Raw genomic sequence first — 72,089 nt, 5'->3', positions numbered from 1 at the left:
ATCCCTCAGACGTTACCAACCTTCCCATCTGTGTGCCTTATCCACGCTGCACAGCACATGATATCACTGTAACTTTCTCCAGTCATCAGAGGACTCCTCCATCCTGTCCTATCCACCTCATTGCCTCTAACCTTTTAACATCCCTCTCAACCTCCTCATCTGTATAAAGTCCTCCAGTCCCGACAGCCTTTCCTATCAATCCTCCCTTTATGTAACATTATCAAACCACCTGACCCTTCTCCGCATCTGTAACCTCACTTAATCTTTACAATCTTTTTGGAGTTGGAGACAAAATTACCTTGGACAAAGAAGTCAACAGGGTTTGGAAGATCTTAATCTCTTCTCCCAGTGAAATAATATTCCAATGTTCACTCTACCACGGGATTTTACTGCTGCTACACTAACTGCTGTGTACGTACCACCACAAGCAGAGGGTGAGGAAGCTCGGGATGGTCTGTTTCAAATGGGGTATTGCAAGGGTAGGTGCTGCACCCCTCATTGTAATTCAGTTGAAAATGTCAATGGTGTGATTAGTAATTTTGCAGATGATAAAAATTTTGGTGGAGTTGTTAAGAACGAGTAAGGATATCAAATGATACACCAATCAATACATCAGCTGGAAAAAGAATGGGCAGAGAAATGATAAATTGAACTAATTGTATAAACTCTTGAATGGGTACATGGATGATAGTAAAATGAGTTAAGTGTAGGTTTGTTTGATCTTAGAGGAGGATAAAAGGTCAGCATGACAAAAAGGGCCGAAGAGTCTTGTACTGATCTGCATTCTACGTTCCTTGTTGTAGACTGGGTAATAACATCAGGTCAATGTGAAAGGATGCGATATCCATTAGGTGCAGAATTGTCTTGATAGTAGGAGAGTGAGTGTGGTAGGAGATGTTTTGATTTTCCAACTGGAGGCATGTGATCATCGGTGTAGTGGGTCCATTGTTGTTTGTCATGTGGATAAATGGTTTGGATGGGAGTATTGGTTTCCTGGTATTTAAGTTTGTGGGTGATGCTAACATTGTTGATATAGTAGGCAGTGAAGAAGGTTATCTGTGATACAACAGGATTAGCAGTACTGCTGAAGAATAGCAGATGGAGTTTAATTAGATAAATGCGAAGTGTTCCACTTTGGTAAAATAAACCAGGGTGGGACTTATACAGTTAATGTTCAAGCCCTGGGTAGTGTTGTCAGTCAGTAACGCAGGGATGCAGGTACACAGTTCTTTGAAAGAGGTGTCATAGGTAGACAGGCCGGTGAAGCAGGCATTTGAGATGGTTACCTTCATTGGGCAGAGCATTGAGAGTAGGAGTTGGGATGTCATGTTGAATCTGTACAAGACATTGGTGAGGTCACCATAAAAGCATTGTCAATCAGTAGGAAGAGCTCATCAGGTTCACTTACCTCCTTAAGGGAAGGACATCTAACACTCTTACCTGGTCTAGCCTACACGTGACTCCAGACCCACAGCAATATGACTGACTCTGAGCTAACCTCTGTGTAATTAGCTATGAGGTAAAGAATGCTGGTACAATCAGTGACACCCACATCCACTGAATAAATAAAAATACATATGTCCCTCCCATCTCTGCAAACCCCTCCAGCAGGAGTAATCCATACTGACTTTGTAACACCATTCAGGCCATGATCTCTCTCTGTAACACTCTCACCACCTCCAGTACCTTGACATCTCCCTGTTCCTATCGTATCATTAAACACTGACAACAATTCCCCTTGCCAGTGCCCTCCTCCTGCTAGCAGACCCATCGCAATCTCCCTTTAATACTTACTGCTTAAACCCTCGCTATCACCACAGAATTTTAAGTACTTTTTTGTGATCTTCTCAGCCTGATAATCTAATATGATCCATTTTGTTTTGAGTGAGTGACGGGTATGAGTTTCTTGCTGAGGTTCTGTCTGTTGAATGTTTTACACTATCCCTTCAAATGTTTTCCACTGTTTGTTTACAGACACACATTTCAGTCTGTTTAGCCTGTTTCCCTTGATCAGTTCTTCTCTCAAACTCATGTAATTGGCTACTTTTGTTTCTAGCTGAAAATGTGTTGCTGGAAAAGCGCAGCAGGTCAGGCAGCATCCAAGGAGCAGGAGAGTCGATGTTTCGGGCATGAGCCCTTCTTAATTCCTGAAGAAGGGATCATGCACGAAACGTCGACTCTCCTGCTCCTTGGATGCTGCCTGATCTGCTGCGCTTTTCCAGCAACACATTTCCAGCTCTGATCTCAAGCATCTGCAGTCCTCACTTTTCCTATTTCTGTTTCTAGCTGTGGCATGCCCTTTCCGTGAGTCACTAAAAAAAATTATATCCCTTTAAACTGTACTTTATCACAATTTCCCGGAGGACCTCTCAGTGTGACATTACTCATTCCCTCAACTTCATGGCACAGTGGTCAACTTAAGATTGTTACGTCCCGAGCCAGTTGCCCAATGTATTAATCAAAGAAACAGTCACAGAAACATTCTCTGAACTCTTTTTCTAATATCACTTTTGTTGGTGTGATTGGCACAGATTATACCAATATTGAAGTTTCCAAAAATTATCACTATGCCTCTAATAAAAATTACAATGGAATTTGTGTTTAATGCAGTGATGAGCAATGAAATGCTGTTCGGTGGCTAAAACTGTTCTGCTACTTGTGTCCTTGGCAAGTCGTAGCCAGAATTTACATTCAGACTGAATCTACTTCATGATCTGAGGCCAAAAGCATTCTCTGTAATGCCTTTGTTGCCCATTACTGTCAGCGTTACCCAACCCTCCTTTCCCATTCTGCTTAAGACCCCGCACGACTAAACCATTGACTATATACATTCGACCTCTTATTCGTCCGGTAACCACGTCTCCCTGGTGTCTAAATCTCATTTATCTGTCTGTCAAAAATCCATCCAACTGATTGTGGAGACTTTTTCCATTCTAAAGACAAACATAATTTCCTCTTTCCCACAATCTCCTGTCACATACATATTTGCTGATGTACAGTTTTAGTTAAACTTTGTCCAATCCAGTTCCTGTCTGAATGTCTTCAGCCACATTCCCATGCTGTTCCAATGCTTCTCTTTGGATTTGGAAAGCTCCTTCCACCTGAATCCTGTCCCTGCATCCTCTCTGTCAGTTTAAAGCCCTGTCCATAAACCTACCGACATGATTGGCCAGGACACTGGTCCCAGTGCAATTCCAGTAGGAGCCTCCTAATGGATTGTTTTTTAAGTCAGGTATGGGATGTCAGTGTCTCTGCCAGACCAGCCTTCCTTATCCAGCCCTAGCTGTCCTTGAGCTTGCTTGGCCGTTTCAGAGGGTCATTTAGAGGCAAACACTTTGCTGTGGGTATGTCGTGCAGATCACATGAGGATACGCAGATGTCCTTCTCTAAAGGACAAGGGTTTGGGTCTTGGTACATCAGCATTGGTCTCATATTCCTTTATGGATTGTTAATTATTATTTTTTTAAATTATTGAATTGAAATTCCTTCATTTCTGATGGTGGGATTCAAACCTGTCTCTCCTGAACATTAGTTGAGGTTTTGGATACTTGCTCAAGCAATAATAACATGAGGCCATCACTTCGTCTGCTCACAGGTTGCTCATCCTTGAGCGCTGATACCAGTGCACCACAAAGCAGAACCCGTTCTTCCTACACAATTGTTTGCTTCTGACACCTTCCAGCACTCTGGTGATATATACTCAGTATCTCTCCATGTGTTATCCTTCACTGTGTGGGTCTAATTGCTGCCTCTGTCAGCGAGTCTCGCTCTTGCAGCTACTCCAGATCCTGAGGCAACAGAATCGTCCACTCCACAGAGACGCAGCAGCACAGGCCAGGGATGGAGACTGGGATTTTCCAGATATCTATGGGACTCTGTGCCATTCTCCATATGTAACTCTCATTGTATCAGCCTAATTTCCCATTCTGTCACTCTCTCTGTCTCCTGTAGGTTCTCAGAAAGTTCCTGACTCAATTGGCTTCCCAAATGCTGGGTGTCTCGTACATCATCACATTGAAGATGGTTGGTCAGCCAGAGAGACAAAGGGAAGGGAGATCTGGAGCCTTCAATAAATCCTGCAGAGAGGTGAGATCACTCACAGTGCACAGAGCAGGGAGCAATGAGAGGGCTGCAAACATCGGCTAACAAGACATGACACAGATACAGTGCTAGAGGGGGAGCACAGTACAGACACACCCCAGGCTCAATCACTGCCCCTACTGTAAGTTTTGTTGTTTTGAGACAGCATATAGAGTTCACAGTTATCAATCCAGGCCTGTGCTGTCTTAGTGAGTATCAGTACAACAGAGGGGAAAGCAGGCCTCCCACAAGAGGGAGGGAACGCTGCCTGGGATCTTTCTGTTCTGTATTCCCTCTCCAACACTTTATCTACAGCATGTCAGTGTCTTCAATAATTTTTAACGCCTATAGCAGCTCCTGTCCCTGTAACCTCCTCCCTTCCCCTACATTCCCTCCACATATTTGAAATATGCTGCACTCCAGACTACCATCCTTATTGCTGCAACTTGGTTCAGTCTCTGCAACATGCTTTATCTCGGTAGTCTCCCCCTCCAATGATAAAGTCATGCAGCATGAAAACAGAACCTTCAATGCAACTAGTCCACGTTGACCATGGTTCCTGAACGAATGACATTTCCCTGCATTTGATCCATATCCCTTCAAACCTTCTCCTCTCCATGTTCCTACCCAAATATATTTTCCATGGTGTAATTGCACTTTTCTCTCCCATTTCTCTGACAGCTCATTCAATATGTGCACCATCCTCTGTGTGGGAAATGTTCTCCTCCGGTCCATTTTAAGTATTTCCTCTCTCACCTCATATTTATGCCCTCTAGTATGGAATCCCCTACCCGGGGATAGAAACCTTCACTATTCACCCTACGTATACACCCTGTGGTTTTATAATCCTTTATAAGGTCACCCCTCAGCCACCTATGCCCAAGGGAAATATGAAGGACGACACAAATATCTCTGCCACTGTCTCTACTGCAACTTTGCCACAATGTTCTGGGATACACTTGTTCAGGACCTGGTGCTTTCTCTACCTTTGTGTTCGAAGATCTCCAGCACCACCTCTTCTGTAATGGGGACTCTTTATAAGGCATCACTGTTTCCTTCCCTTTGTTTCCAAGTCTTTGTCCATAGTACGTTCTGACATGAAATGTTCATTTAGGCTCTCGCCCATCTCCTGTGGTTCCACACAAGGATGGCCTCGTTGATCTGTTGTCTCTCCAGTTGCTCTTTTGTACGTGTATGCTGGAGGATCTCTTTGCATACTCTTAACATTATCTGTCAAATATATCTCATCCCAACGTTTTGTTTTCCAACTTATCCAGCCTCTCCTTTCAAGTCGAACCCTCCAGGATCAGTAACATCTTTGTCAATCTTTCCTCCATTTTCAGTTTCAGAATATGCTTCCCAAAGCAGGAGGATCAGAATTCTACACAGTACTCCATCTGGAGACCCAGCAATGTCTGAAACTGCCATATCATGATATATCAACTCATGTACTCAATGCTCTGTCCCATGAGGGAAAATGTGCCTACTGAAGCTCTTGGTCTTTCTCTCTCTCTCTCTCTCTCTCTGTTCGACAACACGGCCCAGAGCTATTCCATTAATTGTTTTAGTTGTCTCTGGTTTGTTATAACAAAATCCAGCTCCTGAATTCAACTCCACCTTTCATTTCTTGACCAACTGGCTCAGTGGGTTAAGATCACCTTTGATAACGGTATTCACTGTCCACTATAACACTTATTTTACTATCCACAAACTTACTAAAATTAATTCCTACATTCTCGCTTAAGTCAATAATGCACATGCGTGGGCCCAGCACCAATGCTTATGGCACACCGCTGGTCAGAGGCCCCCAGTCTGCACAACAACCCTTTCCCACCATCCTCTCTCTCCGACTGTCAAGTTCATTTTGTGGCCTTTTGTCTCGCTCTCCCTGATCCCATGTGATCTAACTTTACTAACCAGTTCACCACGATAAACCCTGTCAAAGGCCTTGCTGAAGTTAGGATAGACAACGTCTACTGCTCTACCTTCATCCACCTCCTTGGTCATCTCTTAAACAACCTCTATCAAGTTTGAGAGACACTGCTTTATATGCACAAAGTTATGATGACTATCTCTAATCAATCATTGCCTTTCCAAATGCATGTAACGCCTGTCCCGCAGAATCACTTCCAACAACACTCGCACCACTGACATCAAGCTAATTTGTGTTTATGTCCCGGGCTTTGCCTCACAGCCTTTCCAAAATACTGGGACAACATTAGCCACCCTCCCGACTCCCAACTCACTCCCCGTGTCTGTCAGTGATAGAAATATCTTTGTAAGTTTGTTGCCTAACTTACCCCAATGTCCTGGAATGTACTTGATTAGTTCCCAAGGATTTGTATAATTTCAATGCATGTTAAACCCTATAGCAGCTCCTGTGTACATCACTGTTTATTTCCCTGCTTCTCCAGTGTTTTTTCCACAGTCAGTTCTGACATGAAACTTTTGTTTCTGATCTCGCCATTTTCTGTTGTTCCAGACATGGATGGCTTCACTGTACTGTAAGGAGTCACATTATGTCTCGAGTTAATCTTCTGTTGTTAATATACTTGTTCAATCTCTCTGGATTTTCCTGAACCTTCTCTGCCAAAGCTCTGTCATTTCCCCTTTCGACCCTCATGGTTTCCCTCTTAAGAGTATTACTACACCCACAATGTTCTTCAAGGGATTGAGTTAATCCAGCTGGCTGTATATGACATGTATCCCCTTTTGTCTTGACCAGAGCCTCAATATCCCCAGTCATCCAGTATTTCCCACTTATGACTGCATTGTCCTTTACACTAACAGGAATATGCTGACCCTGAAATCTTAATTTATCTCTCTTTTGACAGAATCCCACTTTACTTGCAAATATCCTCCACGAATCAACTTTTGGACGGTCTTGTCTAATACCTTCTGGATTGGGGCAGGGTTAGTTTTGACCTTTAACTTGTGGACCAGGCTGTCCTTTTCCATCGCTATTTTCAAACTAATGGAATTATGGTGACTTTGCAAATGTGCTCCCCCACAATCACTTCAGCCGCTTTCACTACCTTGTCTCCCAAAGGGAGGTCAGATTTTATCCCTATCTCCAGTCAGACCAGTTCCATAGATGGAGACAGTTTTCTTGAACACACTGAACAAATTCCTTCAATCCAAGCTCTGAACACTCTTGCAGCTCGAGTCTAGCTTTGGAAAGTTAAAATCCCCGACCATTACAACCCTATCATTCCTACAGATATCTGAGATCTCCGACATATTTTCTGCTCAATATCCCGCTGACTACTGCGGGCCTGTCGTACAGTCATATCAAACTGATTATTCATTCTTATTTCTCAGTTCCACTAACATAGCTTCACTGGGCGATCCCCAGGAATATCCTCTCTCAGTGCTGCAGTGATGTTTTCACTGATCAAAAACTCCACTTCCCAACTCTCTTGCCTTCCCTTCTGTCCTTCCTGTTGAATCTGTCCTCTGGAACAGTGATCTGTGAGTCTTGTCCCTCCCTCAGCTGTGGTTCTGTAACTCCTGTGATTTCCCATTCCCATGTTCCCATCCATGCCGTGCGTTCATCAGCCTTACCTGTCAGGCATTTTACACCAAAGTAAAAGCTGTGTAATTGATCAGTTGTCCCTCATTGCCTGCTGTGCTCTTGCCTGCTTATCAATTGAAATTTCTCTGTTGAAATTCTGTCCCAGCGTCAACCTTCAGACTGTAGCCTGAGACCATCCCCCTCACTGTGGACAACACCCTGACCTTTCATATCTTAGCAAACCTACTAATGATTCCTTCTGCTTTCATATCCAAGTGATTAATGCCCATAAGTAGCAGCAATGGCTCCTGCACAGGTCACAGTGGTACACCCGCCGGGCAAAGGCTTTCAGACAAAAAGATAACCCTCCACCAATTGTGGATCCAATTTACCAACTTGCTTGGGATCCCATGGGTTCTTCCCTTTTGGACCAGCCTCCCATGTGGGACATGTAAAATACTTTAATGAACTCCATGGAACCCACATCATCTGCACTGCACTCATCAATATTTTCAGACACCATTTCAAAAAAACTGAACTGCTTTATTCAGACAAGATTTTTCAGTTCTTAGGTCACTGGGATCTCTTCTGGGGTAGAGGAGACCTGTACCAGGGGGATGGTTTGCACTCGAAGCAGGGGTACCAGTATCCCTGAGTGGAAATTTGCTTGTGTTACCCGGCAGGAATTAAACGAGTATGGCAGGGAGTTGAGACTCTGAATAAGAGTAGGGCCATCAACTAGTCAGGAGAAAATACATCAGCCATCGAGAGCAAGTTTCCTATTCAGGCTATCCAGGGCACAGTAAAGGGAGGGAAGAGACTTCTGATTTAAAGGGTATTTATTACAACACACGAGGCCTGACTGGTAAGGCAGACGAGATCAGAGCATAGATTGGCTCTGGGAACTGGGATATTATCGCCATAACAAAAACATAGCTGAGAGAAGGGCAGGACTTGCAGCTCAGTGTTCCAGGATACAGAAGCTACAGGCTGGACAGAAGGACAAGTAAGTGAGTAGGGGAAGTTGTCCCTTTCATTAGGGAGGACAAAGCAACAGTGCTTCGAGACAATATTGTTAAGCAGTATTCGAATGAGGCCATATTTTTAAAAGTTAGGAACAAAAAGGGAATGATCAGTCTGCTGGGATGGTGTTCTAGATTCCCAAATAGCCAGCGGGTACGAGAGGGGCAAATGCATAGTGAGATTGCAGGTACCTATAAAAATAATAGAATAGTTTTGGTTGGAGATTTTAAATTCCCCTGGGTTGACTGGGTCTCCCAAAGTGTAAAAGGCCAGTATTGGCTGGAATTTGTCAAATATGTGTAAGATAGTTTCCTAAACCAAGATGTAGAGTGCTCTATGCTACACAGGCGGATGCAACACGAGACCTCCCCTCAGAAACCGAGGTCGGCCAAGTGACTGAAGTGTCATTCGGAGAGCACATTGCGTCCAGTGACCACAACTGTCTTCGTTGTAACATCGCTGTGGGAAAATGATCAGACAGGTTCACAGATTAAGGTCTTAAACTGGAAGAGGGCCAATGCTGGGGCCATTCAGATGGATAGAGCAGGGGTTGATTGGGTACAGATAAAAATCACACAACACCAGGCTATCATCCAGATGATTTACACAGGAACCTCAATTATCTGAATGAATTGGGTGGTCAAATGTTCGTTCAGATAATTGATTATTCAATTAATCAATTCAATGCCTTTCCTCTGGAGATCGGAATTTTCGGTAATGACTAGACCCCGTTGAGGTGACTCGGCAGCAGCAAACCATGTATGAGCCGTCACGCCCCGTCAGCCCCCAAAAACCCATCCAACACCGACCCATACCCGCCCCGCCAGGAAAACCGTCCAACGCCACCCTTCACTTACCACCCAACCCTGCCCCCAAACCCATCCAACACCACCCTCCGCCCGACTCCAAACGAGCACCCGTCTGCTCCTAAACCCATCCAATATCACCCTCAGCCAGCCCCCAAACCCGTCAAACACTGCCCCCGCCTGGTCCCAAACCCATCTAACACTGACCACACACATTCGCGCCCATACCCCTGGCTGTCCTGCCATCTGTGCGCTCCTGCCCCCATCATCTCCTCCCCCTCCTGGGTAACCGGAGTGGACACCAACAGTAAAATACCTACTGCCTTTGGTGGTCAAGCCTCCAAATAGCGCACACGCACATGCATGCACACGCACACGCACATGTACACATTCACGCATACACAGCCACACACACACACACACACACATAGCCACACACACCACTTTTTACTGCAAAATTTCGAAAAGTTCCACCTCTGCACTGGATAGGAAAATATTCGAGAGAATATCTGGGGAAGTGGGGTTTAGGCTTTAGCCTTGTGTGGAACTTCAGTCTAAGTGTGGGGAGAGGATGGGAGGTCAGTCAATTGGAAATGGTATCTGGACTCGATGTCCAAGACTATTCATGGCAGCATTTCATTGAGCCAAGATCTGTTTTAATCAGTGTGACCAAAAAAACACACATTTAGGGTTGAAACAGCTCGTTGATGTAATGTTTCTCTCGGGACCTCGAGATCTCCTTTGGATAATCAAACATTAGGATAATTGGTATTAGGATAATCGAGGACCCTCTGTGCTTGAGAGTGCTACATTTAGAAGCGCTGGGGATCACTCTAAAAGATGAAAGACTGAATCAAAATTTGTTGAATATTTCATTCCATGACACTGCCATCCTGTCGGTATAAATTCTGTGTCTTCTGACTGTGCTCCACAACCACCTGCTGAAGAAGCAGCACTTAGAAAGCTCGTGCCTCTAAGTAGACCTATTGCATCTACAAATTGGTGTTGTGTGATTTTTAACTTTCCCCATCCCAGTCCAACACTGGCACATTCAATGCATGGGTCAGTCTGTTTGAGGGAAAAGGTATAACTAGCAAATGGGAGGCTTTTAAAAGTGTGACCTCAAGAATCCAGTATGTCCCTGTTAGTGTGAAGGGAAAATCCCTTACAACCCTTCCCACTTTGACCATTCTGGATGAGGTTACTAATGCTCCCTTATCTGAAAAACTGTCTCCAACCAAAATTACTGCCGATCTGGAAAATCTGTCAGACTCCACCCTCCATATCTAAATAATCTGCAGAATCTAAACCTTCCTGTATCTATAAACATCTTCAGCCATGACTATCCTCCATATCTCTGTTTCTTACTCCAGTCAATACAACCCACTTCATTGCTGTAATCTCTCGATTCGCCTAAAACATTCCTGCCTGTGTAAACCGCTCCATCCAAACAACATCCTTATCCCTGTCAACTGGCCCATCCCTCCCAAACTCCCCATCTCCATGAACTCCTGCAGGCCATTCAGCTCTCCGCATCTCTGTTCACTCCTATGGCTATTTAGTCCTACTCCCTGTGAAAACACCTCCAATCCCCACACCCATCCTTGTCTGTGTCATCTGCTTCAGATCAGGTGTTTCTGTTATCTCTGGCACTCCGAGCAAACCTTCCTAATTGTGTCTATTCATTCAGATCTCATCCTCTTCAGCCTCCTGAAACCTCCTCCTGCCAAGGTAACCCTCCTTGTTTCGAACTCAGAACAGTACCGCACAGTTTCTCCTGTAACCACATCTTACTAGTGACCAAATCTTTCCGATACTTTGACAATTCAAAAAAAAACTTAATTGACGTTTTTCCAGAATTTCCTGTCAGAGCCTAATTCACTGTCCTTACCTGTTTCTTCCTGCTTGTCTTCAGTCACATTCCTATGCTGTTCTGATGTGTCACCTTTTCTCTTTGGATTTGGAAAGCTCCTTTCACCTGAACCCTGTCCCTGCATCCTCTCTGTCAGTTTAAAGTCCTGTCCATAAACCTATCGACATGATTGGCCAGGACACTGCTCCCAGCAGTGTTGTTTTTAATTCACTCGTTGCATATTGCTGTCTCTAGCTGGCCAGCATTTCATGCCCACCCCTGAGCTGCCCATGAGCTGAGTGGCTTGCCAGATCATTTCAGGGGACAGTTGAGAGTCAACCTCCTTGCTCTGGGTCTGGATTCATGTGTACGCCAGACCGGCAGCCTATAACAGATTGCCTTAGTCAAAGGGCATTAAGCAGTCAGATGGGTATCCCTGACTCTGGCATTAAATTCTGGATGAACAGTCGAGTGAGAGTAACACGAGTCCATTGCCTGGCCCACTGATAGCTCCCTCATTGCTGAGTACTGCTCCCAGTGCACCTTCTTCCTGACCAGGTTTAATCCTGATACCTTCCTGCACTCTTTTGATATCACTTAGTATCTCTCCATGTGTTATCTGTCACTGTGAGGATCTAATTGCTGCCGGTGACTGCACCTTTTGCAGTTACTCCAGATCCTGAGCCAACAGAATTCTCCACTCCAGGAAGACGCAGCAGCACAGGCCAGGGATGGAAACTGGGATTTTCCAGATCTCTGTGGGACTCAGTGCCATTCTCTATGTGTAACCCTAACTGCATCAGTCTAGTTTCCCATTCTGTCTGTTTCTCTGTCTCCTGTAGGTACTCGGGATGCTCCTGACTCAGCAGAATTCCCAACTCCTGTTTTGTACATCACCACATTGAAGACAGTTGGTCGGCCAGAGAGAAGTGGAGAGTGAGACGTGGAGCATTCAGTAAATCCTGCAGTGAGGTAAGATCACTCTCAGTGAACAGGGCAGAGTGTATTTAATACATCGAACTTTGGTCCAGAAGACATGACATAGCTACAGTGTTGGAGAACGAACACAGAGCATGATGGTCCCAGGCTCAAACCCCACCCTCTTGTTAATTTTCATCTCTGCTGTACTGAACCTTCCTGTGTCAATATAGGAAGTTGACAGTTATCAATCCAAGCTTGTGCTGTCTTAGTGAGGATCAGTACAACACAGGGGAATTTAGGTCTCCCCCAAGGAGATGGCAATGAAACCTGGAATGTTTGTGTTCTATACTCCCCCCTCACGCTGTCTCTTGTCATGGGATAGAGTCATTCAGCCAGGAAACATTCCTTTCGTCCAGCTTGTTTGTGCCAGTGTCTTGAATGCTGGTAATTTCCAGAAAATTTCCTGTTACTATAACCTCCACCCTTCTCATGTTCCCTCTGTGTATTTGAAACCTACTCCAATGCTGACGACTCTCCCTGTGTGTACATTGCTCCAGTGTCGATAACATGCCCAATCTCAATAATCCCATCCTGCACTCAGTCCAATACTCCCTACTTCTGTAGGCTTGGACAATACTTACAGTGCCCCCATCTCTGTAAAATCCTCCAGCCCGGAGCAAAACACCCACCTGTGTACCTTCCTCAAACCCCAGGAGAACATGATATCACTGGAACCTTCTGCAGGCCCTATAACACTTCTGCCTCCTAGCCTATAGCACCACACGACCTCGGTAAACTTCTCCCATCCCTACCGAGCTCCTTATCTGTATTAACACCGCCAGACCCTTTTCAAGCCACAACAGCACTCCACATCTCTGTTTGTTCCTCCACTCCCTTCAGTCCTCCCAGCACCTCAAACATTCTCTCTTCGTGTAATTCTGCAATTTGGGGCAGCACGGTGGCTCAGTGGTGAGCAATGGTGCCTCACAGCGCCAGGTACCCATATTCGATTCCAGCGTTTGGTGACTGGCTGTGTGGAGTTTGCACATTCTCCCCGTGTCTGCGTGGGTCTCCATCGGGTGTTCCGGTTTCTTCCCACAGTCCAAAGATGTACAGGTGAGGTGAATTGGCCATGCTAAATTGCTCAAGGTGTTAGTTGCATTGTCGGAGAGAAGTGGGTCTGGGTGGGTTACTCTTTGGAGAGTTGGTGTGGACTTGTTGGGCCGAAGTACCTTTTCCCATGCTGTAGAGAATCTAATCTAAACTCTCCCTCTGCGTTCCATATTACTGTTCCTAAATATATCCCTTTATCCATAAACTGCCCCAAACTCTTCAAACCTCCGAGTCTCTGTGAACTCCCACAGCTCCAACATCCCTCCTTAACTGTGTAACCTTTTCTACTCCTGGAACACTCTGAAAATGTGGACATCCTACAATCTTCCCTATCTGCATAATCCTCTCAGGTCCCTGCAACACCCCCGATCTGTGGAACCAACTCCAATGCTTCTGGCTCTCCCGATCAGTTTCTACAACTCTTACTTTGTATGTAACATCCTCCCGTCGCTAACACCAGCCCTGTCAATGTAAGCTCCTCCAGTCTCCCCACTAATCTAATCATCTCCATAACCTTCTCCAGCTCTTACACCCTATCTATGTAAACGTTATACTCCCCTACAACCATCCCTAAAGCAGATACCTCCTCCAGTGTCTGCAATGCTCCCTCTTTGTGTTAATGTCTCCAGGCTCTACTGCTGTTCCTGTCTCTGTAAGCTCGGACAGATTGTCTAGCTTTCCTGTCCATATCATTTCCAGAACCTCATCATCTAACATCAACAAATGTCTTCATTAGGTGCAGCCTTCCACATCTCTGTTCGTTCCTCAATTCTATACAACTTCATAATCTCTGTAAAGAGCACCATTCCGTAAAATATTCCCTGTCTGTGTAAACTGCCCCAATCCTACACTGAGAAGCCTCACTGTCCTTTTGATCACCTGTGGTCCCTTCAGATCTCCCTGTATCTTTCCTGACTCCTGAACACTGCTCATCTCATTTTATAACTCTTCTAAATCGTCTGTTACTCCGCATTTCTGTGATATTCTTCAGTTCCTGCAATTCGCATTCTTTATCTCCAGAGCTTCCAATCCCCCTTATCGATGTAAGGTTATTGATCCCTTTCAGCATGTTTAACAACTGTAGCAGCCTCCAACTCCACAATGCATCCTGTCGCTGTAACCTCCTCAAATACTACAGCTCACTGTCTTTGTAATATCTTCCAGTATCAGCAATCCTATTGATATCTGTAACCTCCACCTGAACAGCACTCCACATCTCTGTGCGACTGATGGGAATGCTTCAAACCTACCTTCACAGTCCTCACTAACTCTCTGAACTCCTGCAGCCCTCAGTATCTCTGGCTCGTCCAATCCCTACACTTCTCCCTAGCTGTGTGAACTGATCCAGCTCCTTCAACCCTCCCTATCTCACTCACTCCTGCAGCTCCACTATTGTCTGTGTTAATGTAATTCACAGCACCAACAATCCTCCATTAACTCCCTGCAGCTCCAACTTCCACCCCAATCCGTGTAATCCCCAGTCCCTCCAATCCTCCCTTTCTCCATAAACTCCTGCAGCTCCAATTTCACCTCTATCTGTGTAATCGCCAGTCCCGACAACCTTCCCTTCCTGAGCCCCTGCACCAACCGTTGGAACTGTTGTTATCTGTGTCCCCTCCAGCAGGCACTACAACACTCCTCATGTCTGTAACTGCATACAAATAATGCAGCTCTCTCTTTTATATTTGACATCCTCCCCAACTTATAACCCTGATAGTTCCTCATAATATCCCATCTCCTCCATTCCCATCTATGTTCGAGATCTCTAAAATTTATTTATTCTTGTTTAAACTTCTGATCACCTAAAATCTCTCCCCTTTTAAATTTGTAACCCCTTCAGTATCTGTAACTCTCCATATAACTGTAATCAATGACAGCTCAGGTTCCCTTCCTTAAATCTTTATAATTACAATGTTGTATGTGATAAATTGGCTCTTTTCATCCTCTATATCATCTCTGGACTTCCATCCCTGACAATCCCAATATTTGGAATGCTCCCATTCTCTGCACCTCCTCATGTCCTGGGGGTCCTTGAACATCACCAGTGCTCCAAAGGTTTATAGTCCCCCCAGTTACTGCAAGTCTTCTAACTCTGTGACATCCAACCATCTCCAGTACCAGACAACACTTGCTGGCTGTCAATTTGCATTTGTTGAAGTCTACACATCTCTGTGAGCAGCTCAGAAAAAAACCTTTTAGATTCTACATAGCTCCGTCATGAACAAGCCACAATCTCTCTATTTCTTTTGCTTTCTTCAGTGTCTGCAACTCTCGCTGTATATTGCAGTAATGCTCTTGAGTTGCTGCAGGTCTGCCTAGCTCCCCAGATAACCTGTTCCATCCCATATATCTTGCCTCAATCACTATAACTACCTCTGCTCTGTCTAATCCTCCTCTTTTCCACTGTCTTCCAGGTACAACAGCGATTCTGTAAGAGAGCAGTGTGGAATGGGATGTTGTAAACCTCAGCTGAGGTTTGAGGCCTACCATTACCTGGGATAAACAAAGAGAGAGAACCTGAGAGAGAGCAGCACAGCGGGAGAATATAAAGCAACGCGGATCGAGGCCGACTGACACTTGGAGTTGGAGAAACAGCAGAGCAGGAGGCTGGAAATCATCACCAAGTCGCAGAGGGAGTGACCATGTGAGGGAGCAACTTCGAACAGGAGCTTGAGGCTAACTCACACCTGGAAGGTAGAAGCACCAAAATGAGAAGATATAAATCAGCACTGAGGATCGAGGCCTAGTTGTGCCTGGGAGTCGCAGAGACGGTGACCCTGTGAGGGAGCAGAGTGGAATGGGAGCTGGAGGATTACACGTCCCTGGAAGTCACAAAGACGGTGACCCTGTGAGGGAGCAGAGTGGTGTGGGAGCTGGAGAATTACACGTCCCTGGGAGTCACAGAGACGGTGACGCTGTGAGGGAGCAGACTGGAGTGGGAGCTGGAGAATTACATGTACCTGGGAGTCACAGAGATAACTTTCCTGGGAGTCACAGAGACAGTGACCCTGTGTGGGAGCAGAGTGGAGTGGGAGCTGGAGGATTACACGTCCCTGGGAGTCACAGAGACGGTGACGCTGTGAAGGAGCAGAGTGGAGTGGGAGCTGGAGGATGACATGTCCCTGGGAGTCACAGAGCTGGTGACCCTGTGAGGGAGCAGAGTGGTGTGGGAGCTGGAGGATTACACGTACCTGGGACTCACAGAGACGGTGACTCTGTGAGGGAGCAGAGTGAAGTGGCAGCTGGAGGAATACACATCTCTGGGAGTCACAGAGACGGTGGCTCTGTGAAGGAGCAGAGTGGAGTGGGAGCTGGAGAATTACATGTATCTGGGAGTCACAGAGATAACTTTCCTGGGAGTCACAGAGACAGTGACCCTGTGTGGGAGCAGAGTGGAGTGGGAGCTGGAGGATTACACGTACCTGGTAGTCACAGAGACGGTGACCCTGTGAGGGAGCAGAATGAAGTGGGAGCTGGAGGATTACACGTACCTGGGAGTCACAGAGACGGTGACTCTGTGAGGGAGCATACTGGAGTGGGAGCTGGAGGAATACACATCCCTGGGAGTCACAGAGACGGTGGCTCTGTGAGGGAGCAGAGTGGAGTGGGAGCTGGAGAATTACATGTACCTGGGAGTCACAGAGATAACGTTCTGCTGCTGGGACCTGCCTGCACTGAGGTTGAAAGAAGTGCAAGAGCTATCACAGACAAAAGCTGTAAGTTCATTGGTTGATAAATGCACCGTTATTAGCGACTGTCAGTCAATTATTATAAGTTAGCATTTTTTTTTCAACTTCTGAAATAAGGGTTGAACAGAGAACTAAGACGGAGAAGTGAAATTGTGATCCAATATAATAAATTACCCTCAGTAAGCCACAGTTGAATAAGGGACTTAACCATATTGTTATTTCCTGGATGTTAACTTCATTCTAAGTAATTAATTAAGTTACTCCAGACATGTTGCATTTTCAGACATGGCAGCACATATTTGTCAGATGGAAAATGTGTTGTGTTACATTGGGAAGCCATAGCCCCTGCTCGCGTCCTAGATGAACACGGGGTCATGGAGCTGGACTAGAGACTCCATGGGACATCTGCGATGCTGACAGTTAGCTGGATAGCGCACACACACACACACACACACACACACACACACACACACACACACACACACACACACACACACACGCGCGCGCGCACACACACACACACACACACCAGATCACCCTGCAGACATGACTGCCTGGAAGAAGGAAGGGTCTGGGGGACGAAGCAATTGGAGAGAAACAGTCATGGAATACAACAATGTCCTGGTGTCTCCCTCCCGAATCAGATTCCCAGTTTGGAAGCTGATGAATATGTAGACTGCTCAAGGGAGGGCAGTCAGAGCCATGTCTGTGGCACCACAAGCAGCCTTACTGTAAGGAGGGGAGGGAGAAGGAAAGAGGGGCAGCAGTCACAGGGGAGTCAGGAAAGTAAAAAAGGTGTCAGTGTGTCTGTAATTCCAGGATAGTGGGGTCAAGAATGTCACTGTGACTGCAGGACATTTCTCTGGGGGACAGTGAGCAGTCAAAGGTCATGTCTATGTTAGCAGGAATGACCTGGGTAGGAAGGGTGAAGCGGTCTGGAAATCAGAATTTAGGGAGCTTGATGGATGGTTAGCAAGCAGGAACTCCAATGTAGCAATCCCTGGATTACTCCCAGCGCCGTGTCCAGTGAAAACAGGACTCTGAGTTTTAGGTGGATAGGAGTGTGACTGGAACGATGGTGCAGCAGGAAAGGCTTCAGATTCCTGGGACATTGGGACAGGTTCTGGAGAAGGCAGCAACTGTACAAGCTTGTTGGGCTAAGGTGACAGAGCTGGGACTGAATTCCTTACGGGGTGTTTGAGAGGGGTTGAAAATAATTTGGTGTGTGCTTAGGATACAACAAATAATAGTAGAGGTGACTACTAGGATTCTCAAAATAAGGGGAGATTCAGTTACAATTAATATACAATAACAAGTTTATCAGTGTAAGATGGAGTAAGAAAGAAAGCCTTAATCTGAGGTACTCTGCATGGACATGAATACTCGGAGTGTGGGGAGTTCCAGATGCAGATTGGTGTGTGGTAATCTGATTTACTGATCACCGAGAGCTGGTGCAAGGATGTCAGGACTGGGTGTTTAATATTGCTGAGTATAAAGGATTCTAAAATGATAAAAGGGAAGGAAAAGGATGAAGGTAGAAGCATTGGTTTAGATTAGCATTAGTTAAGGAGTCCTAGGGAAAGAGGATCCGTCCAAGGACAGAATGAATTTGGCTGGAGCTACAGAACGGAAAGTATACAATTACACTGTGAGGTACAGTCTGTCTGCCAGCAAACAAACAAATGATGGAGAGAATAAATATGCAGGGTCATTTGAGATCAATGACAATACTACAGATTAGTTATACTGAGAAACTTAATGTTTCCAGATATAGACAGGGATACTGGCGATGAAGGGTCATGAGGGCCAAGTGTTCCTGGATTACATGGAGGAGAGCTGACTTCAGGAGTATGTATCCAGCCGAAGAGAGCATGTGCTGTTGGACCTGGTCCTTGGGAAAGAGATGGGGCAAGTGGATCCAGTGTCAGGAGGGGAACGTTTTGGGGTGTAGTGATCATTTCATTGTAAAGTTCATGATGATGGTAGAGAATGAAATACAATAATTGAGAGTGAGAGCAGCTTTCAATGGGGCAAGAATGAAGCTGGGAGATTTTCAACAGGCCAGTGAAATGGTAGCTTTAAATAGTGTGAACCAGGTCAGATGGAGCTATCATTATGGAGATGGGGCTGCAGTGTGACCACGACAGACCTGGATAATCATAGGTTTTCCCCATTTCTAAAGGAAGGATAAACAGGCCAACACAGTGAAGTAGCATTGTGTATAAAGTATGGGATCAGTATTATTGTGATGCCAATCAATTCACGCACTGCTCCTCCCTGCCCTCACCCCTCATCCCTGCGTATTGATCCTATCAGATGTTGGTAACCTTTGAAAACTTCAAAAACAGCACAGTATAGAGGAGATGACTCTGTCCACTGCCTTCATTGGTCAAGATGTGACATTGTTTTTTAAAGCCCTCGTTCTGTCTCCCCGGACAGTGTAGGACTTCAGGGGCAGAACCTGGCACCTTTTTAAAATGGTTTGAGAGTTTCTGCCTCTACTCTGCTTCTATATGTGACTCCCAGATCCCGACCATAAACTGCGTTAAATAACAACTTTCCTCAACACTTCTCTGATATTTCAATTTATGACGTTAAATATTCGCCATGTAACTGAGCTCTCCAACAGGAACAAGGTGTTCTCTCCCTTTCTACCCAGGCTCCTGACAATATGTGCACCCCAATCAAATCTCCTCTCAGCATCCTCCCTTCCAATCTTTCCTCACAACTGCACTTTCACTGTCACAGGGTGACGAATCTTCTCTGTACCCTCTCCAGACCATTCCATCCTCCCATGTGATGGGGTGACCAGAACTGAACACATCCCCCAAGCTGTGACTGAGCTCATTATTTATACAGTTCCAGCATGAGCTTCCTGCTCTGAAATTCTGCACTTTGGCTGACAGAGGAAATGGTGCCAATTGCTGCATTAACGAGATTATTGGTGATTCCACCTACCTTCATTTACCTGCCCACACTGACCATATTCTCATTTATTGTGTATTCCTCTCTATTACTGATGTCCCCAAATGCCTTGCCTTGCACTTCTCAGGGTTGTTTGCTTCATTCACCTGGACCCCATAGCTTCTGTTTATTAAGCAGCCTGCCATGGGATCTCTCGTCAAATCCAAGTAAGTCACATGCAGTTACAAGTTACTGCCTCAAACGACGCAGTCAGATTGATTACACACGATCTTCCTGAACAAATCCAGACCAACTGCCCTGGAGTCCCTGGGACTTCCTCAGTGACCGTTTATCCACTGTCTCAGAATTCCAGCTTCGACCTATTCAGTCAGTCCCTTGCTCCACATTAAACAAAGCTGCAGTGTTAGGCATTCTTCTGTCCTCCGGCATCATCCATGCATCCAGTGAAGATCGGATAATGTAGCTAACTATAAGGCAGGGGATTTTCACCGGCTCCTTTTAACGTTCTGGTACATTGTGTTACCTCTTTTTGAGGATTTGAATATCCTATATAATTTTCCACTCCAAGTCTGTTGCTCCCAATATTTCATCCCTATTTTGATTCAGACAGACAGAGGCCGAAACCATCTTATGATTTGGTCAAGTCCCATTTTAGTCCAGTTTCATGGTGAATTGCATTTTCTCATGATACCATCCCCAATCTGCCTCATTAACTACCCTCCCTGCCCACGTGGTCTTCCTCTCATCTGACACTAACGCGATGATTTTCCCCTTTGTCACAACAACTGCCTTCTGCCTGGATATCTCAGATATCGGCATCGGCCTCCCTGTTTCCAGGAGCCATCTTTAAAATGTCATTTTACACTTGGATTGTGAATTCGAAGCTGGCCTGGACATGGCAGAGGGGATAAAACTGGGGCCCCACTTTGTGGCCAAGCCCCTGGTCCTGGTGCATGAGAAGAACATTATCTTCCTCCAAGGTTGGCAGGGGAAGCTATTACACCACACCCTTCCAGCTTGGTCCGAGGCTGACCCCCAGATCAGTGAGTGGCCAGCCTTCTGGGTGAATACCCAGCAGTGTAGGAAGGAGTTCAGTGACCTTCTCCCCTCTACCAGGGTACGTGGCACCATCTGCAATTTGTGACTTCACCCTCACTCTCTCTGTTCCTGCACCCACCTCCCGCCAAGGCTCATGTTCTCCCACCTTCAGTGAATGCAGCACTTTCTCTCAGTCTCTCTGTAATCTTTTCTGTGTCCCTCTGCCCAACTCTGTCTGGTGTCTCTGCTGTCGACTCACTCACTCAGAACACCTCAACACCTTTCCCCCAGCTGTCCCAGCAGGAAAAGCTGTACAAACCACTTTCATTTCCCTAATCCTTCTTGATAATTCTCACATTCTGGAAGGAACCATCCCATACTAGGGCACAAAGAGCAAAGAGGGATATGAGGCAGCCTATCATTCAGGCTAACATGGTTTGTGTGTGTACCTGGGCATCATTGGCTATGGGGCTACCTGATAGATATTTACAAAATTATCAGAGCCATACATAGAAGGTCAGTTTGATGCTTTTTCCCCCAGAGTAGAAATATCAATTACTCAGGACCATAGGTTTTAGGTAAAAGGGAGAAAGTTCAGGAAATGTGATAGGTAATTTTTTGTTGCTGTTCCAGACAAATTATTTTCTTCCTCAAAATGATCAATTAGTTTTGTGAACATGAACTTCCCCATGCAACTATGTTGCCTGTCCCTTGTAAGTCCATACTAGAATACTGTTGGAGCTGCCCTCATTCAGACAATTGATTATTCCATCATATCCATGACTTGAACCTTGGAGGTTAGATTAGATTCCCTACAGTGTGGAAACAGGCCGTTTGGCCCAACTAGTCCACACCAACCCTCCGAAGAGTAACCTACCCAGACCCGTTTCCCTCTGACAAAAGCACCTAACACGATGGGCGATTGAGTGTGGCCAATCCACCTTTGGACTGTGGGAGGAAATCGGAGCAACCGGAGGGAACTCACACAGACACGGGGAGAATGTGCAAACTCCCCACAGACTGTCACATGAGGCCGGAAAAAAACCTCAGATCTTGGCGCTGTGAGGCAGTAGTGCTAACCACTGAGCCACAGTGCCGCTGTTGACAGTTAATGTACAGTGGGAGGTATGTTGGACCGTGATGGTTACTGTACAGTGGGAGGTATGTCGGGAGGTGATGGTAACTGTACAGTGGCATATATGTCGGGCCATGACGGTTACTGTACAGTGGGAGGTATGTCGAGCCGTGATGGCTACTGTTCAGAGGGAGGTATGTCGGGCTATGACAGTTACTGTATAGTGAGAGGTATGTCAGGCCGTGATGGTTACTGTACAGAGGGAGGTATGCCGGACCGTGATGGTTACTCTACAGAGGGAGGTATGTCGGGCCATGATGGTTACTGTACAGTGGGAGGTATGTCGGGCCGTGATGGTTACCGTACAGTGGGATGTATGTCGGGCCATGGTGGTTACTGTACAGTGGGAGGTATGTCGGGCTGTGAGGTTGCAGACTGAGTTGTACAGAGTATGATTCGGCTGCTGCTGTTGGCCCATTGCACCTCATAGATGCATCATCATTTGTTGCTCAATCTGTTTAATGTCTGTCCTATCAGGAACTCCTATCATGATGAGGAGGGTCTGCAAAATGTGAAGGTAGCCCTTGCTCCCCATAAGGACTGTGCAGTGACCATTCTTACCGGTTTATGAAATGGAGAGGTGTATCTGCAGCAGGCAGATCGGTGACAATGTGATCAATTATAGGTTTCCTTTTACTGATTCTTTCATAATCCGCCACAGTGCAGTCCAGCAGCCACAGGATCCAGCATCAATGCTGAGCACTGTATTGACTATATACCAAGGAGCTGCCCCCTCAGCCTGGCTATGTCCTGTCAGTGGGACAGAACCTACCAAAGAGGGTGGTGGGGTTGCCAGGGACATAGTCCTGTTCACAGAATCCTGCTTTACTGGCAATATCTGACTGTTTTTTTGATTAGTCCGTGGGAAATATACAACAGGTCACTTTTACATTTTGTATAATGAAGGATTAATATCACTTTGTTTCTTACATATTTAGAATAAAATAAACATCGATATTTTTCAGTTGGAAACAATTGAAGTGAACAATAATTGAATTACCAGAACGCACACCTAACTATTGCACAATTCAGTGACTGTAGTAAACAGCTGATTCATGTTTAGATTAGTGAACACACAATCTTGCAGGCAGCAAAACTGTTGGAAATAACTTTGAGGAAAATGCTGAACTCAGACACACCCTTACTGGTCCTCACCATGACCACCAAAACACTGGCCATCTCCAAAATCTGTCCAGAGAGCTTCCAAACTGGAGCTGGGCAGTTACGCACGCAATAGACTGATTAGAGATATACCTGAACAACGGGGAGATGTGTGTGCGCCAGACTGGTCAATGGCACAGTAAACAGCCATGTCTCGCAAGTATATCCCTTCTGGTATGACACCTAAACTCTGTAATTCTGAGCCTTGGACCCGATCCTGAGTGAAGGTGTTATAAAGGTAATGGGCTCCTGCAGCACATGTTATCTTACATTGAATCCCTCATAAACCATATCCAGTGTATGTTAGCCCCACAACGTCAGTATCCAAACAGATTTGTGCAGGTCCATTGATGGCCAGCGTGATCCCATCCCAACGACCCTGTGTGTGACTTGAACTGGAAATTTCTGTGTACATGTTTGCAGCATTGTTCTAACCATTAACATGCAAAATCTCTTTACTGAAATTCTGACATCCTTTCATAATACCAACTTTTAGACTGTCCAATAAGCACAAAATCCACCCATTTATTCAGTTCACTTTCATAACAACAACATGATGAAAAACTGACAGTGAGGAGCATTGAAATGATGAATCTCATTCCCACACCCAAGACCACACTACTTTTAAGTACAAGGACTTTGAAAATATACCTTTATTGTCCCTTATATTATTGTTGTGAACTCATAGTCGACTCTCCTGCTCCTCAGATGCTGCCTGAACGGCTGTGCTTTTTGTTTCAGAACTACACTTTTTGAGTCTGATCCCGAGCAACTGCAGTCCTCACTTTCTCCCTGCTAATATTCACTCATAACCATTTTCACAGCAACAAGATCACTGCGTGTTTAAACATGTTACAGTCAGATATGAGTACATTTTGAATTGCTTCTGTCTATCTCAGAGCTCAGTAATGTGAGATGTGAACGGCAGTGTCTGTGTGATGCTCGGTATGTAGGCCAGCCTCTGAGAGATTGACAGATTATTTAAAACAGCACATCCCTTCAGGTGTTTACAACAAACAGGTTACTGCCTGGATCCTAACAGCCTGAGCTCACAAAACACAAAGCACAGTGTCCAGCATTGGGCAGGTCTGGACAGTATTTTCATTTTCATTTATTCATGGAATATGAATGGGCCAGTATTTATTACCCATCCCTTGTTGCCCTTGAGAAGGTGGGGGTGAGCTGTCACATTGAACCAGTGCAGTCAATGTGCTGTAGTTTGACTTACAATACCATTACGGAGGGAACTTGAAACAGTGACACTGAAGGAATGGCAATGTATTTCCCAATCAGGATGGTGGGTGGCTTGGAATGGAAAGCGAACATGGTGATGATCCCATGTATCTGCTTCCCTTGTCCTTCTTGATGGTCATGGTTTCAGAGGTACATTGTAAAAAGCCTTGGTAAATTTCTGCAGAGCACCGTGTAGATGGCAGGTATTGCTGCTCCTGAGTGTCAGTGGATGAGGGGTGAAGCTGCATTCACTGGGAAAATGGGGAGTGGGCGCGTATTTCATTGCACACACATTCAATATGTGTCTTATCGATGGTGTGCAGGCTTTTGGAAATCATGAAATATGTTATTTCTGCAGGATTCCTAGCCCTTGAGATATTCTAGTAGCCAATTTATTAATATGTGTCAAAATGGTCAGTCCAATGCTGGTTAATGGTAATCCCCGGGATATTGGTCATTGGGAGTTCAGTGCTGGTGGTGACATTGAACGTTAGAAGATATGGTTCCCTTTTCAAATGTTAGAGGTAATTGTTGTCTGGCATGTGTGCAACGGAAATGGTACTTGTCACTCTTAAGCACACACCTTCATATTTCCAGGTCCTTGTTGCATTTGGATAAGGATTGCTTCAGTATCTGAGTAAATCACAAATTATGTTGAACATTGTCTAACTATTGGTAAACAGTCCCAGTTGTGACTTTATGAAGCAGCTGAAAATTATTCGGCCTAGGGCAGAGAGCACTCTTACAGCTCACTGATGCTGTCCCTCTCTTCTAGTTCCACCTGCTCCAGAGGTGTCTAACAACATATCTGAATGGAATAATTTTGCAGTATCTAACCCAAGGAGCTGAGCGAGGACTTGGTTAGCTCAATCAGTTGGACGGCTGGTTTGTAATACAGATTAATACCAACAGTGTGGGTTCAGTTTCTGCACTGAATGAGGTGTCTGAAAAGGGCTGTCCTGCTCAAGCTCTCCCTCACGTGAGGCATGAGGACTGTCCAGTTAATTTACCACCAGTCTTCTCTGTCTAACTAGAGAGAAGCCCTATCATCCTGTCGTGGTATGGGGCCCTGCCTTTCCATTTCTGATCTACACGCTTACTCAGTAACTCCTCCCCTGGGGAACTGCGGCAGAGCTGAGATGGCTGCTCTCCACCAATACCAGCTGCCTTCCTTTGTACCAGGTGTAGCTTCTACCAGTGCAGACGATTCCTATTTGCTCCAGTTTTGCTGTTAATCCTGGATACGGCACTTGGTCAAACGTAGTTATGATCATGTTAAAAGTGCAGTCAATGTCACTTTATCTCTAGAATTCAGCTGTGTGTTTTCTTGTTGTACATCATTAAACCAAGGCTTCAATGAGCCCAAGGGATGAGAGTCCAAACTGAGCTCAGTGAGCAGGTTGGTGCTGAGGAAGTGCTGCTTGATCTCACTGTAGGTGACATCTTCCACATTAATGAAACGGATTAGAGCAATGGGGTGGTCATTGATTATCTGATGTTTTGTCTGTGTGTCCAGAGGACACACTTGGATAGTTTCCCACATTGTCAGCTAGGTCCCAGTACTGTATCCCAGCAGGAACAGCTTGAATGGAATGTTATCGGGGCCCACAACCTTTGTATTCTCCAATCCCTCCAGCTGTTTGTAAATACCACACATAGTGAACCGGATTAGCTGAAGAATGCCATCTGGAGGAGACTAAAATAGATTATCCCATCGATATTTTGTCTGAAGGTTGTTGTGAAAGTTTCAGCCTTAGCTTTTCTATTATTGTGCTGGGCTCTTCAATCTTTGAGGAAGGTGGTATTTGAGGATCCACCTCCTCCAGTGAGTTGTGTCATTGTCCACCACCACTCACCCAGACTGCATGTGAGAGGATTGCAGAGATTAGGTCTGATTCATTGTTTAGATCTATGTATAATTTGCTATTTATACCATGTGGTGAGCAAATGGTCCAATTTAGTAACTTCATCTCATCCTGAGGTGTATTTTGTGCTACTACAGGCAGGCCCTCCTGTGTTCTCCATTTAACAAGGCTGTATCCCTGGTTTGATGGTCAGGATAAAGTGGAGCATACGCCAGGCAGTGATAGTGAAAATCATACTCGAGTACAATTCTGCTGCTGTTGGTAATGACCTGAACCACCTCATACAGGCCAGTGCAAAATTCCAAAATCTTTTTGAAATCTGCCCTGTTTAGCACAGTGATGGTGTCACATATACACAGGGGGTCTTCATGATATAAAAGTGGAACTTTATCTCCAGAAATACTGTGTGCAGTCGTCACCGTTCCCAATACTAGTATCGAACAATGTGTCTGCAGCCAGTAGGTTGGTGAGGGTGAGGTCAAGGATGTTTCTCCCTGCCAGTCATTTCCCTCGACCCGATGCAGACGCAGTGAAGCAGTTATGTCCTTTTGGAAACGGCCAGCTCGATCAGCAATGCTGCTGCTGAAACTTTCTTGGTGTTGGTTTTGAAATGGCCCAACCAGTATAGACATTCTCCACCTTTGTTACATTTTCAGGGCTTCCTCCAAGTATTGTTTAATGTGGAGGGACACTGATCCATCAGCTGAAGCAGGGCAGTCAGCAGGAGGTTTCCGTGTCAGTGTTTGATCTGACACAGTGAGGCTGAGGGAGGGGAGTCAGCAGGAGGTTTCTGTGTCAGTGTTTGATGTGACACCGTGAGGCTGAGGGAGGGGAGTGAGCCGGAAGTTTCTGTGTCAGTGTTGGATCTGACACCGTGAAGCTGAGTGAGGGGATCAGCAGGAGGTTTCTGTGCCAGTGTTGGATCTGACACCGTGAGGCTGAGTGAGGGGATCAGCACGAGGTTTCTGTGTCAGTGTTTGATCTGACCCCGTGAGGCTGGGGGAGGGGAGTCAGCAGGAGGTTTCCATTTCAGTGTTTGATCTGACACAGTGAGGCTGAGGGAGGGGAGTCAGCAGGAAGTTTCTGCGTCAGTGTTTGATCTGACCCCGTGAGGCTGAGGGAGGGGAGTCAGCAGGAGGTTTCCATTTCAGTGTTTGATCTGACCCCGTGAGGCTGAGGGAGTGGAGTCAGCAGGAGGTTTCTGTGTCAGTGTTTGATCTGACACCGTGAGGCTGAGGGAGGGGAGTCAGCAGGAGGTTTCTGTGTCAGTGTTTTATCTGACACCGTGAGGCTGAGGGAGGGGAGTCAGCAGGAGGTTTCTGTGTCAGTGTTTGATCTGACCCCGTGAGGATGAGAGAGGGGAGTCAGCAGGAGGTTTCCGTGTCAGTGTTTGATCTGACCCCGTGAGGCTGAGGGAGGGGAGTCAGCAGGAGGTTTCTGTGTCAGTGTTTGATCTGGCACAATGAGCTTCTAACCTCCTCCAAACGTACCCCCTTCGCTATCTCTCTCTCCTTCCCCAAACCCTACTCTCCTCTCTATCTCTTTATCCTCCTCCAAACCTTCCACCCATCCCATCTATGTAACTTTCTCCAGCCCCTACTGCCTTCACTATCTCTATAACACTCTCCATACACTGTACCTCTTTTATATCTCTCTAACTTCCTCCAAACCCGACACCCCTCCCTATCTCCTTAACCCTCTCCAAATACTGCACCCCTCCCTAGCTCTCTAAATTCCTCCAAACACTACTCCCTTCCCTATCTCTTCAACCTACTCTAGACCCTGCACCACATTCTATTTCCTTAATCCATTCTAAACCCTGCATCCCTCCCTATATTTCTGACCCCTACAAACCCTATACCTCTCCCTACTTATCTCAACCCCACCAAACCCTTTCCTTATCTGTCTAATCCCCTCCAATCCCTATACCCTTCCCTATCTCTCTAACCTGCTCCGAACCCTGGACTACTCCGTATCTCTCTCAAACCCTGCACGCCTACCTATCTCTCTAACCCCCTCCAAACCTACAAATTTCCCTATCCATCTAACCCCCTCCAATCCGTAACCCTTCTCTATCTCTCTAACCTCGCCCAAACCCTTTACTACTCCATAACTCTCTCAAACCCTGCACTCCTCCCTATCTCTCTAATCCACTTCAAACCCTACACCCCTCCCTATATCTCTAAGCCCCTCACAAATCATATACTACTCCTTATCTCTCTCAACCCACTCATACTACCCGCTAATATTTTATCATGCCTCATATTTACGCTTCTACTGACGTTTTAAGTTTAGTCCTACACATACGGGATTTGCCTCCATTGACCTGCTCAATTTGTACATGCTTTAGTTTCTCTTTCCGATTTTAATTCCCTTCTTACTGCAGCAACTGACTCCATAACTAATAATGCATCACCACCTCCTCCTTTACCCCTCTCCTGTGCTGCCTCTTCTTGTACCGCAGAATATTGAGTTGTCAGCCCTGATCTCCCTCAAACATATCTCTGTAATGGCAAAAATATCACAATTCCACGTGTCAGCTCGTTCCCTTATCGCATTTGTCTGTCCGATAATATACCCAACCTTAAGGGAAAGCACATCCAGCCTGGAATACATCACCTCGAATACTCTGTACCTCGGAGTTCTTCAGTCATTCACTGCTCGTTATCAAGCTGCCTAATTCATGAACTGTAACTCTGGGACTGAATGAATATTTGTTGAATTGTAATTTCGTTTTCAATAAATGTATTCATCAAATGCAACTTTCCAGAACTGAACAGTCAGCTCTAAATACAACGGGTTTCTGCTGATTAATTGCCTGCACAGTGTGCAGAGGGGATAGCCCTTTGTAATGGAGAAAGTGAGACCTGCAGATGCTGCTGATCAGAGTCGAAAAGTGTTGCGCTGGAAAAGCACGGCATGTCAGGCGACTTTTGAGGAGCAGGAGAGTCAAAGCTTTGGGCATCAGCCTTTCATCAGGAAGGCATTGGTGCCTTCCCATGTTTTCCATTTCATGATTAACAGGTTATAGGGAACCATGTGTGTTCAGGAAAGCAGCACTGTACAGAGCCCTGAAATGGAAAGCAGTCCGTCAGGTAGTTGGACAGTGAGTAGACATGGTGAGGTGAAGTACAGACTGATTGAAATACAAACATAGGGATAGATAAATCTCCTAGGCGAGAATAGATCCACCGTGGCTTACTACAGGAAGAGCAGGAAGAGATTACTGCACCTTTGGAAATGATCTTTGCGTCCTCACTCTCCATTGGAGTAGTGCCAGATGATTGGAGGGTGGCAAATGTTACTCCCTTGTTCAGGAAATGCAATAGGGATAATCCTGAGAATTACAGACCAGTCAGTTTACATCAGCATTGAGCAAAGTTTTGGAGAGGATTCTGAGAGACAGAATTTATGATTACTTGCAAATCATAGTTTGGTTAGAAACAGTCAGCATGGCTTTGTGAGGGGCAGGTCATGCCTCACAAACCTTACTGAATTCTTTGAGGATGGGATCAAATACATTGAAGAAGCGAGAGTAGTGGATGTGGAGCACATGGTTTTTAACCAGGCGTTCGGTAAATTTCCCCATGGTAGGTTCCTTCAGAAAATAAGGACGCGTCGGATACAGAGAAACCGGCCTGTCTGGATGCAGAATTGACTGGCCCATAGAAGACAGAGGGGGGTGATAAATGGCAAGCATTCTGTCTGGTGCTAGGTGACTATTGGTGTTCCATTGGGATCGGTTCTGGGACCTCTGCTGTTTGTGATATTTATAAATGACTACGATGAGGAAGAGGGTAGGTGGATTAGTAAGTTTTTCATTTTAACAAAGCTTAGTGGAATTGTGGATAGTGTGGAGGGCTAATGTAGTTTGCACAGGACATTGACAGGATGCTGAACTGGGCTGGTAAGGGACAGTTGGAGTTCAATCGGGAAAATTGTGAAGCGATTCAGTTTGGAAGGTCAAATGTGAATGCATAATACACGGTTAAATGTTGGATTCATACATTGTGGAGGAACAGTGGGATCTGATGATCCATGTCATAGCTCCCACAAAGTTGCCATCCAGGTTGATAAGGTTCTTAAGAAGCTGGATGATGTTTTCATTACCGGGGGCGGGGGGGGGGGCGGTTGAGTTTAAGTAGTGAGGTTATGCTGCAGCTCTATGGAACCCTGGTGAGGTCACACTTAGAAGGTTGTGTTCCGTACTGGTCGCCTCATTATACGAAAGATGGGGAAGCATTGGTGAGCGTACTGAAGAAATTTATCAGGGTGCTGCTTGGATTGGAGGGCAGGTCTTGCAAAAAAACATCAGTGAACTAGGTTTTTTTCTCATTGGAACGAAAAAGAATGGAACATGACTTGATAGAGGTGGACAAGATGATTAGAGGCTTAGATAGAGTGGACAACCAGAGACTTTCACCCAGGACAGAAATGGCTATCATGAGGGGGCATGGTTTTAAGGTAATTGGAGGAATATTTATGGGAGGTGTCCGAGGTACGTTCTTTACACAGAGAGTGTGGGTGTATGGATAGGCACATGAATGATCGTATAATGAAAGGTATGTAGGTTAGTCTGATCTTAGAACAGGATAAAAGTTCGGCAGGACATCAAGGGCTGAAGGGCCTGTGCTATGATTCCTGTTTCACCAAGCTTGTAGATTCTCATCAATTCTTGAGTGTGTGAGGGAGTGATGTGTGTGAGATCAGGAAGCTTTGACGAGGTGTTAGGTCAAAACTTACATTTACAGTGTGCATTGTTACAGTCACCTGAGTGCCAGTACAATATGTGTGTGGTGACATACACCAGGCATAATCCGCCAAGTTCAGTCACTAACATGCTTCTTGGCCTGCCGTTTGTTGCTGTTTTCTTCAGATACATTCTGTTGGGTGAACCATGCATTAATCTCTGGCCATCCACAGAGATGTAAAGTTTCATTTTGATACTGGTGATAATGAAGGTGACATTTATTGGATATGGTTTCAGAAAATTTCTTTGTGAGACTCAAAATAGTGCATCAGACTGTCAACTTTTGAACGTCTTTTCCCAGCATCCAGTCCAAGGTGCAGATGTATGGAGTCTGGGAGGCAGGCCAGGTGTCAGCACCATCAGTAAGTTGTGCGGTGTGATTCTGACACTGGACGTCGACGCATCTGCCTGCAGGGCCAGGCTTTGCCAGAAGATAATTTTTTAAAACCTGGTTGCTGGTCAGCCATTGATATCTAATTTGGACATTATTTGTAGCTACATTGAGACCAGTGATAGTCTGTTTGCGAGATCCCACCTTTCCCAGGGTGGATTCCAAATTATTTTTTGTGAAGAAATGTTTGACTGACTGCCCTGACACAGGTTAGAAACTCTTTGCACAGATTTAGGAGCAGGTCAGTGTGTCACTCAGCAATACTGGCAACTGCGAATTCCAGTAACACTGTAAATGGTTCCAAATCTTTGGGAAGCCGTTTTTAGCGTAGATCATTGCAAGGTGTTGAGTTTACTGACCCGAACAATAATCAGCTGTTAGCTATGTTTCGTGAATTGGGCAAAAATGAGATGTGAAGTATGATTATTCAACTGAACTATAATCTCTGAAAACAATTAGGTCGATTCTATATTTATGGAAGTAAAGTATAAACTCCTGTCAAATTTTTGTAACACAAAAATAAAGAATGCACATTTTATTTAATATCGAATAAAGAGCATGGTGTTCAAAGTTTGTGAGAAGATTTGTAGCTCGGGTGTTAATTGTTGTGGTTCTGTTCGCCGAGCTGGGAATTTGTGTTGCAGACGTTTCGTCCCCTGTCTAGGTGACATCCTCAGTGCTTGGGAGCCTCTGTGATCTTTCCTCCGGCATTTGTAGTGGTTTGAATCTGCTGCTTTTGGCTGTCAGTTCCAGCTGTCCGTTGCAGTGTTCGGTATATTGGGTCCAGGTCGATGTGCTTATTGATTGAATCTGTGGATGAGTGCCATGCCTCTAGGAATTTCCTGGCTGTTCTCTGTTTGGCTTGTCCTATAATAGTAGTGTTCTCCCAGTCAAACTCATGTTGCTTGTCATCTGCGTGTGTTGCTACTGAGGATAGCTGGTCATGTCGTTTCGTGGCTAGTTGGTGTTCATGGATGCAGATCGTTAGCTGCCTTCCTGTTTGTCCTGTGTAGTGTTTTGTGCAGTCCTTGCATAGGATTTTGTACACTACATTGGTTTTGTTCATGCTGGGTATCGGGTCCTTCGTTCTGGTGAGTTGTTGTCTGAGAGTGGCTGTTGGTTTGTGTGCTGTTATGAGTCCTAGTGGTCGCAGTAGTCTGGCTGCCAGTTCACAAATGCTCTTGATGTATGGTAGTGTGGCCAATCCTTTGGGTTGTGGCATGTCCCCATTCTGTCGTCTTTCCCTTAGGCATCTGTTGATGAAATTGCGCGGGTATCCGTTTTTGGCGAATACATTGAATAGGTGTTCTTCTTCCTCTTTTTGCAGTTCTGGTGCACTGCAGTGTATTGTGGCCCGTTTGAATAGTGTCTTGATTCAACTTCTTTTGTGTGCGTTGGTTTAGTTGCTTTCGTAGTTTAGGACTTGGTCTGTGTGTGTGGCTTTCCTGTATACCTTTGTGGTGAATTCTCTGTTAGGTATTCGCTGTACCATCACGTCTAGGAATGGGAGTTGGTTGTCCTTTCCTTCCTCTCTAGTGAATCGGATTCCTGTGAGTATGGACTTGCAAGTACTGTAACAAACACTTCATCGGAAAAACAGGTAGAAAACTAGCCACCTGGATGTATGAACAATAACTAGCCAGATAAAAGACATGACCTACTCTCACTAGATCCTTACATACGGATGAGGAAGTATATCATTTTGACTGGGTCTGCACATCCATCGAGGACAAGCCAACAGAGACACGCACGAGAATTCCTAGAAGCATGGCATTCCAACCAGAAATCCATCAACAAACACGTAGATTTTGATTCCATCTTACACTCTCTGAGGAAAAGGACCAGGCATGAAATCATCAATACTGGAAATTACATCACTGACTCAAGGGAACCTAAATACTTAAATAGGAAGTGGGACATAACACTAGCATTTCACCGGAGGCTAACCGATAATATTCCCTGGTATAGTGATAGACTATCTGAAAATGAACTCTTCAATTCAGCGAGCAAACTGACGTCCAGAAGAAACGCATTCTTTCTCATCCTTTCTTTAACTAAATATCCTTCATTCCCGTTATCATTCTGATTACTTTGCAGAAGAATACCAATAACTTTATAAGTAATGTGGTGTCAGCCTGATTGTGTATGTGAATGTGTATGTGAGAGAGAGACAGAACAATCCTCTGTAATCTCTGAATTACTCCCCATGCCATATTAAAAAGCGGTAAGGATAAGGACGCAGTATAGCTTAACATGTTGTTCAAAAGCTAGTTCAGGGTTGATGGTTTCAGATTTTTGGATCATTGGGATTTCTTCCAGGACAGGTGCGACCTGTACAAAAAAAAAGCAGGTTGCATCTTTGCTGGAGGAGCAACAACGTCATTTGGGGAGGTTTGCTAGTGCAAACCGAATAGATTTAAACAAACAAACCAGGAGGTTGTTAACCAAAGCAGCGTGTCAGAACCTGAGTGGAAGGTCGAGATGAATAGCACATCAGGCATGGCCAGTCTAATGACCATGCTGAGGGAAGGAATCATATCAGTTCACATTGTGAGATGGAAATTGGAATAAATGAAAGAGATGAGGCTCAGGTTTATCAGGGATTCACAAATGAGGATGGAGAGTGTGGGGGACGTGAGGGATTGAGGTGTGTGAGATCAGGAAGACAGTGCACAACAAAATATTAAAGGGGAAAGAGGTTGGGGTTGAGTGGAGTGAGGAATTCTGTGATAAACAACTGGCAGCAAAACACAGGAAAACTTGATTTTTATCAAAGTGAATACCTGGGAAGGAATCTATTATGCTTCAGAGATATAGCACCCTCATAGCTAGAAGTCTGAATTATATTGAAGGAAAATCTGTGTCGATGACATTGCTAAAGCTATAATAATAGTGCAAACAGCTGAAAAATGCTCGTGCTGGTGTTGGACAGTGCATTCACTGTGCATGTGAATTTCCCTGGATGCTCCCAGAGATGGCTTGATTGCTGTAGGTTGAGTACGTGCTGAAGCTGCATGAGATGATGCTTGTTTGTAATCTCGCCACTCACTGAGTCCAGTCAGAGGAACAAACCAGCAACTGCCATTGCTTATTTCGTCAGAATATATCAGACTGTTCACGGCTGCCACCGCATAGAATCATGCAACGAAGAAAAGGCCTATCACGTCTGTGCCAGCAAGAGCACATGTTTGTGAGGTTACCTGCCTCAACCTTCCTCCTCGACAATGCCTTCCAGATTCACACCACCCTCCCAACTGAACGCATTCCACAAATCCTCTCTCATTGCCCTGCCTTTCACTTTAAAAATGCGTCCCATCGTTTTTGACACTTTGACTCAGGGAAATGGCTTTTGGTGTTTCATCCTCTCTATACTCCTTATGCTCTTGTGCACCTGTACCAGGTTCCCTCCTCGACTTTCCCTGCTGCAAAGAAAAAAACGAGCAAATTTCGCCCACCCCATTCATAATTTGAGTACTCGCTTGTCATATTACTTCGGACGTGCTTCAACCCACATTTATCAGTGTTAAATTTCATCGGCCATTGATCTGGCTATCTGAATAATCTAGTTATATCCTCCTGTAGCCTAACCCTTTCCTCCCGACTCTGAGCCACATAGCTCAGCTTTGTGTCATCCGCATCATTCCACTGCTCCCACCCCCATCTTCGATATGCTCACCATCGTCATTTATGAATCTCACAAACAAATCATGTGTTCCTTCCTGATCTCCAGATGTTATTTAGAGGAAGATTTGAGAATTCCAGTCGATACCTTTTCTTATTTTGGTCAATTTACAGAGTGATGTGGTTTACATCTTTTGTGAGGAATCCAGAGATAACATTTTTGACACAGAGTTGAATTCACCTTTTACATTTTACCACTCTACCTGTTTTATTCATAAAGCTTGTAAATAATTTAGGATGAACTAGGGTTTGGTATCTTGCGCTGGAACATTAGCATTCTGGAGACACTGTTCTTTGTTACATTCACTGCAATAGCCAAAGCTGAAGAAATGTTTCACCTGCAGGATGAACACTGACTAATTCATTGTTAGTTTAAGTCAGCGAGTGTGTTGAGGATAAATATTCAATTAAATTCTATGTTATGGACAAACTGCAGGAGATCAACTCATGTTCTCATGCCTACCTTGAATTGGAAGCTAATATATACTGTAATAAAATCAAAAATATTGAAACGCCCCACTAGATGAGAAAAATAACATGTTGTCTCCACTTGATGGGGATACAGAAATATAGAGTACATGTGCAATCTGAACTAGAATGAAGTAATAGAAGAAAAAGTACACGAAATCATTTCTTAATTTTGAATGGAAACCAGATCTCGACTTTCCTGAACAGTGACGTTTGTGCACCCAATCCCGCTTCCCCAAAAACAAGTTTGTCCCTGTCACTCAAACTTCATGTGCCATTCTTCCTCCTCCATCATACTCTTTCCTGCCACTCCTACTTCCCTTGCACTATCCCTTCTACTGCTACATGCTCTTCCACTGATGATCTCCCTTTACACCCTCCTTCTGCCACTTCCATTGTAAGTTACATCAAATTCCCAGTTACTCCCTCTTCATCTGACCATCGCATTCACTTTTAGCTTTCCAACTGGGATGATGGGAGCTGTTGGCTTCTGTGCTGCTATTGATCATCTGTGTGTGATGAGATTGGTGTGATCAATGTCCAATTGTAACAGACAATAGTGTGTTTTTGTCACTACCTGATGCACCTTGACCAGGATGGTTTTGTTCCCCATGGTACAGAGTGGAGTGTCTTTCTATCTCTCTGTCACAGCGCTTAACCAAACAGCCTCATCACAAATAGGATGAACCTCTCCTCAGAATCAGAAATCCATGCATCAGTTTTCCTTTAAATGTTGTGAGTACAGTGAGCACATTGTTTGAACAAGCCGTGTTCTATCATTTTGCTTTTTAAGGATTTTCCAATGACATTTGAGTTGTGATTAGAGTAACTTCCCTTGCATCAAAGTACTATTTGACTCGTGTGGCATCACGGCCCCTGAGTAAACTGTGGTCAATGGGAATCCGTGTATATTCTGTCTTGGTAATTTCCTCACTGAACAATGACACTTTCCCCAGAGCTTTTGAGAATGCCAAATAAACTCTGCCCTTCTAGTGCCTTCCAAAGCCATGGATAAATGTGTCCTGTTAATAACATCAACATATGTTCCGTTTTCACAGTCTGGTCTAAAATCTCAGAAAAGTAAGACCTTGCTGGTTGAGTGTCACCCCAATGGAATCAGGGTGTTACAATGAGATTACGATTCAGATTATTTTCAATCAGTTACTTTCTGAGGACTGATGGTGTGGTGTCAGTACCACTGGTATCAACATTTTATCTGTCCAAACGCATCACATCTCATTGGCTCAATGCTGCACCGCTCCCGAATTCTATTTCTTTCTCTGGCTCATTCGCCATGCTCATCAGATATGTGAGGCCCACAAGATGCAATAATACAGAGATGCCCATGACCCCTTGGAACCTGCCTCCCCACCTGTGCCCAGCACGCTAAATGCATCCACTCCTCCAAAAGCACCTCCTGTCGTAACTTCACCATCTCATCGTTCAGATCAGACAATTTGTCACAATTCAGAAAAAAAATGAATGAGCTGGAGAAAAACTCAGCAAATCTGGCAGAATCTGAGTACAGAGGCACAGAACTAACATTTGACTTTTCAGAAGCGTCACATCATAACCAATATGTTAACTCTGCTCCTTTCTGCAGATAATTCCTCATCTCTTTTTTTCATTTCTACACCATTTTCAGTTTGTATCTCATTTTCATATCATTATATTTCATATTTTTTGACAGGTCCATATGTTGACCTTGGTTGTATTTGGACACTATGGTCCTTTCCTGTTCCTATTACAATTGGTTTGTCTGTGACACATGTTGTACGGCCGAAATCTGTTTCTTCTGTAAGATTCAAAAAGAAAATCAAATTCTGAATGTCCTGTAAATCTCAGTAAATCCACTTTGTTTGAAAATACTGTTTCGAAGCAACTGAACTTCATGAAATAATAAGAATCGATTTTTGATGATGGAAAACTGTCCTTAATTGAACAAGCTTGTCTCCCCCTCCATAAGCTTTCAAGGTATATCACAGAATTATTACAGCAAAGGTGGAGGGCACTCAACCTATTGTCTTTTCCAGCTTAGAATGAGCTGTATCTCAACAGTTATTCTGTGTTGTCCACACAGACCTTCTTATTTTCTTATTAGTGCCTGCTTTTAATTGTAAGTATCCTACCAGATATGAACAATACGATCCGTCTCAAACAAAAACAGGAATTCGAATGAAAGCTCGGCAGTCTGGCAGTATCTGTGAAGAGCAACATTAACCCAAAGCTAATATTTCAGGTCTGTTGACCCTACTCAAATTGTATACTCAATGATTAAGTAATGTGCATATAAAATATAGTTCACTTTAACACATATAAAGTTATCCTGTTCAGTTCACATTTGACTTTGCATCTCTTCTTGTGCGTTATATTTAATTCTGTCTATCAGAAAGAGCAATGATAACTGGGAAATATCATTGTACTCTATGCCGTCTCCACAGCCGATGCCCCCATTCTGTCCTATCTCTCAGCCAATGTCATATTCATACAAATCTGACTCATTAATTAATAAGTCTTAATGAATAGGTTCATTGTGCTTAATACAGTTGGTGTTGGACTGAGGCCAAAATGTATAAAAATGCTGCTTTACCTCAAATAAAACTGCATTAGGGTGTTTGTCAATTTTTGTTAAAAAGATTACTGAAGCATATTATGTATGGAAGTTCCAAAGTTGCCTTATTGGAGCAGTGAGAGGAATATTCAGAGAAGTCCAACTTTCTGTCTATGTTCAGGGCAACTGTGTTCAGTGATAGACTGATGGCTGGTGTTTGTTCCCGTGAGGGAGAGATCCACACAGTAACAACATCCTGATTGTGTTTCTTTTGGTGCAAGGATGGATTTGGGGAGAGATGGTACAGCTTTGCAAACGTACAACAGAGCAGAGCCATCTAGCCTACGGAAAAAAAAAATCATTCTTCCTCACAACTGACTTCACAAGAGCAATTGGTGATGGGAGATGTGACCAATAGCTGGCAATGTCAACATTCAGTCCAGTTCAGTTATATTGTGAACTGAATGTGCTGTATTGAAAGCTGGAGCTGTTTGCTCAGTGACTGTGATTGATGTCAGTCTCCATACATTGTAACTTGTCACTGGAGGGTTTCCCTCTCCTTTTAGTCAGGGGTTCACTCAGTGCTTTATCCCACTGTAGTAGCAGGTGCATCTGCTCTGACAGTAACAGAGATCAGCAGCTGCGTAGACATTGGATCGGATTCTTAGAATAATGGACTTGAACATTACAACAATGGAGAGGAGGTTTTCCTTGGGTATTGTCATGATTTCCACCATTGGGAACTTCTGCCATATCGATATCAGCAGTGCTGATGATTATTCTGGGCGGGGTGGAAGGTGTGTTACTGACCTGAAATTATATTTAAAAAAGAAAAGAACAGAAAGTGCTCTTCAGAACTTAAATCAGTTGGGAAATAGTGTGAATACTGTTAGTGGCAGGGAAGTGAGCTGTGCAGGGGAAGAGGACTGCGTTGAATTGATGGAGAAAGAGAGAGATAGAAGAAAAAGAACAAACAAATGGAATGATAATCAGCTGGCATGGAACTAAAATGTGAGATTCACCTCATTTATTTTTCGCCCTTCCCACCTTCCTAAATATCATGCCCATGTAAATACAGGTATCCCCTGCTTTTCAAAAGTTTACATTTCGCCCCCTCCCTTTTCAAGTGACCTACATTAGGACCTGTTTTCACTAATCAAAAGAAATCCAAAGAAACACTGTACTTTCAGATAGCGAGAGAAACCTGCATTTGTCTAACACCATGTTTTAAACGATTTTATCTCCCTGTCTCCTTTCCCTGAGTGTGGTCATTTTCTTATATTCTTGAATGGGATATGAGTATCACTGGCTGGGACAGCATTATTTCACTTTTCTAGCTGCTCTTGAGAAGACCGTGAGCCACTGTAGTCCACGCGTTTGCTCTGATTTGATTTGATTTATTTTAGTCAAATGTACAATGGAAAACTTCGTTTTGTGATTAGTGCAGGAACATGATACCAAACAAGAAAATACAACTCATGGGGTACTTCAACAGAGTGAGGCATATAAGGCTAAAGCTGCACAGGAGATGTGCAAAGCAAAATCTCTATTAACAAGACTAGTATTATTTGAAAAGTTAGAGATGTCAATTCGTCAGTCTAATTACGGTAGGGAAGAAGGTGTTCCTGAGTATGCTAGTCCATGTTTTCAAGCCTCTGTATCTTCTCCCTATTGAAAAATGATGTAATAGATCATTACCAGTTTGGAAGAGATTTTTTTTTGTTATCAGCCTTTCGGCGATAATGAGAAGTATAAATGGATGGAAGGTTATCTTCAGTGATTGCCTGGGCTGTGCACACAACTGTCCATAGTTTGTTATGGTCCTGGGCACAGCAGTTATCATGTCACGTGAATAGAATGCTTTCAGTTGCCAATATACAGAACACTGGGAGGCGGGCAGTTCCAAAATAGTTAGTTGTAACAATTGGCTGTTAAATGGATACCCAAGTTCTGGTTGCTGTTTTGACAACAATTGAAAGTTCATCAATAAATATAAACAATGTCCATGATAGCAAAACCCAGTTGAGTTAATTGTGTTGGCAACATCGAACCAATCAGGCATCACCTGCTTCAATTTTATAGAGAGGCCATCACCATCACGAGTGAAATAGAGACAGACACAAAGGAAGGAGAGAGAGAACACAGTGCAAGAAACAGTTGGAGAATCAGTCAAAGACAGAAAGGAAACAAAACAAGGAAACAAACAGTCACATGAACAGGGAGAAGGGGAGAGAGTAAATTCAGGGAAAGAAACAGAAGACAGAAAAAAGGATAACACAGGGAAACAGACAGAGTGAGAGAAACAGTGAGAGACAAAGGACACAGGGAGCTGGGCGTGGGTTCACAGGGAGCTGGGGGTGAGCAATGAGAGGTGCTGGGATTGAGGACCGGAGAGAGCTGGGAATGAGCACTGGAGGGAGCTAGGGGAATGGAGGTGAGGATTTATTGTTAACTGTGCCAAGGTGTACAGGCAGATCACAGTAAGCAAGAATGTACAGAACAATGGCTGTAAAACATGTCTGAGAGGCATGTAGGTTACGCTGCACAGGGTGTGCGCTAGGCGAGATCAACTTGAACAAGATCAGCATTATTTGAGATTAGAGAGCCCATTCATCAGTCTCATAACAGCCGGGAAGAAACTGTTCCTGAGCCAGCTGCTCCTTGCTTTCAATCATCTGTATCTTCTAGGCTGATGGAAGAGGTTGTAAGAGATCGTTACTGGGTTGTGATGGGTCTTTGAAAATATTAGAACAAAGAACGTTCCAGCACAGCAGCAGCCTTTCGGCGTTTCAACCCTGCGCCCATCCAGTTCCTCTATTTAAACCTGTCGCCTATTGTCTAAGGGTCTGTATCCCTTTGTTCTCTGTCCATTAATGTATCTTTCCAGAAACAGCTTAAATGGAACATCACTGGTCACAGTTCTCCATTTTGAGAATCTCACTTGTCCTACTACTCTCTGCCTCCTGTTGCCCAGCCAGTTCTTTATCGATGAAGCGAGCACACCCTGGACCCCATGCGACTTCAATTTCTCCCCAACCCGGCCATGTAAAAAGTTATCGAATGCATTCCTGAAGTCCATTTACATGAAACCAACAGCCCTTCCCTCATCGATCAACTTTGTCATTACCTCAAAGCATTCTATTAAGTTGGTAAGACATAACCTTCCCTGCACAAAGCCATGTTGCCTATCACTAATAAGACCATTTTGATCAAAATGAGAATGGATCCTATTCCTCAGTATCTTCTCCAGCAGATTCCCTACCACTGACGTCAGGCTCACTGGTCTATATTTAACTGGATTATTCCTGTTACCCTTCTTGAACCGGGGGATTAACAATTCCCCCGTCCTCGTGACCTCAGCCATGTTCAAGGATGCTACAAAGATATCTGTCAAGACATCAGCTACTTCCTCACTCCCTTCCATCAGTAATCTGGGATAGATGCTAACAATCTTTCTGCAGCAACGAGCCGTGTAAATTGAGTCAATGGTTGAGAGGTTGGAGTCCATCATAGTCTGGGCTGTGCACTCAACCTACTGTAGTTTCTTATGGTCCTGGGCAGAGCAGTTGCCACACCAGGACGTGATGCACCCGAACACTACTTTCTTAATGGTGCATTTATACAAGTAGTACATGCTGAATTTCGTGAGCCACCTGAGGAAGGAGAGGCATTGTTGAAACCTCTTGACTGTCACACCTATCTGGGAACTCCAGGGTTGGTTGTCAGTTATCATCAAGCCGAGCAACCTGACGCTCTGCACTCCCTCAACCGTTGGTGTAGATGGGGGCGCGTTCCTCTCCTTACTTTCTGAAGTCTTTGATCAGTCCTTTACTTTTACGGAAATTGAGAGGGGTCATTATCATTACACCATGCCACCAAGCCCGCTATCTCCTGCCCCCATCTCCTTACTGTGTCAGACTCATCGTTGGTTGGTATCCCCCCTGCTTTGATGATGTCTTCAGCGAACTTGCAGCTGGCTTTGTTTGGAATTTGGCAACACAGCCGTGTGTACAGTCGGGGGCTGAGGACGCATCCTTGGGGTATCCAGTGTTGAGTGTTATTGTGGCGGAGGAGCAGATACCTATCTACACAGATTGTTGTCTGTGGGTCTGAAACCGGGACATCGATTGCAGAGGGTGGAGTGGTGACTAAGGTCACGGAGGTTTAAGATCATTCTGGAGGGGATAATGATGTTTAAGGTGGAGCTGTCGTCAATGAGCAGGAGTGTGGTGTACTTGTTATCCAGATGTCCCAGGGATGAATGCAGAGATTGGGATATGGCATCCGTTCTGGGCCTGTTACATTAGTCAGCAAAGTATAAGGGTTCAGGTCAGCCTGGGAGATTGGAGGGGATGTGAGCCATAACAAGCCTTTCAAATCACTCCATGTTTATTGAGGTTACAGCCACTGGGCAGTAGTCATTAATGCACGTTACATGTGGTTTCTCACTTACGAGGATGATGGTGGTCTTCTCGAAGCAGGTTGGGACATCGGCTTGTAAGAGGGAGAAGCTGAAGTTTTATGTGAATACCTCTGCCAGTTGGCCCTCATAGGATCTGAGTACACATCCGGGAACATCGTCCAGGTCAGTCGCTTTCCTTGACTTGACTCTCAGGAAGACTGATCATGTCTACAGCAGTGACAGCGGGCATAGGTACATCCGAGGCTGTCAGGGCAGGTTTCAGCCTGGCAGTCACACAGTCATTCACGATAGATATTACCTCCCCCACCTCCCTCCGTTATCATCAACACACAGTTACATTGGTTGGTGAGAGCACCACACCGTTAGTTTCCAGACAGAGTGACATCAATAGACTATGATTGTGCGCCATAATGAAGTAAACACACAACAAAAAGGGGAAGGGTGTGCTTCTACTGAGAGACTGTGGTGCAGAGACCGAAGACTTTTTAGGTTTAATTCCTGCCAAGCCATTGCTTCAACCTCAATGGAGTCAACCAACTTGAGTGTTGTGCCTTGTAGATGGTGCACAGTCCTTAGGGAGCCAGGAAATGTGTTATACATGGACAAACTGGACAATGGACCTGAGGGCATTTTTTCTAAGTTTGCAGATGATGCAGTGATGGTTTGCTGGGCAGATAATATTGAGGAAGTGGGGAGGTTGCAGAAAGACTTGGGCAGTTTTGGACTGTGGGAAAACACGTGGCTGATGGAACACAATATGGAATCATTTGAGATTATGCACTTTACTGGCGGAATAGAGACAGACACTATGTTCAACATGATCCATTAAATCTGAAGCTCAAAGGATTTTGAAGCACTCGTCCTCTCTTATGGGTAATGTGCCGGTTCAGTTGGCAGTTCCGAAAGCAAATGCAATGTGAGCATTCAGTTCAAGGGAGCAAGAATGCAAGAGAGGAGACATACTGCTGAGAATGTAATGGGCTATAGTCAGACGGCATTTGGCATATTGTGAGCTGCTTTGGACACTATCTCTGGGCAAATATCTGCTGGTGTTGGAGGTGATCCATCCTGGGCATAACGACTTGTCATACGAGCGGCAGTGTGTGTACTCGATGGAATTTAGAAGAATGGTGATATGGCGGGGGCAAGGGGCGTCTGATTGAAACTGAACGATTATTGCAAAGATTGATACAGTCAGTGTGGAGAAGATATTTTCACTAGTCAGAGAGACAATGACAAACAGCACAGTTTCAGATTGAAGGGATAGGCTGAATGGCCTAAACATATTGCTATAACCAATGCCCTTTAGGTGATAGGGTCTATTATTCAGTGCAGAATTGTAAGTCTCTGACCTGCTCTTGTAACCCTTGCGTTTGTATGTTGATTTGACTTCACGTTCTGGTCAATGGTAAACCCTGTGATATGGACAGTGTGGGGATTCAGTGTCGGCCAGTAGTCATTAATCTGTTGAATATAAGCGCCTATCTGTGCGTCTCACCTGGCGGGAGTACATTGTCTCTACGACGATTGTCATTTTCAGTCTAATATTTTCGAAGGATTGATCCTGTTACTCCAGTATTATTGATTTTAACAAAACAGATGCAATTTATCAAAGCACTCAGCAACAATAAGTCATCAAATACTGAACACCCTTCTAATAACAGAAAAGTCTAAACTGTTCAATATTAGAAATATTGTTTTCCTGTTCATTTTCAAATCAGAGAAACTGTCACATCGAGATTATCAATTTGGAACTAATTTTAAAAACTCTGTTTTGGATATGGGAATCGCTAGATGGGCGCAGCATTTCTTGCCCGTCCCTAATTGCCCCCTTGAGAAGATGTTGCTGAGCTACCTTCTCAAACTGCTGCAATCCACCTGTTGTGCATTGACCCACGAGTGATTAAGGACGGAATTCCCGGGTTTTGACCGAGCAACAGTGAAGGAATGGCAATATATTTCCAACCAGTATGATGACTGGTTTGGAAGGGAATTTAAAAGTGCGGTTTCCCAAAAGTCTACTGCCCTTGTCATTCTAGATGGAAGGTTTTGTGAGATTGGAAAGAGCTGTCTGAGGGTCTTTGGGGAATTTTTGCATTGTGTCTAGTAGATAGTGCATACTGCTGCTCCTGAGCGACAGTGGAGAAGGGAGTGAATGCTTCTGGATGTGATGCAAATCAATTGAGCTTCTTTGTCCTGGATGGTGTCAAGCTTCTTTAGTGTTGTTGGGGCTGTACCCATTCAGGCAAGTGAGGATTGTTCCATCTCATTCCTTACTTGTGCCTTGTAGATGGTGGACAGGCTTTGGGTGGTCAGGAGGTGAGTAACTTGCACAGTGGCACGGTGGCACAGTGGGGGCGGCACGGTGGCACAGTGGGGGCGGCACGGTGGCACAGTGGAGGGCGGCACGGTGGCACAGTGGTTAGCACTGCTGCCTCACAGCACCAGAGACCCGGGTTCAGTTCCCGACTCAGGCAACTGACTGTGTGGAGTTTGCACATTCTCCCCGTGTCTGCGTGGGTTTCCTCCGGGTGCTCCGGTTTCCTCCCACAGTCCAAAGATGTGCAGGTCAGGTGAATTGGCCATACTAAATTGCCCGTAGTGTTAGGTGAAGGGGTAAATGTAGGGGAATGGGTGGGTTGCACTTCAGTGGGTCGGTGTGGACTTGTTGGGCCGAAGGCCTGTTTCCACACTGTAAGTAATCTAATCTAATCTAAGTATTCCTAGCCTCTGATCTACTCTTATATTTAGGTGGCGAGCCCAGTTGAGATTCTGGTCAATGATAACCCCAGTATATTTAGTTATAATAATGCTGCTGAATAACAAGTAGTTATATTGTTGCTTATCGGTGATGGTCATTGTCTGGATTTTCGAATGCCAATTGCCACTTGCCAGTCCAATCCTGGATATCGTCCAGATCTTGTTGCATTTGGGCATGTACTATTTCTGTGTCTGAGCATTTGTGAATGGTGCTGACAATGTGCAGTCATTGTCGAATATCCCCACTTCCGACCTTATGATGGAAGGAAGGTCATTGTTGGAGCAGCTGACGCTGTTTGGACCTAGGTTATTATCCGAGGGGACTACTGCAGAGATGTTCTGGAGATGAGATGACTGACCTCCAACAACAATGGCCATCTTCGTAGCTGTCAGGTATGACTCCAACAATGAAGTGTTGGCTCGCGATCCAATTTTAACTTGGGCTCCTTGATGTCAATTTGGCAGAATGCAACCTTGATGTCAAGGACTGGAATTCAGTTCATTTTTCTTTTTTTGAACCAAGGCTGTGATGAAGTCGGGAGTTGTGTGACCCTGGCAAACCCCAAACTGGGCGTCCCTGAGCAGGTTATTGCCGAACAGGTGCTGCTTGATAACACTGTTGATGACATCTTCCATACTTTACTGATGATGGAGAGTAGACTGATGAGGCGGTATTTGGATGAGCTGGCTTTGTCCTGCGTTTTATGTACAGAACATACTTGAACAGTTTTTTCCCATTGTCCATTTGTAACCGTACTGGAACAGCTTGGCTAGGGGAGTGGGAATTGCTGGAGTACAAGTCTTCAGCACTATTGTTATCATGTAATCAGGGCCCATAGCCTTTGCAGTATCCAGTACCTTCAATTGTATCTGGATATCAGTTAATCGAATTTGCTGAAGACTGCTATCTGTAATGATGGGGACCACTGGAGGAGGCCGAAATGGATCAGCCACTCGAATCTTCAGCTTTATCTTTTACCCTGACCCAAGTACGTCTGCAGCCTAAATGACATATCCCAAACCCAAGCACAACCTTCAGAATTCTCAATCCTGATCACAGAGAACAGTATCTATGCCTCTAAATATACTATCCCCAATTATCCTTCACTGGGCAGCATGGTGACACAGCAATGCTGCCTCACAGTGCTTGGGACTCGGGTTCAATTCCAATTTCTGGACCCTGTCTGTGTGGAGTTTGAACATTCTTCCCATTGGGAGCATTAACCCATTTCTCTACCCACAGTAGGTCTCTGTGTTTGCTTTGGATTTCAACCATCTACAGTATTCTTGCTTTTGTTTGATGGAGACATGCAGCAAATGTGACAGGCAGTTGTAAAAGCAGCCATGGTTCTCGGGTTCCCTGGGTGTTTAGGAATCTTGCCCGGCCACTTGTCTGGGTTCAGTGATCCTTGATACCCATTCCATCTCTTTCAGTCCCTCAGTTCATCATCAGTACATGCAGCCTTTCCTTGTGCTACCCCGGGACTTCCTTCCCCCATCGCCCGGCACTGGATGCTCCCTTCACAGGGTCGTGCACACAACGACACTGGGCACTTTCTGACCGGCTGGGGATGCTGGATAAAGACCCATTGCAAGGAAAATCCGATCGAATAGCAAAACAGAGTAAACAGGCTGAATGACATCCATCTGCTCTGACACTTTCTAGTCTTCTGTTTATCCTTGTCCATCTGCAAATAGATGGTCCATATGTATAACTTGTCAAACAGGTTTGATGGAAGTGATAGATATGAGATCCTCTGGTCATTAGACTGAATCAGTGGACTCCACTTTCCGGGTTGATGAGGTCACACTGAAGTTTTTTATTATCAAGGCTATCCACTTTAAAGTTAAGGCCTTGCTGGAGTTGTGCTGAAAGGATATTTGGAATTTGGAGACACTAGAATATTTCACGTGCGAATTAGGTTAGGAAAAGGAAGATGGCACAGTTAAATACACGACCAAAGAACTGGTTGAGTGGCAGTACTTCTGATAAGTGGATCTTTGGGATTCCCGACTTGGTAGGATATACACAAGAAGGAAACATAAACATACACATAAACTGGCAACAATCTCCGATATATGGATCATTGGGATTCCCAGGTCGGTAGGACGTATATAAGAAGGACAGGATGGACCTAAAGTGGCAGCAATCTCTGATATGTGGATCATTGGGATTCCTGGGTCGGGAAGATATGTACAAGAAGGTCAGGATGGACGTGAACTGGCAGCAGTCTCTTTCATGCGGATCATTGAGATTCCTGGGTCGGGAGGATAAACATAAGAAAGATGGGATGGACGTGAACTGGGAGCAATCTCTGACATGCGGATCATTGAGATTCCCGGGTCAGGAGGACGAATATAAGAAGGATGGGATGGACGTGAACTGGGAGCAATCTCCAATATGTGTATCATTGGGATTCCCAGGTCGGTAGGACATACATAAGAAGGGCGGGATGGACCTGAACCGGCAGCAATCTCCGATATGTGGATCATTGGGTTTTAGACAGGACGGACGGGACAGACCTGAAGTAGCAGCAACCTCCTGGCAGGCAGTTTTGCTATTATCCCTCAGGGGGGTTTAAACTAATGTGTAGCATTGGTGGGGGAGAGAGGGCGAGGGGAATGGTGTGGGGAACCACAGCAGTATGTCAACAGGTACAGTGAGTGAGGAAGAGTTGGAGATTAATATCAGTACAGATAAGACCACCAACATACAGGAAGAGGGTACTGAACACAATGGACCTGGCAGCCTGAAGTGTGCTGATTTTAATCTGAGGAGTCTGTTTGTTTGAACAGATATTTCGAGGCCACTGCATGTCAGAGAACAGGAAGAGGTAATAGATGATTGTACACTGTGTCCTCCACTGGACCAGTTTGTCTCTCCAGGCACCTAAAGGCTGTGATATGGGTCACAGAACTTCAGAATTAGTCCAGCACAGGAGGAGGCCATTCAGCCCACCGTGCGTCCACGAGCTCTCCATCTTTGCAGCTTAAAAATAGAAAAAAATGATCGGAGATAGACTGAGAGGGAGAGAGAGAGATAAACAGAGAGAAAGAAAGTGAAGTGAGATAAACAGAATGGAGAGAAAATGGCGCGACAGGATGAGTGAGAGCAAGGGGTGTCAGATGAATGTAAAGTTATCAGGAGACAGCATGAGGAGAAATGCACGTAAGTTTTACTTGGAAACTCCTAGAAACTGTAAGCCCTTTGTCTGTTGCCATACCCTGTGAGCACCATGCTGATACTGACTGTCATCCCAGATCATTTATCGCCAATGACATCACAGAGCCGGGTTGCTGACAGTTAAAAACAATCTAAAAGAAGAATAGACTGGTTCCAGGGAGAAGGTGGATTAATTTAAATATTCTGGGCAAACATAAACTTGTAGCCCCTTTAGATATTGTGTGAGAGAGAGGGCTAAAGAACCTCAGTGAAGGGATTACAGACAGAGGGGAAATCAGGGTCTCAGCTGTGGGTCAGATAATGATTGACAAAGATAGCCCACCACTTCCATGGTTTTGTAATTCACATTTCAATTCATATAGCTCAATATCGTGAGTGTGTTTTAACAAACTCGTGTCTTTGTAGTTTTCATGTTTTGCTATGTACAGAAAAGCTTTTTTGTCCCTGTATTTTGTGTTGAATAAACACATTATGTTACTGAGGAAGAAAGGACCTGTTCCGATGGGACAGTTTTCATCTGAACCGTGCTGGTGCCAAAGTCCGAATGAATCCTAGTGTAGACAGAGCTTTAAGCTGATTAGGAGTGTGTGTGTATGAGATGGTACTTCAATTATAGGGTTTAATTAGAAAAGCAGAATTAAAAGAGTAGGTAAAAGTACAGAACTCAGGAGAGTTTATTAAAATCTCCAGCACAGACACAAATAGGATAGAGCATCTGGAAATTTTTAACATACCAAAATTCAAGCACACTGGACAAACGAATGGCACTGAGAGGAGGGACGGTTAATACAGGACTGAAGGTGTTATATCTGAATGCAAACGTATGAGGAATAAGATAAATGAGCTTGTGGTGCAGATTGAAACTGGCAGTTATGATGGGCATCAAAGAGATGTGATTGCAAGGGGATCAGGATATTCCAAGACATGTATCCTATCGAAAATATAGGCAGGTGGGCAGAGGGAGTGGATTTGTATTATTAGTAAGAAATCAAACTAAATTAATAATAAGAAAGGAAACATGGTTAGATGGTGTAGAATCTGCGTGGGTAGAATTGAGGAACCACAAACATAAGACAACCACAGTTGGAGTTTTGTACAATCCATCAAAGAAGAGTCAGGAGCTGGGGCATAAGATATACCAGGAGATAGAAAAGATGTATAGGAAAGGCAAAGTACAGTGATCATGGGAGATTTTAATATGCGGGGGACTGGGAAAATCAGGTAGTGTTTCACAAGTAAAGCAATTTCAGGAATGTCTACGAGATGGCTTTTTTGGAGCGGCTTGTGGTGGAGCCCACTCGGTAACAGATGATATTGGATTTAATGAGGCAGGCGAGATAAACGAGCATAAGGTGAAGGAAACCTTCGGAGGCAGTGATCAGGACATGTTTGAATTTATTCTGCAATTCGAGAGAGAGAAGGCAGAATCAGGGGTAACAGTATTTCAGCTGAATAAAGGCAACTACAGAGGCATAAGGTAGAAGCTGGGTACAATTGGCCGGGAGAGGGGTCGACCAGGAAGGTCAGGGGAACAGCAATGGCAGGACATACCAAGATTAAATCAGGAGACACTGCAGAGATACATGCTGAGGAATAGAGGATTGGTACAGGGATGATGAGGCAACTGGGGCTGACAAGGGAAGTCAGGGATTACATACAAGCAAAAGAGCAAGCGCATAATGTGGTGAAGGGCAAGGAGAAACTAGAGAATTGGGAAATTTACGAAGAACAACAGAGAGCAAGAAAAAATAAATAAGGAGGGAGAAGATTAAATGTAGGGGTAAGCTAACCAATAATAAAGAGGAAACTGTAAAAGATTCTTTAGGTATATAAAGTGCAAAGGAGAGGTAAAAGTGAATATGATCCACTGGAAAATGAGGCTGGAGAGACAGTAGTGGGAAACAAAGAAATGGTTGAGGAACTTTGCATCAGTCTTCACGGTGGAAGACACGAGTAATTTCCCAAAAATTGAAGTGAGGGAGAGGGCAGAGCTGAGTATGGTGGCCATTATCCAGAAGAACAGGTTAGAAACCAGAATGGCCTGAATGTGGGTAAATTACTTGCACCAGATAGACTACTCCCCAGCCTTGTATGGGAGATAGCTGAAGAGATAGTGCAAGCATAACTGGTAATCTTTCACGAGTGACTAAAATCAGGAAAGGGCCAAGAGGTTGGAAAATTGCTAACATACCATCATGTTTAATAAGGGATTTCGGCAGAAGATGGAAAATTACAGACTGAGTAGCCTAAACATCCTACAATCCATCGTGACCGATGGGATTTCTGAATTTAGTTTAGTTCTGAATTTAGATGGGATTTAGTTGGAGGTCTTTGGTAAAATAGGACAGAATCAGCATGGTTTCATCAAGGGGAGTTCAGGCCGGACCAATCTGCGAGCATATTTTGAGTGAGTAACAAGCAGATTAGACCAAGGAGAGCCAACAAATGTTATCCACCTGCACCTCAAGAATCCTTTCACAAGGAGCCACGCAGGAGGCTATTGAGAATGAGGCAAGGTGCTAGCATGGATAGAGGCTTAGCTGTCGGACAGAAAGCAGAGAGTGGGGATAAAAGGGTTCTTCGAAGATGGCAGCCAGGGACAAGTTGTGCTCCACAAGACTCAGTGTTGGGAGCACATCTTTTCACTTTGTGCATGAATGATCTACACGAAGGAACTTAAGGCATTCTGGCTAAGTTTTCAAACAGTGCAAAGATCGATAGAGGGATAGGTCGCATTGAAGAGGTGATTCGGCTGCAGGAGGGTGCTCCAGTGCATCTCAACAATTTCCCACAACTCCGCCATTGACCGTCCCCCTTTCAAATACAAATAGGATAGTACCCCTCTGATCCTCGCCTCCCATCCCACCAACCTTAGGATACGATGCATCATCCTCCGCCATTTCCGCCACTAACAGTCAGACTCAACCACCATTGCTATACTCCCTCCCCATCCATATCTGAATTCAGCAGAGACCATTCCCTTCACAACACCCTCATTATGTCCACATCTCCTCCCTCCCCCACCAAGCTACCTTCCACTCCTGGACCTTCTCTTGCCACTGCAAGAGGTATGAAACCTATGTGAACACCTTCCTCCTCACCTCCATCCAAGTCCCCACATCCGTCAGAGAACGTCGTGTGCATCTAAGCAACTTATCTACTCTCTACACTGCTTCTGCTCTCCCCCACTTTGGGGAGACAGGACGTCAACTTACAGAACGGTTCAGGGAACACTCTTGGACAGACCCATCCAACAACCCTACTGCCCTGTGTTTGAATACTTCAATGCCCCCTCAACCCTCACTCTGCCAAGGACATGCAAGTTTTTGGACTACTCCACTGCCAAAATTCTAGCTGCCAGACGTCTGGAGAAGAACGCATCATCTTCTGGCTTGGGACCCTCCAACCACATGGTATCAAGTGCAATTTCACCAGATTCCTCATCTCCTCTCCCTCCACCTTATCCCAGATCTAACCCTCTAACTCAGCATCATGCTCTGTAACTATCCTACCTGTCCATCTTCCTTCCCATCTACCCACTCCACCTTGCTCTCTGACCTATCACTATCACACCCATCTTCATCTAGCTATCGCCTTCCAACCTCCCTTCCTCCCAGCCCCAGCCGCTCCCATTAATCTCTCTGCTCTCTTCCACCCCCACTCCTAATTCCTGAAGAAGGCTTTATGACTGACACGTCGACTCTCCTGCTCCTCCTATGCCGCCTGACTGGCTGTGCTTTTCTAGCACCACACGTTTTGACTCTGATCGCCAGTATCTGCTTTCCTCACTTTCTCCTACTGAATGATTTGCACAGGTTAGGGGATTGAGCAAAGATGTGGCAGATGGAGTGTCACGTGGGAAAGTGTAAGGCCATGCACTTTGCCTGTAAGATTACAGGCATGTACTGTTTTCTGAATAGCGAGCAAATTCAGAAGTCTGAAGTGCAAAAAGACTAGGGAGTTCTAGTTCATGAGTCTCGAAAGGTAAACCTGCAGGTTGTCAGTAGTTAGGAAGGCAAATACAATGATGGTATTTATTTCAAGAGGCCTTGAATATAAAAGCAGGGATGTACTTCTGAGGCTCTATAAGGCTTTGGTCAGGCCACATTTGGATTATTGTGCCCAGTTTTGGATCACATATCTCAGGAAGGATGTTCTGGCCCTGGAGCGATTTCAGAGGAGATCCACGAGAATGGTCCCAGGAATGAGAAGCTTAACATTTGAAGAATATTTGAGGGCTCTTGATCTATATTTGATAGAGATCAGAAGGATGTTATGAGATGTAATTGAAACTTACAGAATACTGAATGACCTTGACAGAGTGGATATTGGGAAGATATTTCCAATGGTAGGAGAGACTAGGACACGAGGGGACAGAGTAAAGAGGAGATCTTGAAAACAGAAATAAGGAGATTCCTCTTCCGCCAGAGAATGGTGAATCTATCGAATTCACTGCCACAGAAGGTTGTCGAAGCCAGGTCATTGAGTATATTTAAGAGTGAGACAGAAAGGTTCTTGATTGTAGAGGGGATCCACGGTTACAGGTACAAAGCGGGAGAATGGGTTTTAGAAGCTTAACAACCATCATTGAATGGCAGAGCAGGCTCAATGGGCTGAATGGCCAAATTTCTGCTCCAATGTCTTCTGGTTGTATGGTGAATATTGGCTCTCCTCATTCCTCTTTGGAGTTGTAGCCTGGAATTTGATCTTCATATGATTTATAACATTCCAATACTAATGACTAGGAAATATCATGTTCCCTCCCTCCAATCTTAGCAGCCATGTCCCCAATTATTTGTGTTTTCTATCTCCTCCCCAACATCATAATAACTCCGCAATTGAAGTCCAGTAAATGGTACTTCATGACAGTTGATTGACATCGATAACATTAACATCATGACCCTCACCTGCCACTCTGATCCTCAAATAACCATCTGAATTGTGTGTCACGTAATATTCCCTGTTAACATATCCATACCATTTGTCTGTTATAACTCATGTTGTCTTACACACATTTTCCTGTCAGATTATGGATTAGAAATATTCTCTACGTATTTTACTGACATTATAATCACTGATCAGTAGTTACAGACATACATTTATACATGGAAAAACTTGTTTCTATTCTGATAATCCTTTGACGTTACTACCATATCCAAGGCAGATTGAATGATTGCACACCATCAATCTACCATCTCCAATATTCTTTCCCTCAGTGACCCCCACATATCCCATTCCTAATGTGTAAATTTTAAACATTCTTTTCAATTTTAATAAAGTGAGTATTGAATTGAAAGGGGTTAACTGGAGCTATTTGTTCAGTGACTGTGATTAATGCCAATCTCCGTGGATTATCATTAACCCAGTGGAGAGTTTCCATTTTTCATTGATAAATGGGCTCTGTTCAACGTGTTATCCCCATTGTATGAGTGGGAGCATCACCAACAGCACAAACAGGGATCAGGTGCTGCAGAGAGAGGAGGAAAGATCAGAATCTGAGAACATTAGACTGGCACGTTACAATAATGGTTCAGAATCTGTGGACCATGGATTGGAATATTCCAACAATGGATCAGAATCTGAGAACAACAGACTGGAATGCTCCAACAATGGATCAAAACTTGAGAACATTAGACTGGCATGTTCCAACAGTGGACAGGAGTTTATCTTCAGGTCTCTACTGGCTTCCTAGGCCTGGGATATCATTAACATCGCGGATCATATATATTCTTTGGATTATTCAAGGTGGTTACTATCCCGTCCTCGCTATAGTTGGTGTTCCGTGTAAGTTATTCTATGTGTCTACTAAACTAGGTTGAACTGAATTTCTGCTTATTATTTTGGAAAAGTGCAAGTCATTGTTATCAGTTCCAAACAAAAATTCCTTTCCTCATAAATTATAACTATCAAAATACAATGTATAAATTGCTCATTATTATGTGAGAAGGAACCACACTGATCTCAAACTCCATAATCCTTTCTGTCCTTCACAGATTTAGACCTCCACTCACCAATCCTGTCCAATACCCCACCATGATATCCCACACTCGTCCTCAGTCTCAGAGTAACTTCTGAATAAACCATGATTTGTGCCTTTGTTCAAACAGTTCGAAGTCCCTTCTAACCACAAGTCCATTACAAAATAATTGTTTTTGAGAATGTTTTGCTTGTTCTCTGCACATACGGGAAGACAATTTATGGTGTCCAATCAATAATCTTGAGCCGCAGTTTATTACTCTGTTGATATCTCATGAAGTCAATTGTTGGAATTTAAAAGCAACCATTACGATTTATTATTAAGAGCCCATCAGCTTGCCGCAACTCCTTTCGGGAAGTCAATGTGACATCCTTCCATAGTCAGGTTTCTGTGTGACTTCTGTGATGAACATGTAGGTGTACTGTGCCTTTAAAAGAATTAAAAGTCAGCAATAACTACCTGACAGCACCAAGTGTTCAGAAAAAAAAACATATAACATTTGGTCAAACAAATTGATTAGCTGATGCCTGGAGACAAAAAACAAATTCAGCCAAGTAGTTTAAATTATACACCAAAATACCCACCTCTAATTAAGTTTGAGCATAGTATACTGACAATCTTAAAAGCCAATGACACAGTCCAATTCTTTGGGGTAAAATACCGTGGAAAATTGAACAGTTAAGAGGAGAACTGACAAGCTACCAGCATGTAAGGATTGCGTGAAAAATTGCTGTCTTAATGGTACCTTTATTGATCAGTAGCTGATGAATCAGAATCCACGAGAGAAAAAGAAGACAGGAATATAGAGAAGAACTGAAAGCTTCCTGGTTTTGAGATAAGAAATTTTGATTTGTAATTTTTAATTAGGAGACTTTTCAGACTAGTATTGTGGAGGGGGGAAGTTCAAAGAGAGGTTAGAGGAATAGTTTATAAATAATTGTTCGTTAATAATTCTATACACTTTATGAAAGAAAGTTACTAATTTTTACTTTAAATAGTTCTTGGACTCTAGAATTTACAAGGATTACTGCAAGGGGTAAATCCTTTCTCTGTTGCTGGTTTTAAATCAAGCAGAAGAATTTATCCCGTGTCGTAACACTACAAACCCACACAATGTGTTTTTCTCTTTACTGTCCTGTGGAACAGCTGAACCAGCCGCTCAGTTCAAGATTGGCATAACATGCTGGCCTCACCAGGGCTGCATACTTCCAGTGAGAGAAGCTCAGAAGTAAAGATATCTCCTTTCCTCTGTCCGTTTCCCATATTCCAACAGATCATTTCCAGTCAGGTACGTTATCATCCCCTATTTTAGGTGTATTCAATCTCATTGAAATTCTCCCCGATCGAGATGCTCATCTCCATAGGTATCTCTGGTGCTGGCTTTATTGATGCTGACATACAGATGTAAGAAACATCTAAACTCCACGTCAATGGTAGTGCAGAGAGAAGGAATGGCTTTTTCCGCCACAAGAAGGAAACGGACACAACTAAGTGAGGGAAAAGAATTATTGTGATCAACCCCGAGAGTGTTATTGAGGCATTATTTGAGGTATTGAGGACGGCTTTCTCTCCTTTATATGGAGTAATCTCCTTGCCACAGAAAGAGTGCAATGGGCTTTCACCGGACTCAACCCTGGGATTAAGGTACAATGATGAGCGAGTGAAATTAATCTGTTGCGCTGAGAGAATTAGAGGTGATTTCGTTGCACCTAACGTGGGACACACAATCACTCGTTATGTTCTAAACAGACACTGATACGGTGATAAATTCAACGGCTTGTTCTTTTTTTTGTCGGGCTACATGATTCTCGATAATTTAAGTGCCTCTGAGAACATTCCCTCACCCACCCTCACTCCTCATTTCGATTGAGAGAGAGAGAAGTCCAGGCTTTTGAATAAACTCTCCCCACATTAATACAGTTCGTTTGTTGTGTGATCCTGCACTGAACGTCTTGTTATCCACAATCCCGACAGCAGCCACAATACCTTCATTCTAAAAGAGTTAACTATTGCCACCACCTTCTGACGTCCTCAGTGAATATGGGTCTGTCTTCTTGGAGATGGAAGATGACACCTTCAGACTTGGCACAGAACATCAGGCTTCCCTCCTCACTGTCAGAAAACCATGTCAAAGTAGCACACGTTCCACAAACAATGGAGCCATGAATAGCATCATGGAGACCTATATCAGTGCAGTCTCTGTTTCATTGGTTTGTCATGATGGAGCATCAAGGGCACCCTGCTGTTACTCTTTAAGCGTCTTGAGGAGCTGAATGGCCTTCTTCTGGTCCCATGGATTAAGTTGAAGAGGCTGATTTGGCAAAGCCTGTTCCAGTTATACAACTCGATCTGCTGACCAGACCCCTTTGCTTGCTGTATAACAGGCAGGAGGATTGAATGGGCTGTCCCTCTTCTTGTTCAGTTGTTTCAATGGACTTAATGGTTTCCACATATCCGTGTGTAACCTGCTGGAGGTGCTGAATGAGCTCCTCTTTTAACTGTGGAAATGTGCAGTGTCTGACCGTGCTGTTACATGAATGTTTTCGGCACTTTAACATCCCAAATCTGAATGCTGCACATGGACACAGAGACTGGTTCAGGGGCTGACGGGGGAGAAAATGTTCTGAACATTGTGTGATCTACATTGACCAGGTCCACTTCTGATCTTATGGTGGGTGGGACCGGGGCGGTGGGGGAAGCGTAGACATTGATGAAGCAGCTGAAGGTATTTGTGTCGAGGTAGCTGCTCACAGGATCTCCTGCAGAGATGTCTCAGGACGGAGAGGATTGTCGGCCACCGACCACAAACATCTTTCTTTGTGCTCTGAAAGACCCAGACCAGTGGGGAGGGTACACCTGATTCCCATTCAGCTGAAATAAGTCGGGGATCCCGATGAGATCCTCACTCAAATATTGCCTTGATATCAGGGCCATTCACTCTTTCCTGAGCCCCTGTGTTCAGCACTTGTTCATATCAACAGGTGACAGTGTAGGTGCATGGAGTGATTTCTTCTCACAGAGGATAATGTACGTCAGGATATATATGGGGTAGAGAGCTAGAGGAGCTAGATCACTGAGAGTTTTTAAAGAGGAGGTCGATGTATATTTGACCAGTGAGAGAGCTAAGGGATGTGATTAATAGGGCATTAAACAAAAGTTAAGGCCAACAGTAGATCAGTCATGATCAGATATAATGGCCGGATTATCCGTATTACCTACTCCTTTTCTTATGTTCTCATATTCTGCAATTGGAAAGTCAGTGGCTGTTTTTTCCTGGACATTCATTTGATTATTGAATGTCGCAGTCAGAGAGAGAAAAGTATTTTGTGCGTCATCTCTGGGTTAGGTATGGGGACTGTATTCACAATGAATCTGGGTCTAGACCATGACCAACAAATGAAGCCATGTGTAAAGAGACATGGGGCGCATTTCGAACCCAGTTTGGCTTTCCAAATAACATCTAACCCACACCAAACCATGTGTGACAGTTTGAAGTACTGAATGATATCCTGCGTTACTGTGCACCAAGAACTTGGAACCAGCGGCCTACATCTGCTCCTTTTAGCAGGTTTGAGAAGCTGAATTTAGCATAGGAATATACGACTGAAGAGCAGGAGCTGGTCATGAGATACTTTGTTACTGCCCCACTAGGCACTAAGGTCTTAGTTGGTCTCATTGTAGACTCTGCACCACTTTTCTAGCTGTATACTATTTTCCCACATTCACTTCCCTGTCAAATGTTGAACAAACACAACTTTAAATAAATGCAAACACACAGGCACCACACACTTCAGGGGAAGGGAATTCCCACTTGAACAGCACTTTGAGAATCCGACCAATGTTGGAGGATCATTGATACTTTTTCCAGCCCTACTCGTCCACTGGTTAAAACTAATTTTAAATCTAACCAGTTTTGAGATGTGGCCAATAACATACGTCTCAGACTGAGTCATTTTCCAGAAACATGTGAGACAAAAAAGTTGAACTCATAACCGATGGTAAAATGATAGCGCGTCCCAAATGTTGTTGTTCCGCCTTTGAAATTATTCTACTTACACAAGCTGCTTTTATTGGGAATTACTTCGTGGAATAGTTGGGTTAGGCTGAATTCCCTTTGTTTCAGGCAGTGGAAAGATTCCAATAAAATATCATCGGAAATCTTTCTCGAGTGTCAAAAATTAGTCAGGAATTTTATGGTCTCACATTTTGTTGTCAGGAGAAACAAAGTAAGAGAAAAGGATCAATCGGCTGCTGTTTCTCAGGCAGGGAACTTTTTTCTCCCTCGTTATTTTGAACCATTCAATAATGTCCACTGAACATCAAACTGGACCATGTGCAAACTCCTTGAATATTCTCTAGAATGTCTGATAATGCAGGTGCATCATTGCTGTTGTTGTACACAGTGCCTTTCATGAGCAAAAACTTGTCCTTACTTTGTAATTTGATGGCATGTTTATATGCATCTGCGTATTTTTTTTAAATTGTTGATGTCTTCTTAATAAGTGTGTTAATATCAATACACATTGTCCTCAAAAATTATTCTCGAGCTTTGGTCTCCCAGACAAGAGAAAACAAGTATCCAGCGGATAAAACTTTCTGAAAATTATGTATGGTTCAATTAGGTTTCTCGTCTGAGGTTGAGAGTGATAATAATCGAGACCAAAAGGGAATAATTCCAAGAATGAGTAAAGGGAAACATCTTTGAAAATCTTCTCAAGACAGTGGTTTTTTTTTGGTTTAGGGGATTAAAATTGTACACAATTTATCAGATCTGGCCTCAAGAGTGTCCTGTACTGATGCAGTAGCCATTCATGATTAAACCCGATACCTTTAACCAGAAACAGGATCATTCAGTTTATTTTTCAAACTACTTGCTGCATCAGCAGACTAAAATTACATGAATCAGGTACCAAGCATACAAAAACCATCTGCATCACAGAGCTCTGCAATCTCTCTTCAATTAAATTGTTTCCTGCGATTTTATTCTTCCTACCAAAACAGACAACTCGCGTTATGCTGAAGGTTTGCTCACTTACCTTCACTGTCCATATCACATTGCACACTCACTACTTCCATTTGATGAGGTTTTGACTTGCCATCTTGGTTTACGAGCTAAATGCGCTTCAAGCCAATCAGTCCCCTTCTTCCAGATCTTTGATGCTGATTATTGATCAGTGATGCCCGCACAGTGACCTCTGAGGCACTAATCTAGTTACAGATTTGCAATCTGAAAATAAACATTTATCCGTATTTCTTGTTAGTGACAGCCTCCCTCTTCCTGTATAACAGCTCAGGCAGGTTGAATGGCCTCCTGTTGGTCTCTGTAATGTACTCAACGAACTGAATTACTTCATTCGCCATTCCTCTATAGCTCTTTAGAGGGGTAGAATGATATCTTCGCATCTCATTGTAATGATCCTGTGTGGCTGAATGGTGTGGTCTCCTACTCTGTAAAAGCCTCTAGGATGGATTGAGAGACGAACACATGGGATAGGGGTAACAGAATATCTCTGTAATAACATCGAAGTTGGATTGAGGGAATAATACATGCGATAGAGACAGCAGTATATCTCTGTAACAGCGTCGAATGTGGATTGAGGGAGCAACACTTGGGGTAGTGGCAGCAGCATATCTCTGTAACAGTCTCGAGGGTGGATTGAGGGAACAATACATGGGGTAGGGACAGCAGCATATCTCTGTAACAGCCTCGAGGGTGGATTGATGGCAAAACACATGGGGTAGGTGCAGCAATTGTCCATTCAGCGGCACCATTCAGAATGCTCATGGCTGGTCCGAGTGTGCCTAACCATCCGTCTTCTGTCTGTTCCCAACAAACATTGACTCTTCTGTCTAGCAAAGATTAGTCCAGCTTAGCCTTGAATATCTTCAACAACTGAGTCTTCATTGCTCCCTGAGGATGAGGGCACACAGATAGCACAACACTAAAATTATAGGGACATCCTTATTTCATTGCAGGACCCGTTATTTTAAAACTGTATTAACCTAACATCAAATCACCAAGTTCTTTCAGACATAAGAACATAATAATTAGATATAGACATAAACCATACAGCTCTCCAAAGTTGTCCCACATTACCGCTGACTCTTTCTAATCAAATATGTGTCAAACCCAGCATCTGTTGCTGTCTAAGAAGAGAATACCTGTTAGCAAAACACCACACGAGCATTAAAAAAAGGAACAGAATTAGGCCATTCGGCCCATCAAGAATGATATGCCGTTCAATAATTTCTTATATATTCTCCACCCTTCTCCCTTCAATCCTTGATCCCCTTATAAATAAAAAAAATCAAATTGTACATTAATGACAATAGGGTCTGTGTCTCTGTGTATGCATATGTGTGCATGTGTCCTTGTGCTTGTTATCTGAGTATTTGTGTGTCTATGTCTGACTGTCTGTGTATCTGCCTGTGTATTTCTACTTGTGTTCGCTCCTATTTGTGTGTGACTATATATGCCTCTGTGTGCCTCTATGTGTGTGCATGCCTATTTGCGTGTTCGCATTGTGTGTGATAGTATATTGGGGAGTTTACCAATGCTTATGTGCATTTCTATGCCTGCATCTCTGGGAAATGAGGTATGTGTTCGTTTGAGAGAGAAAGAGCCGGGACTGGAACTGCCAGTGAGTTTAAATTGAGAATTGCCCTTCCCGGGACATTGCTTCTTATTCGGTTGGTGGAACGTGAATGGCTCTGAATCTCCACATGTCACAGTGTTCTCTGGCTTGGGCAGGATCCTTCTATATGATGGGGGAAGTGAACGAATTTCGGGGACTCCACCTCCCAGCTTGGCCCTTTCTATCCTCTTCCAGGAGAAAGGATGGGAGGGAAAGGGTGGGAGGGAGTGAGGGTGGGAGTGGATGACCCTGCTGTTAGTGCTGGTGCAGTTGGGGGAGTGAAGTGGTGAGGTGTCCTCAGGGAGTCTGCCCACAGTGTTGTATCCATGCAGCATTGTTAGTGTTGGGGAGGGGAAGTATTGTGTCGGTGACAGAAAACATGGGGAAGGGAAGGTGCTGAATTCAATAGTGAGAGTGGTAGTGCTTGAGCCATGTTTGGAGATAGCGCGTGAGCCTTGTTCTGGGGTAGGTGCTATAACAGATAAATAGTGAGTGTGAGGGATCAGAGAGAATACGGTGACTCTTATCCTGGCAGAGCGGGGAGGATATTTATGTTCGTCCTGTATTGCTGAACATTTCTTCAGATCATCTCAGCGTCAAGGAGAACCTCCCTGAACGACTTTTCCAAGTGCATCACTAATAACGCCACAAACCCTGTTCCTCAGATTCCACAGAGTCCGTTTGGGTGGATCTTGCAAATAGCAAAGAGGAGCAAACGTTGGTGTGTTATGTATCTAAACCAAAACTGTTGTGCAAATAGTTTGCATCATATGCTCTGGAAATTAGATGCGCAAGGGGAAGCAATGGCTTAGTGTTGTTATCGCTGCACTCTTAAACCAGAGACTCCGGGAATGCTTTGGGGACCTGGGTTCGAAACCTGCCATGGCAAACGGTGGAATTTGAATTCAGTAAGTGTCTGGAATCAAGGGTCTATGATAACCGTGAATGCATTGTCGATTGTTGGAAAAACTCATCTGGTTCACTACTACACGTTTGGCAAGGAGATTTCTATCCTTAGCAGGTCTGGCCTGCGTGTGACTCCAGAAACACAGCAATGTTGTTGAATTTTAACTGTCCTCTGACATGGGCAACAAATGTTGATTATCCAGGAACACCGTCGTTCTATGAATAAATAACAAATAATGGTAGATGCTGCAGTAATAATGATGGTCTCAAGTTTCAGCTAAACTGCGTTAACTGAATGGCTTCTACTGTTGCGAAAAAAAATCCATATGCGTATCAGGTAGGTTGTGAACCAAACTGGAGACCATGTTTGTTTGGATTTGGTGTTGTGTGGTCAGGAGGACTAATGACTAATTTTGCTCTGAAGCAGTTTTTGAACAATCGTGACATTACTATGTTGCATTTTTCACAGTGTCTGCATACAATATAGAATGTGTTAACATTCTGGTCAAACATCATGGAAGCCTGGAGACGAGAGGGGCAAGTTCGCTCCAGTGAATTGGGAAAGTACATTATAACATTCAGTGGGAGACAAGCAATGGTTGTTAGAGTCAGAGAGCTCTACAGCACAGACACGGGCCCTTCGGTCCAAGGTGGTCCATTCCGAAAAAAATGTCCATCTACGCTAATCCCATTTCTCTGCCATTGCCCCATATCCTTCTAATCCTTTCCTATCCGTGTATTTGTCCACGTGCCTTTTAAATGTTGTTAATGTGTCCACCTCAACCACTTATATTGGCACCTCATTCCATATGCGATCCATCCTGTGTGTAAAGAAAGCTTCTCCAGTTTACTTCTATTCTTTCCCCTCTCACTTTAAACTGATACCCTCTAGTCCGTGATTGTTCAACATTCGGAAAAAAGACTGAGTGCATTCACTTCATTCATGCCTCGCATGATCATATCCATTTATATGAGATTCCCCCTCAGTGTCGTACACTCTAAAGTAAAAAGTCCTGGCGAGTCCAATCTCTTCCTTTCACTCAGACCATTGAATCCTGGCAACAAACTTGTAAATTTCTTCAGAACTCTTTCCAGTTTCATAACATCCTTCCTGTAGCAAAGTGAACAAAACTGAACATAATGCTACCAGTATCGGCTGACCAGTGTCCTGTATAACTGCAACATAACTCCCTAACTTCGATATTCAATGCCTTAACTAATGAAGGCCAGTGTGCCAAAAGTCTTCTTCACTACCCTGTATACCTCTGAATCAACTTGCAGAGACCTGTGCACCTGAATTCCAGGGTCCAACCATTCACCATGAAATTCCGACCTTGATTTGACTTTCGGAAATGCAAGATCTCACTTTTATATATATAAACCCAAATTTGCCATTTCTCTGCCCAAGTGCCCAGCTGATCAAGGTCCTGCTGCAATTTGTGTAAACCTTCCTTACTGTCCACTATACCAACATTTTTTAGTGTCGTCTACAATCTTAGTAATCATGCCTTATACATTCTAATCGAGACCATTATGCATATGGCAAACAGTAACTGTCCCATCACTGATCCCTGAGGCACTCCATTAGTGACAGGCCTCCAGTCCGACAAGCATCTTTCCACTATTACCATCTGCATCCCATCATCAAGACAATTTTGTATCTAATTTGCCAGCTCCCCCTCAATTCTATGTTATCTTACCTTCTACAGCAGCATACCATGTGGAACGTTATTGATGGCCTTATTGAAATCCGCATAGACTACCTAAACCACCCTGCTTTCGTCAACGTTATGAGCCATGATCTCCATTGCACAAAGCCATGCTGACTGCTCCTAATCAAACCCTGTCTTTCCAAATGCATGTATATCTTCTCTCTCAGAATCGTCTCAAGTGACTTACTTACTACTAGATTTTAGGTTGACTGATCTGTAGTTCCTAGGTTTTTCTTTGTAGCCCTTGTTGAATAAGGGCACAGAATGTGTTACCTTCCTGTCCTCAGTGAACTCACCTATGACCAGCAATGATGCAAAAATATCAGCCAGGTCCCTCCCAATTTCTTCTCTGACCTCCGGCAGTGTTCTTAGATTTATGTGTTCAAGACCAGGAAATTTACGGAAACACTGAAAATACGTCTATTTCTTTTCGGTAAAAACAACAATGAGTGAGAAAGTGACTTAATGATGGTTAACATAACAAACTAAAGATTATATCAGTCATAGGAAGCGACGTCAGAAGAATTCCAGACATTGTGGAAACCAGAGAATTCTCATAAATTGACGATCCAGAATAGGAGGCCCATAAAACTGACGAGGAAAACAAAAAGAGAACATACATGTTAACAGACATGAACACGAATACTGCACAAATCTACGATCTATATTTCAAATGAAACAAAATAAAAGCAAGGTTAAATGTGGAAATTTGTCTTGGGAGAGTAAAATTTATTGTGGAGAACAGGGAAAAATGGTCAAGAAATAAACCAACTAATTTGTATCTGTTTTCATGGAGGAAGATACAGAAAATGTGTAAGAATAGCAAGTGATAATACAGGACTTGTGGAACTAAAGGTAAAGTCAATTTATATCAGTTACAGGCAGCTTTCAGGTATCTGGATTCCGCATTGCTAAGTCATAGAATCGTAGAGATGTACAGCATGGAAACAGACCCTTCGGTCCAACCTGTCCATGCCGACCAGATATCCCAACCCAATCTAGTCCCACCTGCTAGCATCCGGCCCGTATCCCTCCAAACCCTTCCTATTCATATACCCATCCAGATGCCTCTTAAATGTTGTAATTGTACCAGCCTCCACCACTTAACCTGGCAGTTCATTCCATACCTATACCAGCCTTTGTGAGAGAAAAAATGCCCCACAGGTCTCTGTTATATCATTCCCCTCTTGACCCTAAACCTATGGCCGTCTAGTTCTGGACTCACCGACCCCAGGGAAAAGACCTTGCCTATTTACCCTATCCATGCCCCTCATAATTTTGTAAACCACTATAACGTCACCCCTCAGCCTCCGATGCTCCTGGGAAAACAGCCCCAACCTGTTCAGCCTTTCCCTATAGCTAAAATCCTTCAACTCTGGCAATATCCTTGTAAATCATTCCTGAACTCTTTCAAGTTTCACAACATCTTTCCGATAGAAAGGAGAGCAGAATTGCACGCAATATTCCAATAGTGGCCAAACCAATGTCTTGTATAGCCGCAACATACCTCCCAATTCCTGTCCTCAATACTCTGACCAATAAAGGAAAGCATACCAAACTGCTCTTTCACTATCCTATCTGCCTGCGACTCCATTTTCAAGGAGCTATGAACCTGCACCCCAACGTCTCTTTGTTCAACAACACTCCTTTGGATCTCACCATTAAGTGGAATAAGTCCTGCTAAGATTTGCTTTTCCAAAATGCAGCACCTCGCATTTATCTGAATTAAACTCCATCTGCCACTTCTCAGCCCATTGACCCATCTGGTCAAGATCCTGTTGTAATCTGATGTAACCTTCTTCGCTTTCCACTACACCTCCAATTTCGGTGTCATCTGCAAACTTAATCACTGTCCTCTAATGGTCGCATCCAAATCATTTATGTAAATGACAAAGAGTAGAGGACCCAGCACCGATCCTTGTGTCACTCGACTGGTCACAAGTCTCCAGTCTGAAAAATAACCCTCCACCACTACCCTCTGCCTTCTACCTTTGAGCCAGTTCTGTATCCAAATGGTAAGTTCTCACTGTATTCCGGGAGATCTAACATTGCTAATCCATCTCCCATTGGGAGCCTGGTCGAACGCCTTACTCAAGCCGATATCGATCACATCTACCGCTCTGCCCTCATCAATACTCTTTGTTACTTCCTCAAAAAAACAATCAAGTTTTTGAAACGTGATTTCCCACGCACAGTCATGTTGACTATCCCATATCAGTCCTTGCCTTACCAAATATATGTAAATCCTGTCCCTGAAGATTCCTTCCAACAACGTGTCCACCACTGACATCAAGCTCACTGGTCTATAGTTCCCTGGCTTGTCCTTACCACCCTTCTGAAACATTGGCACCACGTTAGGTAACCTCCAGTATTCTGGCACCTCACCTGTGACTATCAAACATACAAATAGCTCAACAAGAGGCCCAGCAATCACTTCTCTAGCTTTCCACTGAGTTCTAGGTTACACATGACCAGGTGCTGGGGATTTATCCACCCTTATGCATTTCAAGACATCCAGCACTCCCTCCTCCGTAATATGGACATTCTGCAAGATGTCACCATCTATTTCCCTACACTCTCTATTTTCCATATCCTTTTCCACGGTGTAAACTGATGCAAAATACTTATTAAGTACCTCCTCCCTTTTCTGTGGCTCCACACAAAGGCCACCTTGCTGATATTTGAGGGGCTTTATTCTCTCTCTAGTTACCCTTTTGTCCTTAATGTATTTGTAAAAACTCTTTGGATCCTCCTTCATTCTATTTGCCAAAGCTATCTCATGTCCCGTTTTTCCCTCCAGAATTCCCTCTTAAGAATACTCCTACTTCCTTTATAGTCTTCTAATTATTCATTCGATATACCCTGTCTATACTTTACATATGCTTCCTTCTTTTTCGTAACGAACCTTGAATTTCTTTCGTCATCCAGCATTCCCCATACCTACCAGACTTTCCTTTCACCCTAACAGGAATATACTTTCTCTGGATTATCGTTATCTCATTTCTGAAGGTTCCAATTTTCCAGCCATCCCTTTACCTGCGAACATCTGCCCCAATCAGCTTTCAAATGTTCTTGCTTAATAACGTCGAAATTCGCCATTCTCCAATTTAGAATTTCAATTTTTAGATCTGGTCTATCCTTTTCAATCATTATTTTAAATCTAGTAGAATTATGGTCGCTGGCCCCAAAGTGCTCCCTGACTTACACCTCAGTCACTTGCCCTGCTTTATTTCCTAAGAGTAAGTCAAATTTTGCACTTTCTCTAGCAGGTACATTCACATACTGAATCAGAAAACTGTCTTGTACACACTTAACAGATTCCTCTCCATCTAAACCCTTGACAGTATATCAGTCTATGTTTGGAAAGTTGAAATCCCTTACCGTAACTACCCAACTATTCTTACAGATAGCTAAGATCTATGTACAAGTTTGTTTCTCAATTTCCCTCTGACTATTAGGGGATTAAATACAATTCCATTAAATTTCTCATCCCTTTCTTATTTTTCAGTTCCACCCAAATAACTTCACTGGATGTATGACGAAAGAAATGTAATTCATATCAAACTGTCAGAAATAAATCAGCAGTAGAATAGCACTGTGTTTTATATTCCTGTTTATTTTGTAGAGGCCGGAAGCCATTGCACATAAATGGAAGTTAGAAAACATAATTAAAGCATGGTAGATGAATAGCATCTACAAAGGGGTGAAGAGATAGTGTGGAGAGCTGCAGACCAATTAAGTGGTGATCTGAAGGGAAACTATTGGAATCTACGATATAGGATGTGATATTGGTTATTTAGAAATTAACAGCAACATTGGAGAGAGTCAGTATTCACTTCTGAAAGGGAAATCATAATGATAAACTTCAGAATTGTTTTAAAGATATTTAGAGGAATATATGTAAGTGGAAACATAAAGTTTGTTTTGCCGAAGTATACATGGAAGGACATGTTGAAGCAGTTGCACAGCATTTTGGTGAGATTCTACCTGGAAGACTGTGTACAGTATTGGTGACCCAATCTGAGAAAGAATAGATTGTCCACAGAGAAAGTGCAATGGACATTCTCCAGATTCGTCCCTCAGATGGTGAGATTGCCTGATGAGGAAACGCAGCTTGTGTTCTCTGCAATTCCAAATAATGAAAGATGATCGCAGTGAAATTTAGAAAATTCACTAAATGTGTGACAAATTGGAAATAATCAAAATGTTTCTCTGGCTGTCTACTCTACATTTAATGCAAATAATGGCAGGATAAGGCACAGGTCATTTAAAACTGCAATAAGGGGACTGACTAACACAGGAGCATGGAAACCTCATGGCAGGGCAAGGTTAAAGAGAACTCCAGATATTCTATCCGTATGTCAATTGCAACAGAATAATCAGGCAACAGGTAGGACCTATTAGTGACTTCCAAGTTGCATCCGAATCAACTTGGTGTTAGGAGACAGAGAGTGGTGGTAAAAAGCTGCCTGTGTGATTGGAGGCCAGTATCCAATGGTGAACTACAGAAATCAGTGCTGTGTCCCTTAGTATTTATGATATGGAGGTACTGATGGTGGACTGGGGTAGGCAAAGTTAGAAATCACAGAACACTGGATCATGATCGAGCACATTTATTCGGAGGCCCGAGCTTTCAAAGTGCACAACCAGTTGATGAAGAATCAGCGCTTCAAAAGCTAGTGCCTCCGAATAGACCTGTTGGAGTATCATCTGTTGTGTGATCTTTAACCTGATTATTTGTGGTCATCATAGATGATCCCATTGTGGATACGGAAGAGAGGGTGGGAAGAGTGTGATAAATCAGTTTGCGTTTGACACAAAGATTGGCGGGTTGGTTACAGCAAGATACAGATGGAATGGTTAGATGGGTGGATCAATGGTAGATGGAAGGTAACCCTGATAAATATGAGGTGTTGCAGTTTTGAAGAAGGAACCAGACAGGGGACGACTCAATGAATGGCAGCAGACTAGGAAGCTCAGAGGTTTCTTCTCCACACATCCTTGAATGTGGTGAAACAGATTGGTGCACTAGTTGAGAAAGCATAGGGGATCATAAACAAGGCCTTTATTCATCGAGGCACCGATTAAAAGAGCAATGCAAAACTTTGGTTAGGCCAAGGTGGTATACTGTGTACAGTTCTGGGAATCACGTTGCATGAAGTTTGTGATTGCTCTGGAGGGGTGCAGAGGAGGTTCACCAGGATGTTGCCTCAGATGGAGTTGATTAGCTCGGGTTGTTTACTTTGGAGCAGAGAAGGATGAGGGGGATGTGATTCAGAAGGATTAGATTCCGAGGTTAAAATTCACATGACACCAGGTTATAGTCAAACAGGTTTAATTGGAAGCACACTAGCTTTCGGAGTGACGTTCCTTCATCAGGTGATAGTGGAGCGGATGGGACGAACCCCATGAAATATCAATAACAATCAAAAATTAAAGTTAGTCTAACACGCACACGAGCAAAGTCTAATTAAATCATTTAGTCACATGCTGTAATTAAATAGTACAGTAAAAGGAACACTTTCACACGACTGTCACTGACTACAGCAGTGTACCTTTCACCACAGACTTTTCCAGAAAGTGCGCGGGGCTGACCGACCACGTGATGCAGACACGGGATTCCAGTTCTCCCCAAGATTCTTCCCCTGTTTGAAATAAAGTTCCTTCTAAATTTAGACTGCAGTTGAAAGTTTCAGGCTAAGGTTCAAGGCTTGCAGATCTGATTACATTCCTGTTATAGCTGAACATACTGAGGGTGCATTTTAGAGACAGAGGATCGAGAGGCTGGGTTTTGCTGTTCAGCGGGTGCCAGAGATGGAATCACGTCACAGTGAACAGGAGCTTGCGTTAAAAATAAGCGTCACAATTCACGAATTGTGTTACAGTCAAATCGTGTACAGGGCTATTCCGTTACTTGGGATGGGGATAGTTGTGGAGTCCTCTCCTCCACTAGGTTGTTTACTGGTCCATCGACATTCATGCCTGAATGTGGCAGGACTGCCTGTATATTGAATGGAGGAGCAAAATTAATTGACTGAAGGAATTACGGCAGTTCTTATTTTATTTTTCCCTGTGTTTAAACCTACTAAGTGACATGAAAACTGTGTGGGGATACTGCATTGAGGATATTTTCTCTATGAACCAGAATGGCAAAGGCTCAATGTGTCTAATGGCCTCCTCCTTTCCCGATGTTTCTGTGCAGTCTGTGGAAAGGCTCTGTAGCTGTTGTCACAAGCTCTCAAATATTAGGAAGGCAGCGACAAGACTGTGTTTCCTGTTCTCTTTTCCAAAACCAAACTTGTTGTCGGTTGTTCTATCTGGTTTTATCTTTTAAGACCTCGGAGCAGTTTGATTTAATTGAGTGCCTTGCTTGGCCATTTCAGAGACCATTGAAAAGTTTGTCACATGTGTCTGGAGTCACTTTTAGACTAGACGAGGAAAGCACGGGAGATTCACTTCCTGAAAGTACTTTGGGGAAGCAAATTGCTGTTTACAATGGACATTGGCTTCAAGGTCACTATTGTGACACCAGATTTTACATCTCGATGTGTTATTACCTGTTTTTAACTTCCATCAGATGCCAGAGCATCAGCCTGGTCTGGATTAGTAATCCAGTGATATTTCCACAACAGCATCATCGCCACATGGGGACCCATCTGAAACCACACTGAGTAGGTTATTTCTTTATTTCTTGACAGCTCTGTCTAATAGAAATCCACCAATTTGACTATCGTGATGGCACTGAGGGCGTGGACAATGGTCAGATCGTACTTATTCTCTTCTTTGGGGTCTGGAGAGATTTAAATAATTTTTCACATTACCAGGCAAATGTCAGAGTTGGAGCTGGAATGAAACAGCTTCCCCAGGCACACGGCTTGTTGTGCAGCACAAGTGTTCATTCCTATTGCAGGAATGAGGTCAGGGCCCATTGAGTTTGCCATATCTACTGTGTTCAGCTGTTTCTTCATGTCACGTGTGGGCAGTCGAATTGGCTGAAGACTGATCTGAGATTCTGTGGGCATCTGAGAATGGTCCAGATGATGCATACTTGTTTTTTACACTGGCGTACTTGAGATGGGGATATTTGTGGAGTCCTCCACTCCACTAAGTTGTTTCCTGGTCCATCGACATTTGTGCCTGAATGTGGCAGGACTGCAAAGTGCAGATCTGATCTGTTCGTTTTGCTAAACTTCTCTCTCTTGATCAATTGTTAGTTCTGCTAGTTAGAAAGTAACCGGTCAAGTACCATAGCTTTAATGGGCTGTCATCAGGGATAGGTACTCATGGTTCTGACCCTTGCATGTTCACCCACACTCTTCACTGAACCATACATCACCTTGATGGTAATGGTAGACTGATGGATTATCCCGGGGAAACAAAAGTTACTGATTGTGATTGAATACAACACTGCTTCTGCTGCTGCTGTGGTCTACAGCATCAGATGATAACCCAGTCTGAGCTGCAAAATTTGCAATTCAATTCTACTGACTGTCACCCCCAGTTCACACCGAGACCCATTCACCCATCAGCCCTGTACTCAGTGATCTAATCTGGTTTCTGATGTGGTAACACTTCCATTTTCATATTCACATTCTGCTCAGGATTTCTCCCACGTGCCGCTCCTCCAATTTGTTACATTAATAAAAAATATAACATATTCATCTGAATCGTTTCCTTTCCTATAATGCCTTCACCTGTGTTTGAAGTGAATGTGTTTCCCTCTGTTTCTCTCCCTGACCCTGATTAAGACCTTTATCGTGTCAGTGAGGCCAGCTGTATGCAGTTTCAGTGACAATGAATGTGTGCACATGGTGTGATCGTTCACTTCCCAGTGTGTGGTAACACGTGTTGTACAGGGCGTTTGGGCAGTTTTGACACACACCTCTGGAACTTGTTCAAAAAGAGAAATTGTTGAAAAAAATTAACAGGTCTGACAGCACCTTGTGGAGTGAAAGCAGAGTTAATCTTTCAAGTTCAGTGACCCTTCTATAAAGCTCCCAGATTCTCCAGAAGTCTGTGCAATTTTATTTCTAATATCCACAGTTATTTGTTTAATTGAAAATTTGTGCTGTGCCTGTTCATTTCTGGAGAAACGCAGCAGGTCTCATAGCATCTGCAGATAGAGAGAAACAACGTTAGCGTTTCAAGTCCAATGTGACACTTCTTCAGAAGTGAAAAGGGTTGGAAAATGGTCTATTTAATCCCTTAACAGAGTTGGGGGTGGGTGGCAGGGAAAAAAAAGTGTGTGGCAAAAGGAAAACAGGCTTTTAGCAGTGGTGAACCAGAAGATGATGCA

Source organism: Hemiscyllium ocellatum, unplaced genomic scaffold, assembly GCF_020745735.1.
Source record: "Hemiscyllium ocellatum isolate sHemOce1 unplaced genomic scaffold, sHemOce1.pat.X.cur. scaffold_184_pat_ctg1, whole genome shotgun sequence".
Lineage (NCBI taxonomy): Eukaryota > Metazoa > Chordata > Chondrichthyes > Orectolobiformes > Hemiscylliidae > Hemiscyllium > Hemiscyllium ocellatum.
This window is presented reverse-complemented; position numbering follows the sequence as displayed.